A 72,089-nucleotide genomic window follows, 5' to 3' on the forward strand; every position below is an offset into this window, starting at 1 on the left:
TCGCACGTTTATGGTGTAGATTCATGTTGATCGGGTATGAGTGCTAGTATGTTTGGTGATATACTTTTCTCTATCTTCAATAGCGGGACATGAGCATTGCTTTTCATTGAAAGGATTTGGTTATAGTCTAGCTTGAGGATCTCTATACACCTTGCTTTATTTTGATAGTTGAAAGTTCTGAAACTAGTCATGATTCATTGAATTTGATGAGTATTTGATTTCCCATGGTGATTCTTAACTACACCTTGGCTATTAGATTGATGCTTGAAACATTAAAACTCATTTGAAAAAATGGAAATCCCACTAATTGCATCATCATAAATGTGCAATAAAAAAAAATAAGGCATATGAAATAAGGGATTGAAAAATTTATTGTCATGAGTGGAAACTAGATGTTTGCCCCTTTGAGACCGAGTTAGGTTACTAGGGAAACTAGATTTCTCTTATTATCGAGCATACTCTTTAGACTTTGGGTAGATCTAAGATAGATGAACCAAGTAGTGGTTACTGCTGCGAATAAGAGGAAAAGATGGTTCAATGAAGACTTGACTAAGATTAGGAATTGAAACTTAAGAAATTTAGGTCACTATTTGCACTGAGCACGGAGAACTCATTATTAGGCTAGTTAAATCCATTTATGATCATGCTCACTATTAAAATTGTTTGATAGAGTTAAATTGATTCACCAGGGATTATGATGCACTTATTCCTACATAAAAGATTTTTTAAAAATCTCCAAGCCATTAATTAATCTGTTGATTAAAGATGCTGAGTTTTGTTTTGATGATGATTGCATTGAGGCCTTTAAGAAAATCAAGAATGCTCTTGTCATAGTCCCAGTAATTCGAGCTCCAGATTGGGAACTCTCATTCAAAATCATGTGTGATGGTAGTGACTTTGCAGTAGGTGCAGTTCTAGGGCAAAGAAAAGACAAAGTATTACATGTAATTCACTATGCGAGCAAGACATTAGATGTAGCCTAACTGAGCTATTCTACTACCGAAAAGGAACTATTGGCAATAGTCTTTGCATTTGACAAGTTCAAGTCCTTTTTAGTGGGCTCAAAAGTAATAGTGTATTCTGATCACACTGCCATATGATATCTGCTTAGCAAGAAAGATGCCAAACCACGACTAATTAGATGAATTTTGTATCTTCAGAAATTTAATCAGGAAATTAGAGATAAGAAAGGAGCAAAAAATATTGTGGCAGATCATTTATCCTGAGTGTGGCAAAATGAGCAAAAGGATGCAGATTTCGATCTACCCATTAATGATACCTTTCCGGATGAGCATCTTTTAGCATTAAAATGTGTGAAGATCCCTTGGTATGCAGATTTTGTTAACTATTTTGCAAGAGGAGTACTATCCCTAAACCTTACCATATAGACGTCAAATACTACATATGAGATGAACCACTGCTTTATAAGAAATGCGGGGATGCAATCTACCGAAGGTGTGTGCGAGAAGATAAAGTCAAGAACATTTTATTTCATTGCCACTCATCATTACGACGGGCATTTGATAGTTTTGAAAATAGCTGCAATGATTTTACAAGCAGGTTTCTTTTGGCCAAACTTATTTAAAGACAAAGAAATTTGTGTAGTCTTGCGATCAATGTTAAAAGATCGGGAGAATCACTAAGAGAAATGAGATGCCATTAAACTATATTCTTGAAGTTGAGTTGTTTGATGTATGAGGTATAGATTTTATAGGCCCTTTCCCTTCGTCGTGTGGAAATAATTATATTTTAGTGGCAGTGGACTATATGTCAAAATAGGTGGAAGCCATAGCTTCTCCTACTAGTGACACCAAGACAGTCATCAAACTATTTAAGAAGGTAATTTTCCCACAATTTGGTGTGCCCAGGGTAGTCATCAGTGATGGAGGTTCTCACTTCATTGAAAAATAGCTTGAAAACTTGCTCAAGAAGTATGAAGTCACAAAGTGGTGACATCCTACCATTCCCAAACTAGTGGACAAGCTGAGATTTCTAATCGGGAGATTAAAGCAATATTAGAAAAGATGGTGTCCACCTCACGTAAAGACTGGTCATTAAAGTTAGATGATGCCTTATGAGCATACCATACTACTTTTAAAACTCTAATTGGTATGACCCCATTTCGACTAGTGTATGGAAAGCCTTGTCATGTCCCAGTAGAATTGGAATATAAAGCTTACTAGGTGATTAAATGACTTAACATGGATCTCAATCCAGCAGGAGAAAAGAGAAAGCTCCAATTGAATGAACTTGATGAACTAAGGATGGATGCTTACGAGCATGCCAAAATCCCATAAAGAAAGAACAAAGAAATGACACAATCAACATATACTATGTGAAAAATTCAAGGAAGGGGATTCAGTGTTACTGTTTAATTTAAGGTTGAAATCTTTTCTTGAAAAGTTGAAATCATGATGGACAGGACCATTCAAATTGAAGAAGGTTTATTCATTCAGAGCGGTCAATATTTGGAATGAAGAGCTCGGAGAATTCAAAGTAAATGGGCAACACTTAAAAAGATACCTTCAAGGCTTGCAGGTTGAAGAAAACTCACAGTTATTTTTCTCCAACCCATGCTCTCATGAATGAGTCCAACAGGGTTGAGCTAAAGACCTAAAACAAGCGCTTCTTGGGAGGCAACACAAGAATTTTTCTTTAATTAGTCTTTAGTTGGTTATTTTGTTCTCCTTGTTAGTTCATTTAAGAATTTTTCTTTAAAATCTTTGTTTTCAAGTTGTACGCAACCTCCATAAGCTGACCATGATCATTTCATGGGCATGGAGGCATCAGAGGAATCAAAGAGGAGAAAATTTAGCCTCTACACAAGTTAAGAAGTTGGCCGTGTGAACTCACACAACCGTATGATGCTAGTAGAGAAGGGAACACCATGGGTCGTGTGAACTCACACAGCCATGTGGCCCTGGCAGAGAGGAACAATAAAGTGACTGTGTGACTTCACATACTCATGTGAAGTCACCCAAGCAGAAGAAGACACGGGCCATGTCAATTGACACAACCGTGTGACCCCGGTCGAGAAGAAGAAGAAAGGAGTCGTGTCGGTTGACACGGCCATGTGAAGTTGGTGGAGAAGAGGCCGTGCAGATCCCACACGACCCAGCCTAATCACATTCTTTTAGGGCATGGGCGTGCGGAACCCCACATGGTCGTGCCCGTTGACTTTCCTCTCTTCTTCACCCCTCTCTCACCTCTCCTTCTCCCTAGAGCTCTCAAAGTGCTACCTTCCACCCTCACAACTCATTCCATTTAAGTTCAACCTCCCCATCATCCATAATGTTAAATCTCATTGAAGGAAACACTCGCCCAAAGAAAGGAAAGGAGAAGATGGTTGTTTAAAATGAAAGGAATTTACACTTCAATGGTACATCTAACAACTTTGGTACCATTTTCTCTAGTGATGAAAAAATGCATCATTATGATTCTTTGTCTAAACATTCCATTTTGAGCACTAGATTCATAGACCAAGAGATCTTAAAAGTGTTGGGTTTTAGAGATGATCTTCCTCCCCATCTACCATATTGATTCATCAAGATGATGAAAAGTTTAACTCTTGGAGGGGGGGGGGGGGGGTTTATGTTAGCACAACCTGAGTCGAGTCTTTTGCATTTCCTTTTCATTTACATTTTGTATTTTCTTTTTATTTACATTTTCTTCACTTTAGTTTGTTTTGCTTGTTTCACGTATTTACGTTCTAGTTCCTTCTTTACTTTCTTGTTATTGTTTGCAATTGTTTATTTTTGAAAATAATAAAAATTATTTTATGGCATATCAAGAACATCAAACCTCTCAGTTTTTGCTAACTTGTCTAATAGCAAAATGATTAGCACATTTATTTCTATATTCATGTTGTTGTAGAGATAGTGCTAGTATATTTAGTGTACCTCTTTTCTCTATCTCTTGTAGGATGAAATGAGCTAAGTATTGTACGGAGACAAGTGTGAGTTTTGGCCTAACCTTAAGGATCTTACCTTCACTTCTCTTAAGCTTGAATGGTAGATACATTTTGGAATATTCATGATTCATCTAAATTGTTTAGTACTCTTATTCCCATGGTGATTCCTTAATTACATTTTGGTTACTGGATGACCTCGGATCATGATAACTTATTTGGAAAAATCAAAATCCCTAAATTTGCATACTTGCATTTGTGTTAGTGCTACACACTTAAAGAACCAAAAAAATCATTTGAATAACGGATAGAAAATAGTTGTCATGAGTAGAAACAAATAATTTACCCCTTTGAGATCGAGTTAGGTTACTGGGGAAATAAATGTTATGTTTCTCTTGATTCCGAGTAGTATTTTGAGACTTTGTGTAGTTTAGGGAATATGAACTAAGTGTGTGGCAGGTAAGTGCCTATCACCAGGAATAATAAGAACTCAATTGGATAATGACTCGATTAGGACAACAATTGAAGCTTGAAGAGCTTGAGTCACATATTGCACTGAGCACAAGAACTTATGCTTAGACCATGCTTAGTTTACTCCACAATCATGCTTACCAATGAAACTAGTTGATAGAGTTAGGCGAGTGCACTAAGGATTATGAAGCACTATAAGAACACATGGATTTAGATTACGACATTTTTCTTGAGACAAGCAAATGTTCAAGTCTGGGGGTGTGATGTGCGTAGATTATATATACCTTTACATATGTTTTGATGCACATTCACATACTTTTCTTATTATTAATTTATGCATTTCCATACCCCTTGTCATATTTTCAGCTTAATTACTCTTCTTTGATAGAGATCTGCTCTTTGTGTGTATTTCTATTTGCAGGGACTGCTTTCAGAGCGGAAACAATGTTCGTTGACAAACCAGAGAGCAAACAAAGGCCATTGAGACTGGCTGTGTGACCCCACACGACCATGTGGCTGGTCCAGAAGCAAAGCAGCGCATGACCATGTGATCCCACACGGTCGTGCAACTCATCTAGAGGCGAAGAAGCACACGACTGTGAAACTCATCCAAAGATGAAGAAGCACATGGATGTGTGATCCCACATGACCATGCAACTCATCAAGAGCTGAAGAAGAACACAGCCGTGTGATCCCACACGACCGTGTCACCTGACCAAAAGCCAAGGCAACTTCAGCCGTGTGGATCTCACAAGGCCGTGGCATGGGTCATGCCAGGCCTGTGCCCTATACTATATAAAGGGCTCTTTGCCCCTTTTCAAAAGGGGAGGAAGCCTCTCCCCTAGAGAGGATTATCTTGGTGCCATTCCACGCCGTTCTCATGTTCTGTTAGATGATCCGAGGCCAGTTCCATCATCCTATCGACTCTGGAAGCAAAGTATTGGATCCAAAGATTACTCAATGCGATTAGATAAGCTTTCTTATTCCTCTTTCTTCTATTTGGGTTTGAATGCTTTCTTTCTTCATGTCTTTAGATTCCTTTCTTTCCGATATGGAGTAGATCCATTGTTCTAGGATTAAGGGAGAAGTTGTGATTGAGTATTGATGTAATAACTTATGGATATGCCTTTTTCTTATCTAAAGGATATTATCTTGCCTTGTATCTATTTGATCTAATATATATGAGATTTGTTTGCACTTTATTGTCATGTTAGATTGAGCATTTGTATAGGGATTGTTTATCTAGTAGGAGTACTCTAGATAGTATGACTTAGGGACCTTAGTGACAGGGGTAACCTATTTACGGACGTCTAAGACATTCCCTTGAAAGGAGAAATAATCCCTCACAAGGAAGTAAGGAATCATACATATTTACTATCTCTATCTCTATAGTTATTTAGTAGGAATGCACTCTTGTGATATATGACCGAGGTGCCCTAGTGATAGGGGTTAGCCATTTCTAGATTTCATAGGAATTATCCCTATTCAATTCTTAGGGATATTGACCCAATTTCCATTGCCGGTTTGACATTGCAAGGGAAAGCCAGTTATAAAACTAAATTCCTACAAGTGTTTGTTAATTGAAGGTAATCAATTGGTAAACCATGATATCATCAGTAAACATTACAATGAAACTGAACTCCTAGAACACTTTCCAAACCAAGACCTCCAACACTTCCTCTTATTTTCTCTTCCCTCTTTTTAGTTTTGCTCCTTTTGCTTAGTAGTCAACTCTCAACCATCGATTATTTAGCTAATTCTACGTGAGAGATCACTAGTGCCTATAACCAGTTCTTGTGGGTTCGATATCTTTATATTACTGACGACGTAACCGTGCACTTGTGGTTCATAACAGTAATTGATTGAACCAATTGATTAGTGTATCTAAAATTCCAGATTTAATTTCAGAAATTGATAAATAATTCTATGATATTTTAAAAATCATTAAACTTCACGTAGAGATTACTTATGTCATATACTACAAGGGAAAAAAAATTATTTTCTATGAAAATACATCCCATTTTAAAGAATGATACAAAATTGGAACCCATTAAAAAGCTTCAATGTTTTACTCTAATTTTATATAATTAATCATTGGTGACTCCTATCAATAAATATACTTCACCAAGGTTTTCTAAAATGATTTTAAAATGATCTTCAAAAATAATTTCTAACTATGATCTATGGGCTAAATGCACAAAACTTGCACATTAGCTTTCCCTATGATTAGACTTCACATAATTATTGTGTTTTAGTGAAACTAAAACTCAGTTAGATGCATTAAATCAATATCTTGAGTTTTTCTCATCCTCCTAACATCTTACTTGTATCTAATGTGTCTCAATACACATGCAAGTCATCTTATGGTCTTTGTGAGATGTAAAATACGTTTTTCCTAAAACTAAGGGATCATGTATCTCTATCTAGACATTTTAACTTTGATCATCTTACTTAGCATGTCAATTAATGTCATTATCCTTAATTTTAAGAAATTAGGAATTTATGCACATAAATGAATATGACATGAATCAAATGAGTATTTTTTTTCAAAAGAAAAACTATTATAGCATAAAGATGCATGTATGATATGACATGTAACATTTTTATAACAATATGAATACAAATTATGATATTATGGCATATGATTGAGCATACAAAACATGGAAATTATAGTAGAAAAATTACCTAGATTTTTATCGAAGTGTTATTCCTTAACTATTATACTAAAATAAGCATAAGTTGCTCCCATATCCCTAGAAAATGTCAATCCCAACTTGATATTTTTTTTTTTTGAATTCTATCCTACTTGTGTCAATTTAATTAATCTCAAATTTCATTTGGTACACTTTAAACTCTTCAAGAGTAAACGTCGAATACCTTGAAAATTCTCTAAAGTGTCAACTTCATCGTGTTTGGGTTAACTACCCTTCCAATTAGAGTTGACACACTCTATACCAAATTTAGTATGAAGAAATTATACTCTTACTAAATCAATACCTATTGGTACTCCTTAGGTGTACTAGGTAGCTAGGGATAACTTCCCTTGATACCTTCCTGACTTTCCTAGGTTTCTTAAAAGCTTTAGTCATACTAGTCTTCTCAAAGTCAATTCTAGTGATAACTTCCTTTGTAACCTTGGCTTGACTTCTAGACTTAGGGTTATTTCTATAATTATGTGGAACTTTATGGTACGAAGCATATTGTCCTTAGACTTAGGTTTGTATCCCAAACCTTTCTTGCCCTTAGATAACTATTGCCTCCCTAAACCTAGGTTTTGTTTCTTGGATCCTTTGACATTATTTGTTATTTTCTAAAGGGTCCTCTCCAATATCTCAAGTCATGCCCTCAAGATTTAATTTTCTATCCTTAAATCCTCAAATTTGGATTTTTCATGATTTCCTTGAGCATTTTTCCATTTAGGCATATATCTAACATCCTTAGAATTATTCTTGCCTAAATTATTTCATACCTTCCTATCCTTAGGTAGGATTGTTCTAGCATTAAATGACCTATAATTCTCCTTAGGGGTTATCATGCTTCCTATTTTCATGATAACATGCTCTAAAATCATAAAAGTTATTTCTAGTATGCATTTTATCATGACTTAAATAAGTATCATTAACTAATGATACCTTAGTTTTACCCTTGGAAGCTCTCTCTTGATTTGAGCTTCCTCCTTTATTCTTGGTCGGATTCCTTCCCTTTGGACATTGATTTCAATAATGTCCCTTTTGATTACAAGAGAAGCACACAATGTGCTCCTTGCCCTTTCTAATCATTGGCTAACCTCCTTTGATTTCTCCTTCGCCTTAGGTACCACTTTAGTCTTCTTCTTGACTAATCTTGGACACTTGCTCTTGTAGTGTCTATTTTCCTACACTCAAATCATATAATATGATATTTATTTTTACAAATTAAAATTTATATACCTTCTTTACTTGTAGGGGTGATACATGATTCTTGATTTGATCTGGATGTTGAGGTTTCTTTTTGTTTCTGTGTCAATGAGCTATGCTTCTCCTCAATCCTCAAGGTATATGCTTCTTTAACTTCATCCTCAGATGTTGAGTGTCTTTCAATCTCAGAAACCTCTTATTTTTTTTTAATGAGTCTCCCTCTTTGGATTTAACTTCACTTTGTATTGAGGTTGGATGTTCATGAAGCTTTACCAACTTGCTCCATAACTCCTTGCTATCTTGATATTCTATAATTTTGTACAAGATGGTACTTGACAATAATTAACCAACAATTTGGTTACCTTGTCATTAGTCTCGCATCTCTTGATTTGCTCCTTGATCTATTTATTCTTCTTGAGGAGCTTCACTTTGCTATTCGTTAGAGCTTGAAATTGCTCCATTATTACAAACCAAGAAATTTTTGACCTTTGATTTCCAAAAATCAAAGCTTCCTAATCCAAATGGTGGAGGTGCTCGGGTGTTGTACCCGAATCCATCTTGGAAGTGCATTTTGAGTGCTTTCAAGGGATGAGAAGTCGAAGTAGAAGTCTGCTCAACGAGAAAGACAGATTTAAGTTCGGGTGAGCTCAACTTTGAATGGCTACAAAATCACCCAAGCGACTGCAACAACAACTAGATAAGTCAACATAGAGTTGACTTGTCCAGGTGCCTGGACCAAGTCAAGGCACCCAGATTCCACGCGCCCGAACCACCCTATACCGATCAGGGTGACTCTTTGTGAACGTTACTGTGAATGACATCAAACATCCACGTTAGCAACACTCCAAGTGCCCAGGTGAGGATAAAATCTTATCTTGAAGCCGTTCAAGAGCCATTACGCAGAAGAAAGAGTGCACTGCTAGGGGTGCATGGACCCACTCTAGGTGTCCGGAGCTGCCATGTCAGCCAATGGTCAAATCTGACCAGAGGCCTATAAAAGGAGAGCTTGTTCGCCTATCCGAATACAACACACTTTCTATAATCTTATTTCGAATTCTACACTTTTAATTTATACTTTCAACGCTTGTATGAGGCTTCTTCACCTCTGAGGATTCACTCATAGAAGGAGATCTTAGCGAGCTGTCATTGCCTTGGAGTAGTAATTTTATGATTGCAAATCAAGTAAATCTTGTTATCTCATATTTCTTTTTATATTTCATTTTACTTTAACTAAGTGTGAATTTACTCAAGTCGAAAGACCGAGACAGGTTAACTTCTATTTCAGGCAATTGACCCATCTCTTATCAGATACACCAGGACTAACAATTGGTATCATAACCTAACATCCTTAGAAGGACTAATCGTCAACTGAAGCACCAAGGCGATGGCCGAATCTAACATTCACTCAACAAAGTTCTAGGGGGAGTTCACGATGTGGAAAAAATAAATGGAGATATTCTTCAAAACAAGCTTTGAAATTCTTTTAATAATAAAATATAGTTTTTTAGCACCTAAATATCAACACAGAGCTGAAAAATAAGAATACATGTGGACCAAAAAGGAACAAGCCGACTTCGTGGCGAACGACAAAGTAGAGTTCCATCTGCTTAGCATTCTTCTGTCCTAAGAAGTCAATCAGATTGACAGCTATGACTCAGTAAAAGAACTTTGGGAGAAGTTCCTGGAGCTGCATGAAGGTACCATAGAAGCCAAGATAGCGAGATGGGACATCCTATGAAATAAGCTAACAATCCTCCAGATGAAAAAGGGAGAGAAGGTGGCTCAACTCCATGCAAAGATCAAAGAACTGATCACCTAACTCAACAATCTCAGAGAATCAGTAATGAATCAGGACTCAATCTAGTATGTGTTCAACACCTTTCTAAGAACACAAGAGTGGTCAACCTTAGTAGATGCATACTACATTGATGTGCATAAATTATATACATGTTTATTCATATTTTGATGCACATCCACATACTTTATACATGCTTTATCTATGTATTTTTACACCTCTTGTCTTACTTTCAGCATAATTACTCTGCTTTGTTAGAGATCTACCCTTTGCGTATTTTCTATTTGCAGGAACCATTTTTGGAGTGAAAATGATGCTTGTAGTCGACCTGAAGAGCAAACGAAGGCAAACAACATTGGTTGTGTGAAGCCACACGATCGTGTGGCTGCACTAGAGAAGGAACAAGGCATGGCCATGTGATCTTACACAATTGTGTCACTAATTCAGTAGCAAATAAAGCATGATCGTGTGACTCTATACAATCGTACAACTCTACACGGCAATGTAACTCTTCCAGAAGGCAAGCAGACCACGACCGTGTGAATCCACACAGCCATGTGGCCCAGCAAAGGAAAAGAAGAACAAGACCGTGTGAATCCACATGGTCGTGCAACCTATCTAGAGGCAAAGCAACACACGGTCATGTAAATCCACATGACCATGTCACCTAGACCGAGGCCAAGAAGGATCTGGTTGTGTGGAAGCCACACGGCTATGGCATAGGCCGTGTGGTGCCCATACCCTGCACTTTAAAAGGGGATTTCTTCCTTTTTCTATGGGAGGAAGGTTCTCCCTTTGGGGAGATCCAACTTGGTGCTTATCCACACCCTCTCCAACCTCTGTTCGACAATCCGAAGTCGTTTCCATCACTGCCTCGACTCCCGAAGCTTGGGATTGGATTCAAAGACCACTCAACATCATTGGATAAGCACTTCTTCCCTTTTCTCTCTCGTTTAGGGTTTGAATGCTTGTATTTTAATCTCTTCTATTTTTCTATGGAGTAGATCCCTTGTTCTAGCATTAAGGGCAGCGCAGATCCTCTGGACCCGTTCTCCCCTGGTCCCTCCCTGGACCACGAAACCCATATAAATTGTTGCATCACGTGTAGCTCACGTGCAGAGCCCACGCAGAAGCGCAAAACGCAGAAACGCAGATCGCAGAAACGCAGACGCGACGGAGCCCTAACCTCACCTCGCGCGATCCGACGCCTCACCTCCACTCTGTCTCTCTTTCTCTTTCGGATTAGATTAGGATTTGTTTCGAGTTGTTGTGCTCTGATTTATTATCGCTAATGTATTCGGAAGATCTTAGTATTGATCTCGAGGGCGTTGTTTCGGGGAACTTTTGGGTGGAATTTTGAGCGCAGGAGGAGCCGATTTGGGTAAACAGCTAAAGGTTGAATCTTGGGACGAAGCCCCGATGTGGCAGAGGAGCTTGAGCCTTGGTTTTCGTTCTCTATGATCGGAGTGTGGCGTGCTCTTTCTTCGCGTTTTGCTGAGGTCTGAGTTTGTGTTCGATCCCTTCTCTATGTAATTCGGAGGATTCGAGGAAGTCGGAGCGGGATTTTTGGCCTGTGATTCGGAGCTAGGGTAGGTGGGGCAAATGTGGTTGATTTAATCTCCGGTCATCTGTTTCTGAGTTCTTCAGCGATCGGTGTGAAGAAGTGTGCTGGTGAGGAGGGATAGTAGAGGCAAAGAGTCGGACAAGTAGCAAAGAGGGATCTTGGACTGCTTGGAAGTTTTGGAAAATGCAGAAAGATCCGAGGAAGAAGGTTAGAGCTTCAGATAACTGTGCTTTTTTTTTGTTTGATTCGTTCGTTGGCTAAGTTGGGTGTGGTTCTGTTGTCTTGCCTGATCTAGTGATGAAAAAAAAAGAGGGATCTTATATGTTTCCTTGATCATTAGTAGTATTTTGGCTTTGAACTTGATTTTGTTATTGATCGGCACTCTCCTTTTTCCTAAACTCTCTCATCAAATCATCTGATTCCATTTATGGACTAGAATTCCAACAAGTTGTGGTGGAGAGTTCCTTGAGTTTGGCACCCTTTTCCTTGGTCTATAATTTATCTTCTGTTGTTGAGCTTAAAATATGAAAGATAAATGGATGTTGTTGCTACTAAGTGGGAATTTGACATATTGTTCCTAGATAACACCAACATGTTTTAAGCACCTCGTTCTCCTCCCACTCTGTTTAGAATAAGAATTCTGTGTTGTAAAATTCTCTTCCGATGTAACCATTGTTCGAGCTATATGTAGCATCACTTCAATGTCTACAGACACATCCTCATCTTTGCTGAAGACATAAATTGATTGGGTGTCTTCTTGTATAGGTTAGATAAATTTAATTTCTGCCCAATATATCTTTTGTTTAATAGTTTCCAATTGTTTACTGTTATAGGTGCAATTTCAATTTGTGCAGTTTGCTGGACCACCTCCTGCGGCCTCCTCTCCCTAGACATCAACAATCTCGTATGTGTCTATATCTATTTATATGTGTACTTAAAATGGTAGCTAATCAATTGATATGGTTTCCTTTCTTGACAGGTTCCAAATGTTTTGGGAGTCACTTTGGCTTTTGTCCAACTAATCCTCATGCTTGTTACTATAGATCCACACCGAAAAAGGAAGACAATGTTGAGATTGAACTCTTACATAACTTTCTAAATTGTTGCATCCCCTTTTGGCAATGGAAATGTGTTTACTTTTTATTGGAAAAATATTGTTAGCTATATTTGATGATTCCTGATCATATATCTTGGTTTGATGAGTCCTGATGTATCTGGTTTGATGTATATATATATAGCTATAGTTGAAGAATGTAATGGACTATTCAGAGTAAGAAATATTGCACAAGAATTGGTATTGTAAGTTTTGTGTTTTCACTATGTGCATAAAGTTTCTCTTAATTGTGGCAAAACACTTAATATGTTTAAAAATTCCTTTATGGTTAGAGCATGCTAGAATACAAATTTTGCCTCATGATAATTCTCTATGCTCTATCTTGTCACCATTCAATCCTTTCCAGCCTTGTACAATGATGCTTTGTTCGAAATTTGTTTTTACCGTGCATAAATTTTTAAGATGATATAGTTCGACATATTGCTCTACAATTGTCCAATAAAAGCTACTGCGAACTTTTGCTGAAAACAACTAAAAAATATTGTGCCAAGAAACAAACAAACAACTCAAAAACTTACCTCAGTCCTCCCAGGCAGAATAGGCTTCCTAGCCAACAATTCTGCTAAAATACAACAGCACTCCACAAATAAATTCCCACATTGTAATCTGTGGCTCCCAAGAGCAACTCTGGGCTCGATACCAAAGAGTTACTACCCGACCAGTCATAGGATGCTACTAACTGAGTCAAGTCTCATTAGTAAGGTTCATAACTCCAAGTTAACAAATGCATAACAAACCACTATAAAAAGTATAAGAGAACTAGTTCACTTTGTATAACAAAACAAGTTACATCACTTAGAGTTACATCAAAATGTCAAGTTACATTACAAAATAAGTTACATCAACCACTGCATTTAGAGTGGAAGCACATTTTGTATTTAGACCGGCAAGGTCTTCCATATCAAGCAAACAAGCATATGTTGAGCCATTAGAGTGGAAGCATAGCGATCAGCAGCAGCAAGCATACGTTGAGCAATTAGAGTGGAAGCACATTTTGTATTTAGACCGGCAAGGTCTTCCATATCAGGCAAACAAGCATATGTTGAGCCATTAGAGTGGAAGCATAGCGATCAGCAGCAGCAAGCATATGTTGAGCCATTAGAGTGGAAGCACATTTTGTATTTAGACCGGCAAGGTCTTCCATATCAGGCAAACAGTCCCAATAGATGTAATGGAGTAGAGCCTGACAGTAAAAATCAAGTTATGAAAATTCAATTCAAGAATCAAAGATGACCATAATAAGAGGTGCAAGTAGAACAATCTTGCTAAAGCAGTGACGAGATCGTTATACTGGATTGTACGGCATTCCCATTCACATGTAAATGACACGTGTGCATACTCATGCATGCAAAAAATGATGAATTTGAGACTTCCACATTTCCGGATGATGCATACTATACTAAATGCTTCATATGAAGTGTCTGTTAATATAGAACTTAAACAATATAATACAACAGCAGAACAAACATGTTAGCCTAAAGTTTCAATACCTAAGTCACCAAAACAATACAAGTTTTGAAGATAATAAAACACATTTTGAAGATAATAAAACAAGTTTGAAGATAATAAAACATATAATATGATGATATCTTGAGCATGTCGATAAGGTTTAACTCATCTAAGTATCTCAAATGACCAAGATGGAACAACCAAATACAAGCAAACATAAGATGAAGAAATATTTAAAGGAATGTGATGGAACAATTCAATACAGAAGCATTAAGAACAGAACTTGCAAGTATCAATCTACTTGTTTGGTAAAATTTGACGTACAATTGTTTGATATAATCTCTAATATTATGGAAATTCTTTCATCAGCAAGCTAAATCAGAGTCTATATTGACAAAATTGTGTCAAAAATGACAATCAAATATTAAAAAGCTGTCTTTGATATTAGTAATCTAACAAACTCTTCTATGAATCAAGCAATTGACAAAAACAAGTTGTTGTAAAATGTTCTGTTTGGCCTTATTCACCCTCAAAACATTTATTTGCTAACAGGATTTAAACTCTATAAATACCTCATATGAGCCATCAAACCCTTCTTAACGATATTAGAAAGGAAATATTGAGGCATAATGAGTACATTATTTGCATTCAAGTGGGATTTTGACTTAACCAAGAAACCACTCATCTCTAAGTGGAACCATCTGACGTCCAAGACATCAAGAAGCATCCAAAAGTTCAAAATGGCGTAAAGATGATCTTTTTTATTATAGCAAGCATAATGTTTCTTCGCTTGGTTGATTCTTTTTGCATGCTTGCTGCTACTGATCGCTATGCATTGAAGAATCCCAAAAATTGATAACCCAATTGCATGTGACTTAAGTTTACAAACAAGCATAAATGGAAAACATTCATTAAGCAATTCAACCGATACTTGATAGTTCAACAGATTTTAAGCATGTGGCAGAAGTACCAAAATTTGCATTTTAGACTGCCTTGAAGAAGAAGACAACAAGCTAGAATGACAATCTGAAACTATAGGCAACCAAATTTGAGGATGAGATTACACTGAAATAGTACCGCAATTTAGCCCTAACGGGGGCAGAGGTTGAGGATCTTGAGACAGGGCTCAGGCTCGGAGGAGGCAGATCTACGGAGGAGGAGTAGGAGAACTGGGTCGTTGCCTGATGCGTTTTCTGCGGAGCCGGAGTCGCAGAACTGCTCGGAAGAGGCAGTTCTGCGTTTTCTGCGTGGTGCGAGCACTAGGTCGTCGCCGGCGGAGGTGTCACCGGCTAGGTTTTGCTTAAGGAGAACACAGGAGGAGCGCGGGAGGATGGCAACGCACCGCCGGTGGAGGCGTCGGATCGCGCGAGGTGAGGTTAGGGCTCCGTCGCGTCTGTGTTTCTGCGATCTACGTTTCTGTGTTTTGCGTTTCTGCGTGGGCTCTGCACGTGAGCTACACGTGATGCAACAATTTATATGGGTTTCGTGGTCCAGGGAGGGACCAGGGAAGAACGGGTCCAGAGGATCTGCGCTCCATTAAGGGAGTATTTATGGTGTGATTTGATGTAGAACTCATGGATATGCCAATTTCCTATCTAAATGATGTTAGCATGCTTTGTATCTATTTGATCTTATATGAATGCATGTGTATGAGCTTAATTCTCATGTTTGATCGAATGTTTGTGTGTGTTTGTGGATCCCATAGAGGGATGCCCTAGATCATATGATCGACAAACCCTAGTGATAGAGGTCACCCGTTAACAGACGTCTAGGGTGTCATCTTGAAAGGAGAAGCAAATCCATACAAGGAAGTGGGTAGTTGTATACAATTATTACCTTCATCTCTATGTGTATTGAGTAGTGCATGTGTTTTTGTGATGTATGACCGAGGGGCGCTAGTGACAGGGGTAACCCATTAACGAACTTCATAGGAATCATTCCTATTCAATTGGTAGTGATGAAGATCTAAATACCCTATCGGCTGTCCTCTACAGGGGAGAATCGACAACTTCTTACAAATGAATGTGAATTGAGGATAGTGAATTGGTGAACCATGTTACATTGATAAATATCACAATGAAACCGAACTCCTAGAACGTTTACAAAACCAAGTTCCTCCTTCTCTTACTTGTTCTTAGCCTTGTTTCTTTTACCTAACACATAATTCATCTTAGCTGATTGTTTAGCTAATTCTACGTGAGAGATCGCTAGTGATTATAACCAATCCCTGTGAGTTCAATATCTTTTATATTACTGATGACGTAATCGTGCACTTACGGTTCGTAATAAGTTTTTGGCACCGTTGCCGGGGACTGTGCTTATAACATTAGTCGATAATCATTTTGAGTTAGTCTAAACTTATTTTTATTTTTCCTTTTTGTAATTAGTTTCATAAATTCTATTTTTACAATTTCATCTTGCATTTCTTATTTCTTTTTCTGTAATTTTCTTTCTACAATTTAAATTCTGCACTTTAGATTTCCAACATTTTAGGTTATCTTTGTTTCTCTCACATTTAAAATCTGTGATTGAAATATTTACAATCTTATTCATGTATGCATAGATCTAACCTTACAGGAGACCTATTACCTCTTGATCCTGAAATTGACATAACTTACTGAAGAAGAAGAAACCTGCAAAGACATCAAGAAGAACAAAAATTTTTAGATATGGCAAACAAACCTTTAAAAGATTACACAGCACCATACACATGTGGGCTTCGATCTAGAATCACTAGACCACCTATTGAAGCTAATAATTTTGAAATTAAACCTACAATAATCACAATGGTACAACAAAATCAATTTAAAGGCATACCACATGAAGATCCGAATCAATATTTAGAAGTCTTTTATGAAATCTGAAGCACAATGAAGATGAATGATGTTCCAGTAGAAGTAGTAAGATTGTTATTATTCAGGTTTTCCTTAAGAGATAGAGCCAAATAGTGGCTGAACTCCTTGCCAGCCAATAGTATATCATCTTGGGAGCAGTGTGAGCAATAAGTTCTTGATAAATTCTATCCTCCTAATAAAACTTCCCATATGAGGAATTTGATAGCAAGCTTCAGGCAATCAGACTCAGAATCATTATTTGAAGCATGAGATAGATTCAACAACATGCTCAAACAATGACCACATCACGGACTTGAAAAATGGTTAGTTCTGCACACTTTTTATAACAACATCAACTACCACATGAAAGTGTCCCTAGCCTCTATAGATGGAGGGGCACTAATAAACAAAAGTTTAGATGAGGCCAAGGACATCATTGAAAGTGTAGCTCATAACCATCATCAGTGGGCATCCGAAAGATGTGGAGGCACTTCATCTGGAAACCCAATTAAAGCATTAGGAAAGTTTGATGTGGATGCAATCACACTTATGTCTGCAAAATTGGATACTTTGACTAAAAAACTTGAGAACATGGGAACAAGCACGGTCAATGCAATTGTATGTGTATGTGAAACTTGTGGAAGCATAGACCACACTCAAGGCACTTGCCTGTTAGGAGCCATCTCTATACAAATAAATCAACTTGAGCAGTGTGACACTATATTAAGCTATAATCAAAGACAAAACAATCCATACTCCAACATATACAACCCTGGGTGGAAGAATCATTCAAAATTTTCTTATCGAAACAACCAAGAGAAAGGACCATCCATGGGGGCAAGGCCAAGCTATCAACAACAGTCGTCACAAGGTTAGAAACTATCAAGAATAGAAAAAATGTTTAAAGAAATTCTTAACAACCAAAAGGAAATGAAGCATGAAATTAAGCTACTCACTTAGAGAATGGATAGTTCTGATAAACACCAGAGAATGCAAGATAGCCAAATTGCTCAAATAGCTTTCTCATCTTCAAGAGCTCCACGAGTATTTCTAGAAAAACCTGATGTTAACCTAGTGGAACACTGCAATAGAATTGAGCTTCAGAGCGGACAGACCTTGAGAGATCCCCAAGTGACTGCTCCAAAAGGGATTGTCATTCAAGAAGAGCCCTCTCCTCTAACACCTAATCCAGTTCAGATACAAGATGATGAGTTGATTACCAAGAAGATTGAAGGGTCTCTTCCACTTCCATAACAAAGTCAAACAGTCCATTTTCCACAAATACTAGCCATGACTAAAAAAGATGAAGAATTCGATAGATTTCTGAACAAGGTCAAAGAAATTTGTATTGAAGTTCTTCTAATTGATGCCCTGCAACAAATGCCAAAGTTTGCCAAATTTTTGAAAGATGTCATGTCAACAGATGAAAAAAGGGAGAGATTGAGACTGTAACATTGACAGAAGAATGTAGTGCTCTATTTGAGGAGACCATTTCCTGAAGCTTCTAGACCCTGGAAGCTTTTCAATTCCTTGCACCATAGGATCTGAATTTATAGAAAAAGCTTTTTGTGATTTCGGGTCAAGTATTAATCTTATTCCATTTTTAATTTGTAATAAGCTAGGTCTCAAAAATTTTAAATTTACTACCATGACACTGCAATTAGCTGATTATTCCTGCAGGTGCCCTATGGGTATCATCGAAGATGTGCTAGTAGAGGTGGGTGGTTGCATCATTCCCATTGATTTTGTTGTATTAGACATGTAGGAAGATCCAAAGATTCTAATCATATTGGGAAGACCTTTTCTTAAGACAGTTGGAGCTATCATCGATGTGAAAAACCATAAGCTATCCTTGGTTATCAGTAAGGAAAAGCTAGAATTTGATCTATCTAATTCCCCTAACCATATCTTTTCTTTTCTGGTAAGCATGTGCAGCAGGGCAGATGCTTACAAAATTGAGGAATGGAACTTCCATCCTCATGAGAAGCCACTGGATGAAACATTTGAACCGACAAGAGTTGGGAGAAGGCCCCCAACAGATAAGGAAAAGTACATCTACCCTCTAAGGGAGAGAATGAAGGAAGCAACAATAGCATCAACCTAAGGAGGAAAATCCATGCCTCCTTGGATATATTCCGTGGTAACGGAGATGGGGTGTAACGACCTGGCCCTTTGGCCTCTTGGGCGGCCCTTGTGGCGGCCCAACTGGCGGCCCTTATGTCGTCGACCCATTTGGCGACCTCTAATGTCGTCGACCGATGCCCCTTTGACCGTGTCGTTACTCACTAGGACTTTCCACCCCTAGCAGTGGATTTTTGCCTTCCCCAGGATTCGAACTCTAGACCTCTAGGCTAAATAGTAGAGTTTATGAATCTTGGTAGCCAAGTGAGCGCCGCTCACTTGACTACCAGGATTCATAAACTCTAGTACTTAAGCCTGGAGGTCTAGAGTTCGAATCCTGGGGAAGGCAAAAATCCACTGCTAGGGGTGGAAAGTCCTAGTGAGTAACGACACGGTCAAAGGGTCGTCGGTCGACGACATTAGAGGTCGCCAAATGGGTCGACGACATAAGGGCCGCCCAAGAGGCCAAAGGGCCGGGTCGTTACAATAAAAAGGCGCCTTTTTATTGTAACGACCCGACCCTTTGGCCTCTTGTGCGGCCCTTGTGGCGGCCCACTGGCAACCCTTATGTCGTCGACCCATTTGGCGACCTCTAATGTCGTCGACCGACGACCCTTTGGCCGTGTCGTTACTCACTAGGACTTTCCAGAGGTGAAAAGTCCTAGTGAGTAACGACACGACCAAGGGTCGTCGGTCGACGACATTAGAGGTCGCCAAATGGGCCGACGACATAAGGGCCGCCATAAGGGCCGCCCAAGAAGCCAAAGGGCCGGGTCGTTACATGGGGTCAAGCTAAAGACCTTAAACAAGTATTTCTTGAGAGGCAACCCAAGGGCTCTTTTAGTTAGTTTAGTTTTGATTTTTCTTTTCAATTAGTTAGTGTATTTAAGTGTTTCTTTATTTTGTTTTCAGGTTATAAATTGTCTCTATGAGCTGGCCAAGATCATCTCATGGGCGTGGAGGCATTGGAGAAGTCAAAAAGGAGGAAACTCAACCCTTATGCACCTAACAGAACTGGCCATATGGCTTCACATAGACGTGTGACACAAATAGAGGAGAAAGAATATATGGCCATGTGATATCACATGGCCGTGCGGATATAGCAGTGAGAAAGAAGAAAGTAGCCGTGTGATCTCACATAGCCGTGTGAGCTCAACCGAGAAGGAAAAGAACCTGGCTGTGTCACTCGACACGGCTGTGTGAGGTTGGCTGAGAAGATGTCTACATGGCCCATGTCACTTGACACGGTCATGTGGATATGGCCGAGAAGAGGAAGAACTAGACCGTGTTGATTGACATGGCCGTGTGGAGTTTCCTTCAATCGGGCCGTGTAAATAAGACACAGCCGTGCCAAGGCCGTGTCAGCCGCACACCCTCGCCAAGTTCTCCATCTACAATCAATTCCTTCTCCCCAATCCTTCTCCTCCTCAAATCTTCTTCATATACCTCTCAAATATAGATCTTAGACTTATTTTTTTCCAAGATCTAGATCTAGATCTTGATCCAAAACCCCTATTCTTCTCCTCTTTCTCCTTTCACAAGATCTACTTCTCATTTTTATTCAATAAATCATCCTTTCCTCTCTTACCTAAGCATCATGTCTAACCTCTTAAAAAGAATCCGAAGAGGAAGTGGTGTATCTAGCGGAGGAAAGGAACCGACAAGGGAAAAAAGCAAGGAGAAAGCTACAGCTAAGGGCAAAGGCAAGAGGATGGCACGGGATGAAGGTAACGACAATGAATTTCATATTATCTTTAGAAATGATGAGCACAAAGCTAGATATGATATTCTTGTTGCTAGAAAGATTGTGTACACAAGATACATGGATCCATCTATCATGGATATTTTAGGTATTAGAGATAATGTAGATTGGATGATTGGTTCTTTTGATTGGGGTGATATGATGTACACACATCTGCCTACATATCCTTGCACTATCCTTGAATTTTTAAGTTTAATTGATGTCTACTACTCTAATGAAGATGATTATATTGGCAACATTAGTTTCAGATTAATGAATCAAGATTTTCAGTGGACATTTAGTAAATTTAACAATTATTTTGGTTTATCCACTGGTAGCTCTCGTAGATTTGATTCAAGTTTTAATTGGAATAGGTTTTAGACATCTATTACCAAATTAGACAATCCTTATGAGCCCTCTAGAGCTAAGGCTTCCCACATGCAAAATCATGTCTTTAGATACTTACATCGTGTCATGAGTAAAACCATTTTTAGTATAGGGAATAATGATGGAGTTGTTAGAAAAGTGAAACTTTATTCGCTTTGGGCTATGCTAAATAGAGTTAACTTTGATTCCAATTTCCATTTTCTGCTAAACCTTGTGAGAGCCGGGAAAGCGGCCTCGGGGTTGATTGTTTTTGGCAGGTTGATCACCCAAATAGCTATAAATCTGGGTTGTGAACTTGATGAGATGGGAATCATTCATGGCAACAACATGATCGATATTGATGCCTTTCTTACCATGAAGATGATTTGCCAAGATGAGAATGAGTTTGCCTTCCCTAAGAGGGATGGTTTTCCGTTACCTCTACCTTGTCTTAAGTGTACCTCAGTTCACAACCCATCTAATTAGGTAATCACTGATACAATTCCCAATTCTATTCCCTCTTTGTCAGGAGACACCGAGCCCCACCTTGAGCCCTCGTCATTTGGACACCCACAGCTGTCCAGACATCCGGAACCTAGTAGGCACTCTTTTATCTATGGTATGAGTCCTTCCAGATATGACTTCTCTAACTTTTGTGCCTCTTTAGACTCGCTTCATGAGAAGCATGAAGCCTAACGACAAATGTTGGAGGGTCATTTCAATTTGTCAGATGACCAGTTTCAAGAGGTGGGTGATCATTTTCAATTCACGAGGAATTTCCAAGGCCAAGTAACCGAGTTTGTCCAAGATTATTATTCTGACTAGGCAAGAATGAGAGAATTCATGGAGGGCTTGAGCATCACTAGTCAACAAGTAGACGCCCTCTATGAATATCATAGGATCCTTGGTTAGATTCTGGGTTTCCATAGTTTTCCTTCTTGCCATCCAAGTAGACCCCCCCCCCCCTTCCCTCAACTCCACCACCATACTGATTTCATCGGGATAATGAAATGTTTAAGTCAGGGGGGGGGGGGTGTTTGCACAACCTGAGTTTCTTTCCTTTCCTTTACATTTTTAGCACATTCATTTGTTCTGCACTGTTGTTTGTTTTGCTTGATTCAGTTTTTGCTTATGTTCTTGTTTTGTTTGCTAGTTTTGTTTTGATTATCACTTTAACTATCTTTTAAATTATTTTATGGTATATCAAAAACATCATTCCTCAGTACTGCTGACTTGTCCAATAGTAAAATTATTTGCATGTTCATCTCTTGATTCATGTTGTTGTGGATTTAATACTAGTATATTTAGTGTACCTTTTTTCTCTATCCCAAGTATCATGAAATGAGCTAAGTATTATACAGAGACAAGTTTGAGTTTTGGTCTAACCTTAAGGATCTTACTTTCACTCCACTTAATCTTGAATTGTTAATATCATTGGAATAGTCATGATTCATCCTATTTATTTAGTACTTTAGTTCCCATGGTGATTTCTTATATTGCATTTTGGTTACTAGATGACCTCGGATCATATCAACTCATTTGGAAAAATAAAAAATCCCTACATTTGTAGTTATATTTGCATTTGTATTAGTGCTTCACCTTCAAAGCACTAAAAATTTAAAAAAGAAAAAAAATGATGATGAATAAGGGATTAAAAAATAGTTATCATGAGTGAAAACTAACAATTTACTCCTTTGAGACTGAGTTAGGTTACTGGAGAAATAAATGTTATATTTCTCTTGATTTCAAGTAGTCTTTTGAGACCTTGTGTAGTCTAAGGAGTATGAACTAAGTGTGTGGTAGGTAAGTACTTATCACTGGGAACATTAGGAACTCAATTGGATGATGACTTGACTAAGACAGAGATTGAAACTTGAAGAGTTTGAGTCACTCATTGCACTGTGCATAAGAACTTATGATTAGGCCGCACTTAAGCTATCCCTATGATCATGCTCACCAATGAAACTTATGGATAGAGTTAGGAAAGTGCACTAGGGATTATGATGCATTGTAGGAGCATATTGTTAGAACCCCAAGGTTGTTTTCGTGTGATCAACAAATTAAGTTAGGTTCTGTGTGTTTCTAACCTTGTGTCTAACTGTGCAGGAGCTTAGGAGCATAGGTAGTCGAGCGGAAGACACGGCTAGCGAGAAGGACAGCACGGGGAGAGAGCCGACGGGCTCAGTGCGTCCGAGGGATGAGGTGCCGCGGAAGAGTACCCTGGAGGATGAGAAGGAAGCGTGCGCTGGTTCCGAGGGACGAGAAGCCGGAGCGGAAGATTGCTCGGAGAGCAAGAGATGCAACTAGCGAGAAGGTCGGCACGGGAGAGAGCCGACGGGCTCGGTGTGACCGAGGGACAAAGACTGCGGATGAGTACGCTGGCGGACGAGAAGGAATCATGTGACGATTCCGAGCAACGAGGAGCCGGAGCGGAAGCCTGCTCGAGAAGACCGGAACTTGGGTTCGGGTGAGCCCTTTTCCGGATAGCAGAGATCACCCAAGCGAGCAGATCTGGAGTAGAAGACCCGGACCGAGGTAACCCAAAGCAGGGCAGAGGACCTGGACGAAAAAAGTCAATCAGAGTTGACTTCTGGCTCCGGGGCGCCCGGAACCCTTCCGGGCGCCCGGACTCGGTTAACTTGAATATTGACCAGATCGAGTCAAAACTTGATTTGAACGTTGGGGGATAAAGTTTTATCCCCCCAAGGTGCTCGGAACCCCTTCGGGGCGCCCCGACCAAGGCTATAAATATAGCCTTGGTCCAGAAGCTTTTCAACGAACTCACGAATTGTAATTCCAACACTTGTGTACTTTAGTTTAGAGTTAATCTTCTGTTTTTGTGCTTCATTGTTGTACGAGGCTTCTTCGCCTGAAGGAGTATTTAATACTACATTTGCCTTAGATTAACAACCTCCCCAGTTGTAATCAAGTAAATATCGTGTGCCTCATTTTTATGATTTACTTTCTGCTTACTTTATTTTATAAGTGTTAGTTTAAGAGTTCAAGAAGGGTTGGTTTTGTTTTTGTATTTGCAGGCTATCCAACCCCCCTTCTAGCCGGCCCAACGGTCCTACAAGTGGTATCAGAGCCGAGACACCTAAGAAGGACTAACCGCCATCTGAAGCAACAAAACGATGGCTAAAGCTAGCATCTACCCACCAGCATTCGAGGGGGAGTGTTCTTTATGGAAGAAACAAATGGAGGTATATCTAAACACTGATTTTGGTATTTCTTTAATAATGAAATCTGGTTATGAAGCACCAAAGGCAACGAATGGAGAAGAACTCGAGTATCATCACTGGTCCAATGAGTAACGTGACGGGTCTATGGCAAACGCTCGGGCAGAATTTCACCTTCTAAGCGTAATACCAGATGAATATATCAACAGAATTGGAGAATACAAAAACGCAAAAGAACTTTGGGAAAAGTTCTTGAAGATCTACGAAGTACAAGCTGAAGTCGAATTCAACTCCTCGATGGACACCAAATCACATTCAGAACAGTCCGAGAATGAGGAAATTGCCGAGATAGCCGAACTCCACCCCGAAGCTACGGAAAGCTCATCCCAGATGAGCATCGATGAAGGGGGAGAGACTTCGGAAGAAATCAACTCGACAGGGGGAGAATCAACTGCTGACAAGGTAAGTCAGGTATGGTCTTCACCTTCTGAACAATTAGTTAAATCAATCGAAAAGTTGCTGAAAGAATTTTGCGAATTAGAAATTGAATCATCGAAAGGGCTTTTCGGATTAGAAAATCTTCTATCGAATAAATTGTGCAAATTACAAAATATTTTGTCGAATGAATTTTACAAATTAGAAATACTATCGAAAAACTTTATCCAAGTTAGAATTTATATTATCGAAATATTTTTGTGAATTAGAAATTCAAAATATAAAAAAAATATTAAGTCAAAAGAAATAGTTTGTCGATTAAAGAATCTCAACAAACTAATAATAGAAATTAACATGATACAATTTTTTGTATGTTTAATATTGGTCACTTTAAATCTAAAAAATTACGATTTAAGAAATTATGATAAATTAAAATAAAAATTTAAAACTTTCTGATAAAAGCATTAGAATTTAAAAAATAAAATAAAATAAAATAAATGTATAGAAATTTTTTTTCTCAAATTTTTTAAAATTTTCTTGCATAAAGTTTTCGGCTTAGAAAGTTCTTAATTCTTGATGACGAAAATTTAGAAATTTTTCAAAAGTTATGTTTGACTTAGAAATTTTTCTTGACTTAGAAAAGTTTTCCAGAAAATCATTGAAATATATTTTTATAATTTTTCTAAGTGTCAACCCTTAGATTTTTCTTGCAACCCCAATTTTTATGTGATCAAAGGGGGAGAAGAAAAAGTATAAGTCTAGGGGAGGTAGAAATTAAAAATTAAAATTTTTTAAATTTAATTTTTCTATCTTGTTGCACGTTATTGCAATATAAATTATTTATTTCTATGTCTATTTTAACCCTATCTTAACTTGGGTTGATCACATCAAAAAGGGAGAGATTGTTAGAACCCCAAGGTTGTTTTGGTGTGATCAACAAGTTAAGTTAGGTCCTGTGTGTTTCTAACCTTGTGTCTAAGTGTGCAGGAGCTTAGGAGCACAGGTAGTCGAGCGAAAGACACGGCTAGCGAGAAGGACGGCACAGGGAGAGAGCCGACAGGCTTGGTGTATCCGAGGGACGAGGTGCCGCGGAATAGTACCCCGGCGGACGAGAAGGAAGCATGCGCTAGTTCCGAGGGACGAGAAGCCAGAGCGGAAGATTGCTCGGGGAGCAAGAGACGCAACTAGGGAGAAGGTCGGCACGGGAGAGAGTCGACGAGCTCGGTGTGACCGAGGGACAAAGACTGCGGATGAGTACGCTGGCGGACAAGAAGGAATCATGCGGCGATTCTGAGGGACGAGGAGTCGGAGCGGAAGCCTGCTCGAGAAGACTGGAACTTGGGTTCGGGTGAGCTCTTCTCTGGATGGCAAAGATCACCTAAGTGAGCGGATCCGGAGTAGAAGACCCGGACCGAGGCGACCCAAACTGGGGCAGAGGATTGGGATGAAAAAAGTCAACCAGAGTTGACTTCTGGCTCCGAGGCGCCCGGAACAGCCCAGGGCGCCAGGAGCAGTTCGGGGCACCCGGAACCCTTCCGGGCGCCCGGACTTGAATGTTGACCAGATCGAGTCAAAACTCGATCTGAACGTTGGGGGATAAAGTTTTATCTCCCTAGGACACCCGGAACCCCTCTGGGGCACCCTGACCAAGGCTATAAATATAGCCTTGGTCCAGAAGCTTTTCAACGAACTCACGAATTGTAATTCCAACACTTGTGTACTTTAGTTTAGAGTTAAGCTTCTATTTCTGCGCTTCATTGCTGTACGAGGCTTCTCCACCTGAAGGAGTATTTAGTACTACATTTACCTTGGATTAACAACCTCCTCGGTTGTAACCAAGTAAATATCGTGTGCCTTGTTTTTATGATTTACTTTCTGCTTACTTTATTTTATAAGTGTTAGTTTAAGAGTTCGAGAAGGGTTGGTTTTGTTTTTGTGTTTGCAGGCTATCCAACCCCCCCCCCCCCCTTTCTAGTCGGCCCAATGGTCCTACACATATGAATCTAGATTGCGGTATTTTGCTTGAGGACAGTAAAGGTTTAAGTCTCGGGGTGTGATATGGGTAGATTATATACACTTTTATGCATGTTTGGACGCATATTCACATACTTTACACATACTTTATCAATGCATTTTTACACCTCTTGTCTTGCTTTCAGCATAATTACTCTTCTTTATTAGAGATCTGCTCCAGAAGCTTGGGATTAGATCCGAAGATCACTCGACATCATTGAATAATCACTTCTTCCCTTTTCTCTCTCGTTTGGGGTTTGAATGCTTGTAATTATCATGTCTTTAGATCTCTTCTATTTTGCTATGGAGGAGATCCTTTATTCTAGGATTAAGAGAGTAGTTGTGGTGTGATTTGATGTAGAACTCATGGATATACCAATTTCCTATCTAAATGATGTTAGCATACTTTGTATCTATCTGATCTTTATGAATGCATGTGTATGAGATTAATTCTCATGTTTGATTGAATGAATGTTTGTGCATGTTTGTGGTTCCCATAGAGGGATGCCCTATATTATATGACAAAGGGGCCCTAGTGACAGGGGTAACACGTTAACAGACATCTAGGGTGTCATCTTGAAAGGAGAAACAAATCCCTACAAGGAAGTGGGTAGTTGTATGCAATTATTACCTTTATCTCTATGTGCATTGTGTAATACATGTGTTTCTGTGATGTATGTCTGAGGGGCCCTTGTAACATGGGTAACTCATTAACAGACTTCATAGGAATCATTCTTATTTAATTGCTAGTGATGAAGATCCATGATGTATAGAGGGCGCCCTCCATGATACAAAGGGCACCCTCCATGATGTATTGGAGGCACCCTCCATGTATAGAGGGCACCCTCCATGTATAGAGGGCACCCTCCATGTATAGAGGGCACCCTCCATGATGTATTGAGGCACCCTCCATGTTATTGAGGGCACTCTCGACCCAGTCTATGTAGCCGTTTTTGCAGCGGATAATCTGCCTCGCTGGAGGTGCCCTCCAAGCCCTTTAGAGGAGGCCTCAAGCAATAAATAAGATTTTCCAAGGTCTATAAAAGGACCCTTGGACCTTGGAAACACACAACAACTGAGAACAACTACTGTAATCATTCCCTAGAGATTTTCTGAGCTTTTTAAAGAGTGTAAGAGGCTTCTCCGCCTACAGAGAAGGAGATATTTCTAGTAGAGCTTTGCAACCAACTTAGATTAACAATCATTTAGGTTGTAACCAAGTCAAATCTATTTGCCTCTTTTCTTTTTAATTAGTTGTTCATTTTAGTTTATTTTAATTGGGATATTGCTACTAATCTTGGTTGGAAAGAGAGGAAAGTTTTTTTTAATTTTTTACAGACGCTGCATCCTCTCACTGGCCCCGCCGCTGTGCCAACAAGTGATATCAGAGCCCAACCTCCTCAGAAGGACTAATCGCTGACTGAAACATCAGGATCAAGACGATGGTCGATACAAGCATTCATCCACCAAAGTTCAAGGGAGACTTCGCACAATGGAAACACCGAATGGATGTATTCTTCAAAATAGATTTTGAAATTCTTTTAATAATGAAATATGGTTTTACAATTCCAAAAGACAAAGAAAAATATTATTGGACGTGGTGAATGGTAAAGCAGAATTCCATCTGCTCAACGTTCTTTCATCCCAAGAGGTCAATCGAATCGGCAGCTATGACTCAGCAAAGGAACTTTCGGAGAAGTTCCTGGAACTGCACAAATGAACTTCCGAAATAAAGCTTGTGAGATGGGGCGTGCTTCGGAATCAACTAACGAACCTTCGAATTGAAGAAGGAGAGTCAGTAGCATAACTATACAAAAGAATCAAGGAGTTAATCACCATATTAACAAACCTCGGAGAAATGGTAACGAATCGGGACGCATAAAGGTATGCTTTAAATGTGATCCTAAGAACACCCGAATGGACAACTATAGTAGACTCCTACTATATATCCAATGATCTCGAGGTAAGTACTTTAGAAAGTCTTTTCTCTACTTTCAAATTTCATGAATCTCGATGCATAGGACAAAGAAAAGGACTGAGTCAGAACATTGCCCTGAAGGTAAGAACCAATGATTGAGACTCCGAAGAATTAATTGATAAAAATGAAGCAGCGTTAATGGTAAGGAAGTTCAATAAATTTATTAAGTCTAACAAATTTAAATCGCAGACAAAGAGGGATTACCGAAACAAAAGAAAGGTTCGATGCTACAACTACAATGAAGAAGGGCACATCAAGGATGACTATCCAAAATTGTAGAAAAGGGACAAGGAAAAATAAAAGTACAAAAGACCAACATCCTCCTAACACAAGACCCTGAAGGCAACATGGGACGATTCATCATCCTCTGAGTCCGAGTTTGAAGTCTTCTCAGGACTAGTCCTAATGGCCAACCATCAAATGGAAGAAGAACTAGCTCAGAGATGAGTATTGATGAAGGGGGAGGATCATCAGAAGAAAGAAGCAATGAAGAGGGAGCATCAGAAATTGAGCTAAGTGAGGTACATTCTCTCTCTCTAAAGCAGGCCTTTAAATTTATTAAAAGTCTTACTAAAAATCTAGTTAAATTAGAAAAGGAAAATGCTGAATTGAAATTGAATTTAGCAAAAGCATATCCTCTACAATTGTATGATAATATAAAATTAGAAAATGAAAAATTGAAAATAGAAATCGAAAAATGACCATGCATGCTTGATTAACTTTCAAAAATCAAAACTTAGAATTTATGGTAAATTAAATTGGTATATTAGACATCACCAAGGTCAACTTAGAAAATTTTCCAAAGAATATGTACCTCCCAAATTCTTAGTTAACCTATTAGGAAGGAACCTATATTAGGTTCCAAAGTCTTACATAGATTAAACAATTTTCTAAGGCTTTCAGAAAAGATTAAATGTTTAAATTCCCTAAAAGGCTTTGTTTAGAAGTGGTTGATGATCTAATAACCAAGAAGGTCTAGTACCTCGCCACATCCTGGAAGTCAATTATTGAATTAGATATTTAATTGACAAACTTATAAGCTTGTGAAATTAATTAAGATAATTGCTTTTAATATTTATCAATTTTTGGAAAACTCCATAAATTTGAAATTATTTTAAATTTATTTTACTTTCTTTTATCAAGTTTTTTCTTTTCCCTAAAACTTAAAATTACATATTGTTTATTTTAATGTGATCAAAGGGGAGAGAAATAGGTACAAGTTTAGAGGGAGTTAGAATTTTTATCAAAATTCTGAATTTTTATGAAATTTTACTAACTCTATTTTATAAGTCTGAATTTTTATAAATCATAATTAGTGTTGCAATTTCTTTTATTGCAAACTTCATACTTATATTTGCCATTTCTTTTTTGTTATTACCCTAACTCGAACTTGGGTTGATGCACATCAAAAAGGGGGAGATTGTTGGATCTCGTGTTTATTTTAATGTGATTAACCAAGTTAGGTTAGGTCTTGTTTGATCTTTGATCCCAGTATCTAAGTGTTCAGGAGCTTAGGAGCACAGGAAGTCGAGCGGAAGATGCAGCTAGCGAGAAGGATGGCTCGGGAAGGGAGTTGATGGGCTTGGTGCATCCGAGGGACTAAAGGGCTGTGGAAGAGTACACCGGTGGACAAGAAGAATGTACACAACGTTCAAGGGATGAGAAGCCAGAGTGGAAGCCTGCTCGAGGAGAAGGCCGGAAATTGGGTTCGGGTGAGCCCTATTTCAGTTGGTCACAATCACCCAAGCGAACGGAGCAGCGGAAGATTCAAAGGAAAGCTGGAGCTATTTATACGCCGCAAGTAGAGGGCACCCTCCATGATATAGAGGGTGCCCTCCATGATATAGAGGGTGTCCTCCATGATATAGAGGGTGTCCTCCATGATGTATAGAGGGCGCCCTCCATGTATAGAGGGCACCCTCCATGATGTATTGAGGGCGCCCTCGATCCAGTCTATGTAGCCGTTTTGGCAGCGGATAAAGCTTTATCCGCTGCCTCACTAGAGGCGTCCTCCAAGCCCCTTGGAGGCACCCTCAAGCAATAGATAATATTTTATAGGGGCTATAAAAGGCCCCCTGGAGCTAGGAAAGACACAACAACTGAGAGCAACTATTGCAATCATTTTATAGAGATTTTCTGAGCTTTTCAAAGAGTTTAAGAGGCTTCTCCGCCTACAGAGAAGGAGATATTTTAGTAGAGCTTTGCAATCACCTTGGATTAACAACCACCTAGGTTGTAACCAAGTAAAATATGTTTGATTCTTTTATTTTTAATTAGTTGTTCATTTTAGTTTATTTTAATTGGGATATTGCTACTAATCTTGGTTGGAAAGAAAGAAAATGTTTTTTTTTTAAATTTTTTACAGACGCTGTGTCCTCTCACCAACCCCGCTGTTGCACCAACAATCCCGCTAGGGCCAGGCTGGAATAGCAAGGCACGAAAGCGGGAATAGCGAGGCAAGGAAGAGTCGGGAGCAGTCCCGCTAGGGCCCGGCTGGGTAGAAGCAGATCCTGGTTGAGCAGAGGGACCAGGTTGGGTAGAAGCAGATCTTGGTTGGGTAGAAGGGTCAGGTGGAAAAGAGGTAGGCCTAGGATGAATTGAAGGGCTGGGTGGAGACGAAGTGGTCCATCGAGGGGAAGAGGGTCTAATCGGGCCGCTGGATCTATATTGCCACCTCAGGTTAATTTCTTCTTTAACGACCAGAGCCTTCCCTCGCTCAGCTCTATCCCTTATTCGGGGCATCCTAACAGGATCGCTCAGAAGTTGTGAATCTAGAATGGAAGTAGAGGTTGGTCAGGACGAGGGAATAGCAGTCGAGGCCTCGGATACCAAGCTGGGTCCCATATGTCGACGTCTTGGCCTACGAGAGAGTGGTTGTTCATTTGAATCTGACTCCTCTGATGGGGTCTGAGGTCAACGAGCCAGGGGAGTTGGAGGAGTGTTCCTTGCAGATCCAGGAGCTGGCCGAATTGGCGGGGTTGCTTGAGCAGCCAACTGAGGAGTAGTTGAGGCGGCTGCTCCTAGAGAAAGGGGAGTCGAATGAGAGAGACCCCTCCTATCCAGAATAATGCGACCCCGATGGTTTATTTCCAGATCACTCAAGGGAAGAGGCTTGATTATGGAGGCTTGAATCAGAGTATTTGCTGCAAGAAGAGCACCCAAATCAGAGTAGGATCAAAGTAGGACAATCAAGGCCAGTCAGGGCGGGATAAGCCTTACCTAAATAGTGTGGCAGTTTTGACAAGATGCGGCTCAGCCTAAACAGAAATAGCACGTCTTTTGTCAGAAGCAGGAGCAGATCTAAGCGCCAACCTGCCAGTTATGCAGAGGCCTCCATAAAATTAGGGTCTGTCTGAAAGTACCCCAAATAGGGCACTGAGGGAAGAGTTAATCGCCATTGTGTAGGCCACTCCATGGCAAGGGGGAAACACCAAAAGAAATACTTGTCCTTCCATTCTGAGTCAGAGGATGGGAGAGGAGTGAATAAGGTAGTTTGGGTGTGGGCCTGGAGATAGAAAAGACCCTCACTATGATGACGAGGGGTAAAGAAGCAGTGGAATATGCGAGGAGTCCAGGGTACGTCACACACTTCACAGAGGAGGACGAATCCAAACAAGATCCTCATAGCATTGGGGGTAAGTTGGCAAAGAGGAATGTGGAAATAATGACTCACTTCAGAGAAGAAAGGGTGAGTGGGAAGGTAAAGGTCGGCGACAAACTGCTCTTTGAAAAAAGTCACATACCTCGCTGGAGGGAAAAAGACCTGGTGAACCTCAAAGGGTATGATGATGTGTGTGGCCATGGGGATTTCATATGAGAAGCGGAGATCATCCAGATCCATGCTAGTGAAGGTCAAAACTCTGGGAGCGTAGGCAGGCGTAAGGGAATCCATGAGAGGGGGTGAACACAAGGCACAAGAGTCAGAGCACAACAGTTATCTAAAGCAAGAGGAAGGCTTACGATTGGAGACAAAAAGTTCAGTGAAGCGGAAGGGGAAGGATATTTATAGTTGCCAAGGGGGGGCCTAGAGGACCTCATCATCAGTGTCTATCAAGCAATTCGTGCTAAGGTAGCTGGCGTCAGCCATAAATTTAAAAGCAATGATGGTCGTAGGATCATCCTAGAAAATTATGCCAAAGGGGCATGTCAAAAAAAGCTAAGGCGAGAGACACGAAGGGAATAAGGGTTTATTGTGGCTTCGAGAATAGGCGATGCTACAGTGGCTCCCTCTTGGTCATGAAAGGAGACTCTTGAGTATTATGGTTCGTGACTAGGCGAGTAGCTAGATTGCGCTCGGTGAGGAACCTTGGAGTAGACTGGTCAGGCAAAGTGACTCATCGGGTAGCCCAATCACCAAACTCGGTCAGGAGCCCTAAAGTAGATTGGTCAGGCAAAGCGACTAATCAGGTAGCCCAATCACCAAACCCGATCGGGGCATTAAACGGGTTGGTCAGGATAGACGCCCGATTAGGTAAAAGGACCTAACTGGTCACATGCCTTGACACCTACATAGATGCTAAGTTAACAAAACGCCTGCAAGAAGGATAAGCACTTAACAAACTACTTGAACATATCAAGTAGGAATTAGCGTGGGCTATAGGTGAACATACTAAGTGAGCAATACATGACACCATGGTAGTCCACCCAGACACATGCCTTTTATAATTTTCAAATCAAAGTTTACATCCTTAGAAGAGAAGGGTACAAAATAAGCACATACTAGTCATCAAACGAAGGAAAAGTGTCATCAGGAATCTCTCGGAGAAGGCGACCCCTTTCCAAAAAATTGTTAGGAGGGGCTGACCGGAGGTAACCTTTCTCACAGAGCTACAGTAGGACCCCCACACCACCATAGCAGACCATCCGGTTGATAAGACTGCCTATCTTAGCTCTAAATTCTTTGGAAGCAAGGAAGGTGGCCTTATAGGCTTCTAGACGAGCAGCCTTGCTAGCTTGATAGTCTTTTAGCTCGTCCTTGGCCTTGTCTGCATCAGCTTGGACCATGGCCAGCTCTTGATGTGTAGTGGTGGCCTCGTCCTTGGCCTTAGAGAGGTCTGCCTAGAGAGACTTAAGGGTAGCCATGCCTACCTCCCACTGCTTTTGAAGGGCGGCTTCTCGATCGGCGCTAGCAGACATATTTGCCTTCTTGGTTGCCAGATCCTTCTCCAGAGCAGTGTGGGCCTCTTGTAGCTCCCGTAGGCGTAGAGAGAGGGTAGTCACCTTGATTTCCTTCTCTTCCAGATCGGCCAAAACTGGGCACGCCTCAGTCCCTCAAACGAGCTTGGACTCGCTCATCTTCAAGGTGGTCTACAAGGTCTGCACCCTCTCTGACTCCACCTGAGCCATGCCCATGGCGACTTGGGCCTTCTCATCGGCAATCTGAAGATTGGATTGCATCAAGTTGTTGAGGGCAGTTAGATCAAAAATGCGGCTAGTGGTCATGGGAGATTCCAGCTTCCAAAGGTGAGCCCTCATAAATTCATTCTCTCACTGTAGACCGACCACATATTGCGATATGCTAATTCCCAGGGCACAAGTTTGTCAAGAGCAGGGGAGGATTAGCATTAGCATTATCCCAAGGGTATAATAAAGAAAGAAAAAACTCACTGATACTAGCTATTGCGAGAACAGGTTGGCTAACTTCAATTGCAGGCCTTCCTAAATTTGGTCGGCAGCAGTTTTCCATGAGTCAGCCAAGGCCCCGTGGAATTGCACCTAACCACAGAGGGGAGAGGCACTGGAAGAAGGAATGGGGCCTAGCACTTGTAAAGACGGCATCTGGAAGGAGGAGGTGAAGGCATACTTGCTCATGAGGCACTCCTTGGGGTAGGAAGAAGAAATAGGTGTCGAAGTTGGAGCAGAAGGTGGAAGAGAAGAAGTCGCAGAGTCCCCAGGCTGGTCTCCCACTTGGGAGCTGGTCCGCTCCGGGACGAAGATACGAACAGGAGAAGAAGTCATAGCCTCTGTTGCCGGAGAAGGGGTCACTTGGGCAGGGTTTTTGCCTTGGAGGAGGCTTGCGAGAGGGGAGGCCTCGACAGAGAAGCTTGGACTGACGAGATAACTCGCTTTCTCTTGCGTTGTAGGCGCAAACGCTTTTCGAGGGCTAGAGAGGGAGACCTCTCACCGGCGGTCACCTCAGTGGTGAGGGATTTAGTTCCCTCAGCTTCAGGGTCCCCAGATTGCTGCGAGGAAGCCTCCACTGAGGTGCTACCCTGAGGGGCTTGAGGAACCTCCTGGCTCATCAAAATCTCATGGACCCACTTCTTTAGAATATCACTTGGCAACTTAGAAGAGTCGAGGGCATAAGCATGAAACATGGCAGCTTCTACAAAACAAAGGGAAGATACCAAAGTTAGTGAAGACTTGAAAGGGGAGACATTGGATCTTACCAAAAGGAGCACCTATAGGCGTCCGGATAGGGCTAAGCCCGAAAGTGTATAGTACACTTTCTCGCAATATCAAGGATAGCCGAAGCTGCACTCCCTCCAGTTTCTCCGAATCTGTGAGGTAGTCTAGCTGATGCTAGTGGTCACATAGCTCAGAGGGAGTTGGAAGGGTGTAATGCCACTTAACAGGCCAAGACACGGACTCAGGTAACTAGGCATAGAAGAATCGAGACTTCTAGCCCTTGTTGGAAGAAGGCATTCCCTCAAAAAACTTGTACCCAATCTGGGATTGCACCATAAAAACACCCAACTCCGAGCATTTTAGGGCATAAAAATGGTGGAAAAGATGCGAGGTCAAGGGGATTTAACATAGGCGGCAAAGGATCACCATTCCACACATAGCGCGGAAGGCATTGGGGGTGAATTGAGATAGTGAAATGCTGAAGTACCGGCTCACAAAAGAGAAGAAAGAATGGACGGGAAAGCAAAATCCGCCGAGAAGTTGATCCTTGAAAAAGGTCACAAAATCAGCAGGAGGAGAAAAAGGATGATCATCGTGCCCCGGAGGGCGGAGCTTATAGGCTTCAAAAAGTTATAGACTAGAATGAATTGACCTAAGATCACTCCTATGCAAGTCGGAATGGAAGTACGAGTACTAGGGTACTTCTATCTCGCTGGCCATTATAGGATCGAAAGAAGGAGTAGAAGATGGAGAAGGAAGAGTACTTACAAAGGAGAGGCACGAAGAAGAAGGCGAGCAAGCGAAAGTAAGAAGAAAAAGAAAGGTCAAAGGAAGACAAAGCGATAAGGAACAACGGCGGACAACCTTTAGGGTTTTTAAATTAAAACCCTTAGGAAATATTGGGAAGTGAGCCAGACAACTGAAATTGCATAATACATGTCAGTCGTCAGACTGAGAAGCAAAAGCGATTTGGGGTCACGTGCAAAAAGCATACATCATATATTATGATAACTAAAGTTTGTGGGGCACGTGCCATCTCTCAATAAAAGGGAATTTATGATGGAAGTGACAAGAAAATCAGGCGGGGGAGGGGGGAGGGGGGGATATGCAAACAGGAGCACCCTACCCCATCAATACAATGTCTTGAGGAAAGAAAATTCCATGCGACAACCTTGGGAAAAGAAGTAGAAGAAGGCGGGAAGCGTTGATCAAAATTCGGCTCCTTTACTCATTCTCGAAATCAGAGTAAGATTTAAATTTGTCTAAAGCCTTATGTATTACACTTTGTGGTCGCAGGAGCATTAGGCTAAGTTCCCGAGCACAATCCCTTCAAGCTACAAATGTTGCTCATCCGATTCACTTCCTGGTCACGCCTCCAGATCACTTCTTGGTAAGGCCTCCATATCACTTCCTGGTAAGGCCTCCAGATCACTTCCTGGTCAGGCCTCCAAATCACTTCCTAGTCAGGCATCCAGATCACTTCTCGGTCAGGCCTCGAGATCACTTCCTGGTCAGGTCTCCAGATCACTTCTTGGTCAAGCTTCCAGATTGCTTCCTGGTTAGGTCTCCAGACCATTTCCTGGTTAGGCCTCTAAATCACTTCCTGGTCAGACCTCCAGATCACTTCTTGGTTAGTCCTCCAGATCACTTCCTAGTCAGACCTCCAGATTGCTTCCTGGTCAGGCTTCCAGATCACTTCCTAGTTAGGTCTCCAAATCACTTCCTAATCAGGTTTCCAGATCACTTCCTGGTTAGGTCTCCAAATCACTTCCTAGTTAGGCCTCCAGATCGATGCCCAGTCAGGCCTCCATATCACTTCTCGGTAAGGCCTCTAGATCAGTTCCTGGTCAGACCTCCAGATCACTTCTCAGTCAGGCCTCTAGATTCTCAAGATCACTTCCTAGTAAGGCCTCCAGATCACTTTGTGGTTAGGCCACCAGATTACTTACTAGTTAGGCCTCCAGATCACTTCTCGATCAGTCCTCCAGGTCACTTCCTGATCAGGTCTCCAAATCACTTCCTGGTCAAGCCTCCAGATTGCTTCCTAGTCAGGTCTCCAGACCATTTCCTGGTAAGGCCTCTAAATCACTTCTTGGTTAGGCCTCCATATCACTTCTCGGTCAGGCCTCCAGATCACTTCCTGGTCTGGCCTCCAGATTGCTTCCTGGTCAGGCCTCCAGATCACTTCCTAGTCAAGTCTACTCACTTCTTGATCAAGCCTCCAGATCGCTTCCTGGTTAGGTCTCCATATCACTTCCTGGTCAGGCCTACAGATCGTTACCCGGTCAAGCCTCCAGATCACTTCTCGGTCAGACCTCCAGATCAGTTCCTGGTCAGACCTCCAGATCACTTCTCGGTCAAGTCTCCAGATCATTTCCTGGTTAGGTCTCCAGATCACTTCTTGGTCAGGGCTTCAGATTGCTTCCTAGTCAGGCCTCTAGATCACTTCTCGGTTAGGCCTCCAGATCACTCCCTGGTTAGGTCTCTAGATCACTTCTTAGTCAGGCCTCCAGATTGCTTCTTGGTCAAGTCTCCAAATCACTTCCTGGTCAGGCTTCTAGACTCTCGCCCCAGCATGAGTTATAAGTGAGCATGCTCTCACGCCTCTAGACTCTCGTCCCAGTGCAAATTATAAGTGAGCATGCTCTCACACCTCTAGACTCTTGCCCCAGCACGAGTTATAAGTGAGCTTGCTCTCACGAACAATGACCTCTCGGTCGGAATTCCAGACTCTCGCCCCAGCGCGAGTTATAATTAAGCATGTTCTCACACCTCCAGACTCTCGCACCAGTGCGAGTTATAAGTGAGTATGCTCTCACGTCTCTAGACTCTCGCTTAGTGCGAGTTATAAGTGAGTATGCTCTCATGCCTCTAGATTCTCACCCCAGTGTGAGTTATAAGTGAGCATTCTATCACGCCTCCAGACTCTTTCCCCAGCGCGAGTTATAAGTGAGTTAGTACTCACGACCAACGACCTCTCAGTAGGGATTCCAGAATCTTGCCCCAGCATGAGTTATAAGTGAGCATGCTCTCACGCCTCTAGACTCTCGCCCAAGCATGAGTTATAAGTGAGTTTGCTCTCATGAATAATGACCTCTCGGTCGGGATTGTAAACTCTCACCCTCGCGCCTTAGCACGAGCTGTAAACAAGAACACTCCTGCACTTAGTAATTCATGGCTCATCTTTCTACAATCTTATTCCTGGGCAGGTTATCAGCAAGCAAAGCCTTCACTAACCTCCCTCGGGGTCCACATAAAGTAAAGAAGTGTCAGGGAAGAAAGGTAAAAAGAAATAAAAATTGAAGCCCAACTAAATTTGCATTTATTTAATAAAATACAAGGGACACCCCTGGAAATCTCATTTCTACATTAAGGACATCTCAATAATCAAAGTTCCTTTCCAGTATCAGTAGTCGATCGGCACCTTGGGCAAAGGTGTTCCACTTGACCTGCCTGCTCTAAGTAAGATCGCGCCTGAATCAGCTCTGCCTTGATGGATTGAATAATGCAACATTGTTGAGCAATGGTTTCGTCTTTGAGCTGGTTTTCTTCTTAAAGAAAGGGTTATGGAAGAGGCATGTTTCTCTTTCAAATAGATCAGGAATTGGGCTTGGCTCTCCAAGTCTGCATAAGCTTTCTGTTTCAACGCTACTTCAGCCGAGGCCCGAGATTTAGTGGCTAACCAAAGTTCCTCAATGTCTCGACGGAGAGAAGATTGAAGATCTCTACCCTGCGTCATCTCGGCTAAGGTTGTACCCATTTGTGTAAGCAGTTGAGTCATCTGTTTAAATTATTGATGAATATTCTATAGTTCATCCAACTCAGAATTCACATCCATGGGTAAAGGATGTCAGTAGAAAGAAAGTACGATTCTATGGAGGGTGATAGATCAACCTCATGTTAAATAGGAGGGGAAGACGAAAGCAACTTATGAAGATAAAATGGCCCTTCACCCTAGGTTGATTGAGTAATTTAATAGGTTACGCGATCGAGGATATGGAAAAAGGAGCAGCATTTAGGGACGTAATGGTGAAATAAATGAAACTGGGGTCTGAGTCTAGTCAGTCGGGCCTCCTTCAACTAGACTTGGGGGGTAGGCTGTTAAGGTCGTTTGGTGCTAGAGGGGGGGGGGGGGTGAATAGCTCGTCACACTCTCATTGCTTTCTTCTTTAATGATGATATGTAGCGGAAAATACTAAAGCAATACCAACACTTAGGATTTACTTGGTATCCTCCTCAAGAAGAGGTGTCCAAGGATCCACTTGCGACACACACTCCACTAATCAAAACACTCCTTCTCAGTAACTATCAAAGGTGGAGAAGCCTTGTACAAACTCTCAATACAAAAAGAAAGAAAAGGGAAGCAAATACAAGTAAAATCTTACAAGATTTACAACATGAAACCCTAACCCTAACTTCTTCTTCTTCTATGGAACGCCTCTTGATCTTGGAAGTACAGCAATACTTTGCTCCAAGAAAGCTACAAGAATTGGCGTGAATCTCTAAGAGTGATCGCTGGAAGTGGAGTGGAAGAACTGTAGAGAAAGACGCCGCCAACAACTTTATCCTACGCAACGGTCGCCTCTGAATCGATCGACTGATCGATTGAGGAGGTTGAATCGATCAGCTTATCGATTTAGCCTTTTTCTGTGCTCTCTGAAAAATGTCTGAATCGATCAACCGATCGATTCAGGCTTTCTCACGATCGTGCAAGAAAAACCAACCCCCAATTGATCGGCTGATCGATTGGGAAGCATTCTGTGCCTGTGACAAAGGCTCCCAATCGATCGACTGGTCGATCGATTGGGCCGTTGCTTGTCACAGCAAAGTGCCAATCGATCGGTTGATTGATTGAAGCACTGTTCAATCAATCGATTGATCGATTGGTCTCCCCTTGACTTGCTTAAACCATGTCTAGGGCCCCCAAATCCAACATCCAGTCAACTGATGTGCGTAGATTATATAGACTTTTATGCATGTCTTGACGCACATCTACTTGTATTTCATTAGCATAATCTATGTTTATTGTACTCTATTTCATTATAATATCATACTTCCATTATATTTTGTTTGGAGATCTGCTCTTTGCTTATTTTTATTGACAGGACGCTATTTGGAGCAAAAATGGAGCTAAAATGCACACAGGAGCTTGGGACATGTAGGCCACACGACCGTGTGACCATTATCATGCCTTGGTCGTGCCGAATGGCATGGCTGTGCCAGCACCAGATGTGAAGAAGGCCACAGTCATGTGCCCCACACGACCATGCCATTATCCCCGTGGCCAAGCAGCACACAGTCGTGCCAAATGGCACAGCCGTGCCAACATTCCAATCGTAAGGAAGGTCACGGCCGTGTGAATCCACACGGCCGAGTGACCTAGGAAGAGAAGATGAGGGCCATGGACGTGTGAGCCACAAGGCCGTGTGACTCAACCTGAGAAGAAGTCGTGTGAGGCCGTGTGGATTCCACACGGCCGTGTGATGAAGAACACGGGCCGTGCCATGCCAAAACAGAGCTGTGCTGAATTCTAGGCAGATTGCAGACCGATCGTAATTCGGTCATAACTTTGCGCTTCGTTGGAGTTTTGGGATGTTCTTTATACTGAAATGTAGCTGACTTCATGATCTACAGCTTTTCTTCAGATCCAATAAAGAGAAAGTATTGTCTCCCCATTCTAAATGGCATGGTCGTGCCTCCCAACTACGGATTCAATTGGACCTCCACCCAAACTGCAGACCAAACTTTGAACCATCATAACTTTTGGTACGGTTGGAGACAAGGCTCTATCCAAGTATCAGATTGAAGATAATTTCAAGAGCTACAACTTTGGTTTATAGTGAATCACAAGAAAACCTGGTTTAATAGGTGAAAAACCCGATTTACTGGGCCCCTATAATCCTGATTTTCCTGGGCAGCTTGGAGGAGGTATAAAACGGTCAAAATCCCCATTCTTTGACTAATCCTAGGTTTGGGACTTCGTCCCTCTCCTTGGGGAAAGGTTCTCCCCTTAGGGGGAAACCCTAGAGCTTCATCCACCTCCATTCCCTTGAAGATCCGTTCATCTCCGGAGCAAGGAGGCATCCTCAAGACATCAGAATCATTGGCAAGCATCTCTTCTTCCCCTTCTTCTCACATCTAGGGTTGTAATTATGCTTATCTTTATATTTTGGGATTTTTCTTCCTTAGCAATGGAGTAGATCTCAAGATCTAGGATTAGGGAGTATTTGTGATGTGATGGAAATGTAAAACTATGTAGATTTGTCATGTTTCTATTCAATGACTTGTTAATTCCTTGTTCATGTTTGATGATGTGTGTGTGTAAATGCTTATATATATCTTTTTCATATTTTATGAAATGGTTGTGTAGAATTGTTAATCCTGTGGGGGGATACCCTAGATCGTATGACCGAGGGGCGTCGTGATAGGGCTACCCCGCTAATGGACGTCTAGGGTATCACCTTGAAAGGAGAAGTAAATCTCCACAAGGAAGTAGGGGATCGGACATAATCACTATTTCTATTTCTATATTATTGTGTGTTAGTGTGTTTCTTGTTGGTGCGGGAAGCATCCGACGATCGAACCTAAGTTTTGATAATGGCAAAGGGATTCAAAATTAAGATTTCTTGTTATCTAATGTGCTTAAATGAGGTTTCAGGAAAGTCCTAACTACGGTTAGGCAGGTGGAAAAACCTAAGGGGTGGTAACCTTAGGTCCTAGGGGGTGGTAAACCTAGGTGGAGGAAAATCCTAGGGCGCGGTAACCCTAGGTCCTAGGGGGTGGTAACCCTAGGTGGAGGAAAACCCTAGGGCGCGGTAACCCTAGGTCCTAGGGGGTGGTAACACTAGGTGGAGAAAAATCCTAGGGGGCGGTAACCCTAGGTCCTAGGGGGTGGTAACCCTAGACAGAAAGTCCAGTTGGTCTGGAGGACCGGACTGACACCAGGTAATCTCTCCTAAGGGGAGTAGGTGAGGAAGCATTCCTCGTAGAGGGAATAGTAGGCGTCGGGTCGACCTAGGGTTTCCGGTCGGAAATCCGAAGTCAGACTCGGATAGTCCGATGACTGTCAACCACTTAATTTATCATGTTTATATCTGTTCTAACTTTGTCTTGCAGGGTACGGTGTTGTTTTGGGACTAACATATCTTGTAGGTACAAAATGAACAAATTAAGCCTGAAGGCGCCTCCATGGAGCTTGGAGGCGCCTCGGGTGCAAGCCGAAGTCAGCTGTGCAAAAAAGCTGGAGGCACCTTCATGGGGACTGAAGGCGCCTTGGATCACGGCTTGGAGGTGCCTTGGAGTGCCTTGAAGGCACCTTCAAGTGGATGAGGTGGGATCGGATCAGTGTTGATCCACGCGGCTGACTCGGCGGGTTGGAGGCGCCTCAGATGGGATTTAAGGTGCCTTCAGCAGTGAATAAAAGGAGGTCTCGAGCAGCAGTCTAGAATATCCTCGTGAAAGCAATCCTTCTGCATCCACCTGCTAACGAGTACATCCCGAAGTGTTGCAACAACATCCCGACGACTCGGAGCTCTGAATCTGCTATTTTCCAGTGTCGTTGGTATATTTAATTTCTATTTATTGTACTTAAATTGTAACATCTTTTCAATATTATAAGTGTTGCCCACCGTAAACACTCAACGAGCATGGGCCTTGGAGTAGGAGTTGCCATAGGCTCCGAACCAAGTAAACAACCCGTGTTTGCGTGTGTGTTTGCTTTTATTTCTTCTGCTGCGTATTTTGACTTTGTTTCTAAATCGTACAAAATAGCCACAAGCGCTATTCACCCCCCCCTCTAGCGCTTCTCGATCCAACAATTGGTATCAGAGCCAAGTTAACTTTGATTTGGTGCAACCACCAATCAAGCATCTTTCATGGTATTTTCTGTTTTAGGAGTCGATCAGAATCAGTATTCTTGCCGTTTTCCAATCCTCTTTTTTCGTAATCGGATTTCTTGCTTGAGGTTGGTGCAACACCACTCGAGTTCGTTTTTCATTTCATATACTTCCCACACTACTAATCCAGGATCAAGTCTTGGAATTTTCTTGTTGTTTATCTTCTTCATACTAGATCTAAAATGACACTTCAAGAAGGCTACAGTATAGCTAGCCCCCCGTTATTTACCGGAGACGACTTCGGGTATTGGAAGGGTCGGATGGAGGTGTATCTCCAGACTCATTTTGAAGTTTGGATGATCGTCAAAACCGAGCTCCAACTACCAACTGATGGCACCGGCAAGCCACTACCATACGAGGACTGGGACACGTCACTGATTAAGAAGGTGGAAGCAAATGCCAAGGCAACCTGTACCCTCCAGTGTGGCCTATCAAAAGAAGAACTTAACCGCGTCGGCCCCTTCACCAGTGCCAAGGAGCTGTGGGAGAAGCTTATCGAACTTCACGAAGGAACGTCCGACACCAAAGTAAGTAAAAGAGACCTAATATTTAATAAATTATTTAATATTAAATTGCAGGAAGGTGAGACGGCTGCCCAACTCCACTCCCGGATACAAGATCTATTCAACGGGCTTCATGCAATTGGACAGAAGGTAGATAACCGGGACATCATCAGATATTTTCTAAATGCCTTTCCGAGGAATACCTTGTGGGCATCAATGGTAGATGCTTACAAGGTATCCAAGGATCTATCTACCATTAAATTAGATGAACTTTTTGTAGAATTTGAACTTCATGAGCAGATTAATGCACGCCCTGCCGAGAAAGGGTTGGCTTTGGTTGCAGGTATAGGCAGAGCACGTGAATCAAGAACAAAACGCAAAACCGAACCAGAGTCAGAAGAAGAACTAGATTCGGACGACGACGACGAGCTCACAACCGACATAGTCAACCTGGTAAAGAAACTCTACAAAAAGAAGGGCTTCAACAAAAAGGATATCAGAAAGGCCATCCAGGCCAAAGAAGCCCAACCAAACTCAAAGGTCAAATTTGAGGTGGTCTGCTACGGGTGTAATCAGAAGGGGCGCATCAAGGCGAACTACCCGAACCAAAAGGATCCAAAGAAACCAAGGAGGAAAAAGGCCCTGAAGGCAACTTGGGACGAGTCATCTTCCGAGGAATCCAACGACGAAGAAGTCGAGCAGGCAAGCTTTCTCGCATTAATGGCCCGGGACTACACCAACGAATTCGAAAGCGAGGTCGAATCGGAAGCAGAGTCCGAGAGAAGCCACGGATCTATATCCGTTTCCGAAATGTTAGTGCAACCTTAGGTCAAGGTTGACCTGGTTGACCTGACTCGAGTTGACCTGACTCGAGTTGTATTTTGATGTTTGACGAGAATAGAAAAGTTCTATTCTGATGTTTGACGAGAATAGAAGAGTTGTATCTTGATGTTTGACAAGAATATTGGAAAACTTGGGAGGTTGTGGGTGCAACGGTCATGGTTGACCTGGTTGACCCGACTTGAGTTGATCTATTTCGAGAAGTCCAAGCAGGGAGCTTGGCACGGGAAAAGTCCAAGTATGGAGACTTGGCACGGAAAAGTCCAAGCAGGTAGCTTGGCATGGGAAAAGTCCAAGCAAGGACTTGGCATGGAGAAGTCCAAGTATGGAAGCTTGGCATGTGGAAGTCGGAGAGGGCTTGGTAGCTCGTTCTCCGGACTGTGGTCAGAGAGGGCTCGGTAGCTCGTTCTCTGGACCTGATGGAGTCGGAGAGGGCTCGGTAGCTCGTTCTCCAGACTAGGTCAGAGAGGGCTTGGTAGCTCGTTCTTTGGACCGGACGAAGTTGGAGAGGGCTTGGTAGCTCGTTCTCCGAACTAGGTCAGAGAGGGCTCGGTAGCTCGTTCTCTAGACCAGGAAGGCAGATAGAAAATCCTGATGAGTAAAGCCAGGTGAAAGTCCTGGTGAGTGAAGCCAGGCAGACGTAAAAGTCCTAGTGAGTGAAGCTAGGCAGTTTGGAAGTCCTGGTGAGTGAAGCCGGGCAGATGGAAAACCCTGGTGAGTGAAGCCAGGTAAAAGTCCTAGTGAGTGAAGCTAGGTGAAAGTCCTGGTGAGTGAAGCCGGGCAAGGGAAAAATCCAGATGGATCAAGGGTGATCGGACATCTGGTGTTGGAAAGACCAAGTAGGTCAAAGGGATTGACCGGACACTTGGTGGGGAGTCTTAGCAGGTCAAGGGAGTGACCGGATGCTAAGCATGATGTACTAACAGGTCAAGGTTGACCGGATGTTGGTTTGGAAGGCTTGGGACTTAGTTTGGGCAAAAACCAAGCTCTGGATCGATCAGTGGATCGATCCAGTGATACACTGGGTATCTGGATCGGTTTGGTGACTGATCAGTAACCAAACAGTGGCCTACTGAGTGTTATCTGATCGGTCTGCAGACCGATCAGGAAACAACGATCAGAAGGGGAGAAAAGAAAGGGACATGCATGCTGATCGGTCCCTGGACCGATCAGGGTCTTCATGGACCGATCAGGATATGTCCTGATCGGTCCAAGTATATCCGTTGAGATTCAACGGGTATCTCCGTCTTCTTCGCTGTCTGCTTTGCAGGTGCAGTTGCAGGTTCAGGCTATATAAAGGAGATCGAGGGCTGCTACAAAAACTTCTTCTTCCTCCTCGGAACTGAGCTGCTTTGCTGAGCTCGCTTCTGCTTGAAGCTTCGTGTGAGCTTCATCGGCTGGTTCCTGTTGTTGTAGGCGTCTTGTGAAGCTGCTGCTTCATCCAGTCGAAGAGAAGAAGGCAAGCTAGTGTTGTTACATTTATGTTCTTAGCTTCTTGCTGTACTTGTACTTCTGCTTGCTGTTGCAAAGTTTGTGGCGAGGTTTCTCCACCCAGAAGGAGTGTTCATTAGCCGGTTCTCGTCCACCTTACGGACACGCTGAGGAGTAGGAGTTTATCTCCGAACCTCGTTACATCGTTGCGTGTTGAGGTTTGATCTTCTTGTCTTTGTTTCTTTGTTTTATTTTCCGCTGCGCTAACGTCAACTTGTAGAAAGAAACGAAGATTTGGGGTCGGCTATTCACACCCCCCCTCTCTAGCCGCGACCATCGATCCTAACAAGTGGTATCAAAGCAAGGTTGCTCTTCTTCGGATTAACACCCAAGGGAGCACAAGCTAGAGAATGGATGGACTTTGAGAAGACGTCACGATTCCACCCTTCTACGATCGCGACGACTTCGCGTTTTGGAAGGTAAGAATGAAGTACTTTCTTATGACTAACTTAGTTAATTGGAATTGTGTACAAGTAGGTTTTGTTCCTCCAAGGGATGAAGAAGGAGAAATTCTTGAGAAGAAGAGGTGGACGAAGGAACAAATCCACCAATCCGTAATCAACGACGAGGTAATGAAAATTTTTGAATTCTCATTACCTAACGATATCTTGTGTAAGATAGGTGGTTACAACAATGCCAAGGGATTGTGGAACAACTTGGCCAAGCTCCATGAGGGAAGCTCCAATTTAAGTCATGAAGAGGAGTCAAGTGAGTCAAGTAGCTCACTTCATGGAGGCAAGGAATTAGAAGTTGAGGGCTACTCAACATCTAAGGAAGAAGAGGAGGAGGGTTCTTCTTCAAGATTGGAGCAAGAAGAAGAAGCTTCTACCTTCGGAAGGGATGAAGGAGAAAGCTCATATCCACTCTCAACACTAGGTAACTCAAGCAATTTAATTTCTTGTAAATTACATATAATGTGCTTTGAGTGTAGGGAATATGGACATTACAAGAGTAAGTGTCCAAGGAGGATTAGGAAGACTCCACCGGCGCCAAAGGTCAAGAAAGTCGGAGTCCCGATACGCAAGGGTAAGGAGCACGTGGTGTGCTTCCAATGCAAGCGAAGGGCCAATGTCCGAGGGGGAGGCAATCTCACAAGGACAAGAGACCGAGCACGTCTATAGGGGGAGCTAAGGCAAACCCTAAGGTAATCTCTAAGGCACATTCTTGCAATTCTAGTAGGATGCATGCTAGTAGCCTTATTGCTATTGTCAATAATAATAAGCATGATAACTATAGTAACCGATACACGTGCTTAGGTGCCAAACATGTTAGCCTAGATAAGGACAATACTAGAAAAACCAACCCTAGAATTAACTCATCTAAGGCTAAGGAGAACCTAGGTAGAAATCCCAAAACAACTAGACATATGCCTAGGAATACCTCAAAGAAAAATGACAAATTAAAACTTGAGGTATTAGAAAAGGAAAATCAAGTCTTGAGGTCAAGACTTGACACTTTAGAAAAGGCCCTTAAGAATTTAGAGAAGTCAACTCAAGGGTCTAAGGGTCAAAAATCAAAGCCCACTTATCATAATATTCCATTTGATTATGGAACAAGACCTAGGGCTAGAAAGACCATCACCAAGGTCACAAGGGGAGTCACCCCTAGAGTTGATCTTGATGAGTCCCAAATGACCAAGGCTTTAAAGCCTAGGAGGGTCATTAGGAGGGTTGCTAGGGAAGTCATCCCTAGTGAATATTTAGTGAACCCAATGAGCTCCAATAGGTATTGAGTTCCTAAGAGCGTGATTCCATCACGCTAGATGGTTTAGGGTGTGCCAACCTTACTTGAATAGGTAGTTAACCTATTCATGACAAAAGGTGGCACTTTTGGAATTTTCAAGGTGTAATCAAGCCTTGAAAATGAAATTGAAAATTATTCCTAAGGTGATTAGGATGTGCCAACCACATTTGAGGAGTTTTCTAGGGTCAATCTAATTGGCACATAGTGATCTAAAAATCTTGAGTATATGATTTTAGATCTATTGCACTTAGGAATATAGAATTTATGGCAAAATGATCAAAATTATCGAAAATGGCAACTAAAGCTAGAATTAGGTATTTTCTATACTTTTATATGTTATTTTCCATATATTGTTTGTCATATGCCATGTCATGACATCATATCTAATTTACTATCATTTGAAATGTCATGATAATGCTTAGGTTAGTTATATGTCATGCCTTATTTAAGTTTTATACTTTATGCCATGACATCATGACATTGGTACATGTTTTTACTTATGATATCATTATATGCCATGTCATCATCTTTTGCATTTATAATCAATTAATTTAATTTAAGGACAAAAACACAATTTGATATGGAGATCAAATTGTTGTTTAGAAAATGCATGAGAACTTAGCCTAAGATGACCTAAACCCATATCTCACATCAAAATTGACTTGGATGTGTTTGATACACCTTAGATGTGTGTGAGATATTAGGATCATGAGTTAGGATCAAGGTGCATAGTTCTTGTACCTAGATGAGCCTAATTCGAAATTGAGGATCATAGGGAAAGCTTGTGTACAAATCATGTACATTTAGCCCTAAGATTGTGGTCCTAAATTAATTGGTTTAAAATCATTTCAAAAGTTATTTGAAAAATCTTGATGAAGCTTTTCTAGTGATAGCATTCATCATTGAGCAAGTTGATACAAAGTTGAGGTAAACTTGAACTATTTCAAAGTTTTTAAACTTTGTATCAAGATTTGAAAATGGAAGTTATTTTCATAGAAAACTATTTTTCCATGATAGTATATGTTATGAGGAATGTATCCTCAAAAGTTTATAATTTTTAGAATTTTCTGTAATTTTGTAGGGGTTTCTGAATTTCGGGAGGAAGAAATTCAGAAATCAGCATGGGTGACCGATCAGGAGGTTACCTGATCGGTCCAGGGGATGCTGGATCGGTCACTGGACCGATCCAGGGAGCTCCTGATCGGTCTGGTGACCGATCGGGCGTGCCAAAATGCTGATTTTCGACTGTGTTGTCTGAAATTTCAGCTGAAAGTTAAAACACAGTTTGTGTTTTGGATTTCTAAAGGTTTGAAACTCTCCAAGACATTGTTGGTGCAATGGTCAAGGGGGAGTTGACTTTTAGGGGGAGTTTTTACTCTAAAGACTTGAGTGATATGAGATTATCACTAAGTTGATTGTTGACTTTAGTATCGAGGGGGAAATTAAGGGTTTCAATGAAAGGTATGGGACTTTCATTAGGAAGAAACTCTTGACCTTGATTCACTCTTTTTGATGTGTGTCAAAAAGGGGGAGAATGGGAGAATGTCCAAAGAATGTTCAAGGAAGAACATTGGAAAACCTAAGTTAGGTTATCGGTTTAACCTAACTTGATTATGGTTTTGTCAAACATCAAAAAGGGGGAGATTGTAGGTGCAACCTTAGGTCAAGGTTGACCTGGTTGACCTGACTCGAGTTGACCTAACTCGAGTTGTATTTTGATGTTTGACGAGAATAGAAAAGTTCTATTCTGATGTTTGACGAGAATAGAAGAGTTGTATATTGATGTTTGACAAGAATATTGGAAAACTTGGGAGGTTGTGGGTGCAACGGTCATGGTTGACCCGACTTGAGTTGATCTATTTCGAGAAGTCCAAGCAGGGAGCTTGGCACGGGAAAAGTCCAAATATGGAGACTTGGCACGGAAAAGTCCAAGCAGGGATCTTGGCATGGGAAAAGTCCAAGCAGGGACTTGGCATGGAGAAGTCCAAGTATGGAAGCTTGGCATGTGGAAGTCGGAGAGGGCTTGGTAGCTCGTTCTCCGGACTGTGGTCAGAGAGGGCTCGGTTGCTCGTTCTCTGGACCTGATGGAGTCGGAGAGGGCTCGGTAGCTCGTTCTCCGGACTAGGTCAGAGAGGGTTTGGTAGCTCGTTCTTTGGACCGGACGAAGTTGGAGAGGGCTCGGTAGCTCGTTCTCCGGACTAGGTCAGAGAGGGCTCAGTAGCTCGTTCTCTAGACCAGGAAGGCAGATAGAAAATCCTGATGAGTAAAGCCAGGTGAAAGTCCTGGTGAGTGAAGCCAGGCAGACGTAAAAGTCCTAGTGAGTGAAGCTAGGCAGTTTGGAAGTCCTGGTGAGTGAAGCCGGGCAGATGGAAAACCCTGGTGAGTGAAGCCAGGTAAAAGTCCTAGTGAGTGAAGCTAGGTGAAAGTCCTGGTGAGTGAAGCCGGGCAAGGGAAAAATCCAGATGGATCAAGGGTGATCGGACATCTGGTGTTGGAAAGACCAAGTAGGTCAAAGGGATTGACCGGACACTTGGTGGGGAGTCTTAGCAGGTCAAGGGAGTGACCGGATGCTAAGCATGATGTACCAACAGGTCAAGGTTGACCGGATGTTGGTTTGGAAGGCTTGGGACTTGGTTTGGGCAAAAACCAAGCTCTGGATCGATCAGTGGATCGATCTAGTGATACACTGGGTATCTGGATTGGTCTGGTGACCGATCAGTAACCAAACAGTGGCCTACTGAGTGTTATCTGATCGGTCTGCAGACCGATCAGGAAACAACGATCAGAAGGCAAGAAGTTCGGGAGAAAAGGAAGGGACATGCATGCTGATCGGTCCCTGGACCGATCAGAGGAAGCTCTGATCGGTCCCCAGGACCGATCAGGGTCTTCCTGGACCGATCAGGATATGTCCTGATCGGTCCAGATATATCCGTTGAGATTCAACGGGTATCTCCGTCTTCTTCGCTGTCTGCTTTGCAGGTGCAGTTGTAGGTTCAGGCTATATAAAGGAGATCGAGGGTTGCTACAACTCTTCTTCTGGTCCGAAGCTTCTGCTTCTTCTTCTTCACTGCTGTGATTTGAGCTTTGCTGAGCTCGCTTCTGCTTGAAGCTTCGTGTGAGCTTCATCGGCTGGTTCCTGCTGTTGTAGGCATCTTGTGAAGCTGCTGCTTCATCCAGTCAAAGAGAAGAAGGCAAGCTAGTGTTGTTACATTTATGTTCTTAGCTTCTTGCTGTACTTGTACTTCTGCTTGCTGTTGCAAAGTTTGTGGCGAGGTTTCCCCACCCAGAAGGAGTGTTCATTAGCCGGTTCTCCGGGGTCTCATCCACCGACGGATTGGTAGGCTTCGTCCACCTTACGGACACGCCGAGGAGTAGGAGTTTATCTCCGAACCTCGTTACATCGCTGCGTGTTGAGGTTTGATCTTCTTGTCTTTGTTTCTTTGTTTTATTTTCCGCTGCGCTAACGTCAACTTGTAGAAAGAAACGAAGATTTGGGGTCGGCTATTCACACCCCCCCTCTCTAGCCGCGACCATCGATCCTAACACGAAGGACCAAACTCCTCTGTAAGTAAATGTCGTTTATACAACTTAATTAATTATTTAATGCATAAAGTAGCTAAATCCAAAATTTGGATCAAGTCGCTTCTAAAGGAAGTAACTTCCCTTAAAAAAGTGACTAACTCCATAACCTTGCCTGACCTAGTTCAGATTGGAAATTCAACTCAAGTCCAAAAGCTTGAAGAAGAAAATTCTAGTCTGAAAACTCAGGTCAAGGATTTGGAGAAGACCTTAGAATGGTTTTCTCTGGGGTCCAAGAACCTTGACATAATTCTTGGGACTCAAAGAGCCGTTTACAACAGAACTGGACTAGGTTTTAAATCCAAAAAGAAATATTGATCTTATCTATCTTTAGTCAACAGACCAAATAGTAAACTAGTCCAAGCATGGGTACCCAAGTCCAACTTGGTCAATTAAGTTGGATTTGGTAAGTATTGGGTTCCCAAGGATCAAGTACATTATCTTGATAAACCTTATCGAGGTTATGATCCAGGGAGAGAAAAAAGAAAAGTTATTTTAATTAATAAATAAATAAATAAAAATTATCTTAACAAATAAATAATTAATTAAATTCATCTTAATAAATAAATAAATAAAATTATCTTAACAAATAAAATTAATTGAAAATCAATAATGGAGGCTCCAGAATAGCTGGCACCTCCAAAAGGAATCTACCCGACAGGGTAACCAAACGCAACCTACCCAGCAGGGTAATTAGAGCTAGAATTAAAAGGGCTAAGTTTAACTTGACCCACGGTACTGGTGAAGTATTGAATGATAATACGTTAGGGAAACTTAATCTATACATGTCTAGGAAGACACTAACATAATTGAGATTCAAATAAGTACAAGCAAGGGCATCATTAAAGTCAGATACATTTAAGCATATCTTTCATCTGCCCTAGGCTAACAGCTAGCTTTCTTCTTTTATGAAATTCATAGTTTTTTCTCCTGCAGGCGTGATCTATTCTATTATATTAGGGGGTGCTCAGGGGGAACTGATCCCAAACCTCAACCAGAGAACTACCATGGATTTCTCAACTTATGACATGGAAGCTGAAACTGACAACGTTCATCAATCATCTTCTTGGAGGAAGAGAAAAACGCATCTACCAACCATGGCAACAATCACTTCTTGTGAAAGTCTGAGGTTAGGCACAAATGCTGTCCTCAATAGAATCTTAGGCCTAATGCATTTGACTAAGTGGACCTGACCGAAGTTACCCTTTATAGATCCTAACTAGTTAGACCAAGATTTTGTACTAAGTTCAGTGGATAGGACTATTTGGAAAACTTCGAAGGCATGGTTACTTTAATGATGTCCAAGTGACTCACCATAACCATGAAGTTTATCCAAAGAATGCATATTTGTTGAACCTAAAGTTAAACCTGAATCTAACACAAAGTTAAACTAAACCCTATAATAAAACCAATTCATCTCACAAAATTATAGGATCCTCTGATTGAAAAATCTAGATCGGGTGAGATGACAAAGGACAAAACTTAATAAAATTAAATTAAATTAAAATTAAATTAAATAAAATAAAATTAAAATTAAAATTAAAATTAATTCAAAGTAAAAATAAAATTAAAATTAAAATTAAAATTAATTAAAAATAAAATTAAAAAAAAAATAAAATTAACTTAATATTTTTCAAATTTAATTAACTTTAATATTTTTCAAAATTTAATTAATTTAATATTTTTTCAAAATAAAATTAACTTAATATTTTTCAAAATTTAATTAACTTTAATATTTTTCAAAATTTAATTAACCATAATATTTTCCAAATAAAATTAACTTAATATTTTTCAAATTTAATTAACTTTAATATTTTTCAAAATTTAATTAACTTTAATATTTTTCAAAATAAAATTAACTTAATATTTTTCAAATTTAATTAACTTTAATATTTTTCAAAATTTAATTAACTTAATATTTTTTCAAATTTAATTAATTTAATTTGTTTCAAAATTTAATTAATTTAATATTTTTTCAAATTTAATTAGCTTAATATTTTTCAAATTTAATTAACTTTAATATTTTTCAAAATTTAATTAACTTAAATAATTTTTCAAATTTAATTAACTTAATATTTTTAAACTTAATTAACTTTATACTTTTTCAAAATTTAATTAACTTAATATTTTTTCAAATTTAATTAACTTAAATAATTTTTTCAAATTTAATTAAGTTAAATAATTTTTTCAAATTTAATTAACTTAATATTTTTCAAACTTAATTAACTTAATACTTTTTCAAAATTTAATTAACTTAATATTTTTCAAATTTAATTAACTTAAATAATTTTTCAAATTTAATTAACTTAAATATTTTTCAAATTTAATTAACTTTAATAATTTTTTCAAATTTAATTAACTTAAATATTTTTCAAATTTAATTAACTTTAATAATTTTTTTCAAATTTAATTAACTTAATATTTTTTTCAAATTTAATTAACTTAAATAATTTTTTCAAACTTAATTAACTTAATACTTTTTCAAAATTTAATTAACTTAATATTTTTTAAATTTAATTAACTTAATATTTTTAAAAATTAATTAAACTTTAAAAAAAAAAATTTACATGTGAAGCCTCTCGGAGGCGCCTCCTACACAAGGGAGGCGCCCTAACCAGCGACGGGAAAAGTCCCGACTTAACCTACAGCGCCTCGGATCATCTCCGAGGCGCCTCCAACGACGCTTATAAGGTGGCTTAAAACAACATTTAAGGCGCCTTCAATCCGTGATATTGCCACGAACAGAAAGAACTTTCTGTTCGTCACTTGTCGGGTTCTCCACGAGTTTCCCGTGTCATTTTCTCCCCAAACCTCTTTGATCCAAGGCGCCTTCACGCGGATTCTCCCCGTCTAAACTTCTTCGATCATCCTACAATGCCTCCTAGGTATATCTTAAACCATCCTATTGTCCTTATATGTTATTATTATGCACCTTTTCCTAGTTATATGTTGTCAAAAATAGGAAACATCGCAATGTTGATCCTACTCCGGCTAGAATCCCATCCACGGATCCCAGATTCCCCTCAGAACAGCATAGGATTAACTTTACTAGATACACATTTGAAACCATTAAACCTTGGTATCTATGAAGATCATTTTTTGATCAATTTTGTCACCCATCAGTCCAAATGGTAGAGTACTACCAACTAGGTAGATTGGTTTACTGTAGTAATGCAGTAAATCATAATTTATGTGCACAGTTCTATCATAACCTCAAGCAGGTTGATGATAGTACCTATTCTATCAGAGTTGGCGGGACAGACATCCAGTTTACCCCCTCACTCATCTGCACTAGTTTAGAGCTTAAGGCATCTACATGTCCCTTTTTATGCTACCCTAGTAGGGATCTGCCATTTGGCAATCCCTACTCCCATATTACATTAGATATCATCTATATGTACTTTTTCGGGGAGGAGTGACCACTTGGCTTGACTGAGTTCAAGTCAATCTCTCTTAGGGTTCAGGACTATGTTATGTATAGAGTCCTGACAACCTGCATCTTGTCGATCTCATCTTGGGACGTCCCGAAGATGTGACCCTGGCATTCATTCCTTTTGTATGCTTTATGTCACCGTTTAGACATAGACATAGCCTTACATATGTTCCAGAACATTATTCATGCATCTAGTACAGTCACATCCCATGTAGTCCATATGCCTTACTGCCATGTTTTAACCTACATCTTTTCAACCCTTAGGATAGACACGACCAGAGGGGCAGTTATCCCTCTTACCCTATATGATGAGTTTGGGCAGTGCAACCTTAAATTAGCCCGTGTTCACGTCACCGCTAAGGGAATTCTAGCCTGGAGGGATCGACCACAGCCAGCTGCTACTCCTATTGATCTAGAGGCTGAGGATGCACCGCCCGACATTGTCCCAGGCGAGGGAGAGGAGTGGCCCGACTTCTTAGCTGAGGAGTTTTTCAGAGATCCATTACCTCCCACCTCCACCGGGTCTCCACTTCAGCCGTGCCTTCGACTTCGGCACCACTCTCCGTTGAGGATAGACTTGCTTGTCTGGAGGTTTAGTCCATTTAAATGCGACGGGCTGTTCTAGATAGTCATCGCTCCCTCCGATCCCTCCAATCCAAGATAGCTGCCGGATTTGCCTCTCTCCGGGATGAGATACGTCGGTAGGGACAGCCTACACCCGAGCAGCCCCTTGCACCACCTCCAGCTAATGATCCTACTCTTTGACGCTATCATTTCATGCATTGTACCTTGGATTTTGGACACAGACACTTTCATTTCCTAGTCTAGTTGTACTTATGCTTAGTAGAATTCAGTTACTCTGATTATTTCTGCTTACCAGTCTTTCTATGTTCTTTTAAATTCTGCAGTAGGAATGTTTTGAGTAGAATAGATCTTGATTTTCAAATAAATTTCCTACATCTAATTTTAAAATTGCTTAATCTTAAAATTATCTTTTAAAATTCTAGGAAAAATAATGTGTTCAAAATTCCAATCTTATTAGTTTTTCAAAATTTGGACTTAGCCTAGAATCTTCCCCTTAGATATCATGCTCCCCTAGCTTCAGCCAGAGCATCTCACAAACACACTAAGCATAACTTGTTTGTGTTTAAAAGAAACTTAGAACGGCGTGAGATACATAGGGTACAGCCTGGACTCCAGAATGCTTATCTCTGTGCATCATAGTGAGTCTAGGCGTTAAAAACTAATTTTACATTAATCAAGTTCAATGATCTAGCCCTAGTCAAATCTAACTTTACTAACTTAACTTGACTAACCAAGTGAAAACTGTTGCCCTCTAGGTATTTAGCCAGTAGCTAAAGGTTAGACAGTTGGTTAAGGATATTAAAATTTCAAATTAACTCAACTTGCACTTTAGGGCTCTAATATCATGCTAAAGGAAATTGATTAATTTACAATCTATTTAACTTAACTCATGCTTGGACATTAGGGTTTTAAGCTTATTGCTCCTCCATTGCCTTTAAGGATTTTCAAATTCTTAAAAATTTTAAATTTTTGACTTCTATAGCCGTCTTCAAAATTAACTAAGACATATTAAAAGACCTTTTGAATTTTATTTCAACAATTAAGGTCTCAAGTTAACCCAACTTTTTAGAAGCTTTTAAAATCATTAAAAAATATAAAAAAAAGGCTGTCTGAAATTAATGGTTTTTAAAAGGCTTTAAGAATTTAACGAAATATTTTTTCAACAAAGCCATTCAAAATCTTTTAAATTGAAAAACTTAGCCTGCTATTTTCGAAACTTGCCTTTCGAAAATTGTTTGTTTCAATTTTTCAAAATTTAACCTAACTTTGCATAAATTTTGACTATGTAAAAAGAGTTCTTCAAAACTAAAGTAATTTTAAAGTAAAACCTACAAGAAATGTTGTTTTAAAGTATAACTTTTTGGTTGAAAACGTAATTTATTGGTTTTAAAAACATAGACTTTTCATCTTGTCACTTTCTTCCTACAAAGGTTTTTTGATATATGGCAAAGGGGGAGAGTAGGACAAATTCAAAATACTAATTCAAATTAAGTGATAAGAAAAATAGAGCTCTCATTAAGGGGGAGACTTATACACTATGTTTTAGCTTAAATCATGCTTGCACTTAAACTGTTTATAGCTTGCTTATGTTTATTTGTGCATCTTGTTTAACTTAACTTTGAATTTTTGTTGTCATAATCAAAAAGGGGAGATTGTTGGTGCGGGAAGCATCCGACGATCGAACATAAGTTTTGATAATGGCAAAGGGATTCAAAGTTAAGATTCCTTGTTATCTAATGTACTTAAATAATGTTTCAGGAAAGTCCTAACTGCGGTTAGGCAGGTGGAAAAACCTAAGGGGTGGTAACCTTAGGTCCTATGGGGTGGTAACCCTAGGTGGAGGAAAATCCTAGGGCGCGGTAACCCTAGGTCCTAGGGGGTGGTAAACCTAGGTGGAGGAAAACCCTAGGGCACGGTAACCCTAGGTTCTAGGGGGTGGTAACCCTAGGTGGAGAAAAACCCTAGGGGGTGGTAACCCTAGGTCCTAGGGGGTGTTAACCCTAGGCAGAAAGTCCAGTTGGTCTGGAGGACCGGACTGGCACCAAGTAATCTCTCCTAAGGGGAGTAGGTGAGGACGCATTCCCCGTAGAGGGAATAGTAGGCGTCGGGTCGACCTAGGGTTTCCGATCGGAAATCCGAAGTCAGACCAGGACAGTCCGATGACTATCAACCACTTAATTTATCATGTTTATATTTGTTCTAACTTTATCTTGCAGGGTACGGTGTTGTTTGGGACTAACATATCTTGCAGGTACAAAATGAACAAGTTAAGCCTCGGATGAACAGTGTCAAAGGCGCCTCCATGGAGCTTGGAGGCTCCTCGGGTGCAAACCAAAGCCAGCTGTGCAAAAGAGCTGGAGGCGCCTTCATGGGGACTGAAGGCACCTTGGACCGCGGCTTGGAGGCGCCTTGGAGTGGCTTGAAGGTGCCTTCAAGTGGATGAGGTGTGACCGAATCAGTGCTGATCCACGCGGCTGACTCGGCGGGTTGGAGGTGCCTCGGATGGGCTTTACGTCGCCTTCAGCAGTGAATAAAAGGAGGTCTCGAGTAGCAGTCTAGAATATCTTCGTGCAAGCAATCTTTCTGCATCCAGCTACTAATGAGTCCATCCCATAGTGTTGCAACAACATCCTAACGACCCGGAGCTCTGAATCTGCTATTTTTCAATGTCGTTGGTATATTTAATTTTTGTTTATTGTACTTAAATTGTAACATCTTTTCGATATTATAAGTATTTCCCACCGTAAACACTCAACGAGCGTGGGTCTTGGAGTAGGAGTCGCCACAGGCTCCGAACCAAGTAAACAACCCATGTTTGCGTGTGTGTTTGCTTTTATTTCTTCCGCTACGTATTTCGACTCTGTTTCTAAATTGTACGAAATAGCCACGAGTGCTATTCACCCCCCTCCCCCCTCTCTAGCTCTTCTCGATCCAACATTTCTATGTTGTATAACCGAGGGGCGTCGTGACAGGGCTGCCCCACTAATGGACTTCATAGGAATTACTTCCATTTAGTAGCATATGACATAGAGTAGGAGATCATGTCGGCTTATCCACTGTAGGGGAGAGTCAGTAATGAATCTAACTTCCTACAAGAGCATAAACATAGAGGATAGGAACTAAGCAATCTATGTAACATCGCCTAGCATTACAAGGAAATCGAAATCCTAGAATCTAAAAAACTTGTTACGCACGGCAAGTGTACGTTACGTCATCAGTAATATAAAAGATTATCGTATCCATAGGGACTGTTGATTAAGCACTAGTTAACTTCGCACGGCGAATTATCTAGACAAACATGAGATTGGTGAGAAAAGAGAGTAAGAGAAAGAGAAGAGAGAAGAGAAAGAATGGATCTCAAGAGGGGTTGAGCTAGGAGGATGGAGGATGATAGATTCTAAGATTTCGGTTTCCTTATAATGCTAGGCGATGTTACATAGATTGTTTAGTTTCTATCCTCTATGTTCATGCTCTTGTAGAAAGTTAGATTCATTACCAACTCTCTACTATAGTGGATAAGCTGGCATGATCTCCTACTCCATGTCCTATACTACTAAATGGAAGTGATTCCTATGAAGTCCGTTAGCAGGGCAGCCCTGTCACGATGCCCCTCGGTCATACAACACAGAAACACACTAACACACAATAACATAGAAATAGAAATAGAGATTATGTCTGATCCCCTACTTCCTTATGGAGATTTGCTTCTCCTTTCAAGGTGATACCCTAGACGTCCGTTAGCGGGGCAGCCCTGTCACGATGCCCCTCAGTCATACGATCTAGGGTATTCCCACTACGGGATTAATAATTCTATACAACCATTTGATAAAATATGCAAAAGATATATATAAGCATTCACACACACACACATCATCAAACATGAATAAGACATTAACAAGTCATTAAATAGAAACATGACAAATCTACATAGTTTTACATTTCCATCATATCACAAATACTCCCTAATCCTAGATCTGGAGATCTACTTCATTGCTAAGGAAGAACAACCCCAAACATAAAGATAAGCATACTTACAACCCTAGATGTGAGAAGAAGGGGAAGAAGAGATGCTTGCCAATGATTCCGATGTCTTGAGGATGCCTCCTTGCTCCAGAGATGGACGGATCTTCAAGGGAATGGAGGTGGATGAAGCTTTAGGGTTTCCCCCTAAGGGGAGAACCCTTCCCCAAAGAGAGTGACGAAGTCCCAAACCCAAGATGAGTCAAAGAATGGGGATCTTGACCCTTTTATATCAACCGTGACCTGTTGGAACCTCATGTCTAGCATTAGGTCAACCTTGACTTGCTAGGACTCCTTTACCAAGTGTTTGGTCAATCCCTTTGACTCACTTGGACTTTTATCCTTGTGTCAAGTGTCTGGTCAACCTTGACCCACTTGGACTTATCATCTCGTGCCAAGTGTCCGGTCCTACATGACCCACTTGGACTTCCACCAGATGTCCGGTCACCCTTGACCCATCTGGATTTCCTCGTGCCAAGTATTCGGTCAATCCTTTGACCTACTTGGACTTTCCAACACTAGGTGTCCGGTCAACTTTAACCCATCTAGATTTTCACATGCATGGCTTCACTCAGCAAGACTTACCATCTATCTAACTTCACTCACCAGGACTTTCACCAAACTTCAGTCACTAGGATTTTTACCTAACCTCACTCACCAGAATTTTCCTCTGCCTGGCTTCACTCACCATGACTTTCACCTAGCTTCACTCACTAGGATTTTCATCTGGCTTCACTCACCAAGATTTTCCTCTACCTGGCTTCACTCACCAGGACTTTCACCTAGCTTCACTCACTAGGATTTTCACCTGGCTTCACTCACAAGGATTTTCGTCTGCCTGGCTTCACTCACCAGGACTTTCACCTAGCTTCACTCACTAGGATTTTCTTCTACCTGGCTTCACTCACCAGGACTTCCAACTGCCTAACCTCTAGTTAGGATTTTCCCATTCAAGTATTCGATCAACTTTGACCTACTTGTCTCTTCTTCATACCAATCTAGTCAAACCCTGACCAAGGGAATTGCATCAGTAATCTCTCCAATCGGACGATTGCACCTGCAATCTCCACGTATTATCAAACATCAAAACCTAAACATCAAGACTCAGGCTTGAGCCAACTCAAGTCTAGTCAACCTGGTCAATCTTGACCCAGGGGATATTGCCCCAATAATCTCTCCCTTTTTGATGTTTGACAATACCTTTAAGTTAGGCTAATCCATAGCCTCAACTTCTTCCTCATGCCAAAGCATGAATGAGGGTTTCCTTCATTCTCTCCCTTTCTTAGAGGGTAAACTCCCTCTTAAGGTAATGAAGGCATAGTACAGACCCTGCATTCTCCCCCTAACTTTCCTAAAGGGGCAAAGGCCTAACTTAAACTCTACATTCTCCCCCTATTGACACACATCAAAAACTCTTCCCCTGAAGAGTTACCCAACGTTGTTCACAACCTTACATGTTGTTCACAACACCACAATGAAGGTCTCATACCCTTCATTGTATCCAATGCTCATCTGTGAGCATTAACCTCTTCACAAACACAATGAAGGTCTCATACCCTTTATTGTATCCAATGCTCGCCCTTGAGCATACACAACTAAACAATGGAGATATCCACTCTTCATTGTGTTTAAATGCTCAACCTTGAGCATTTATGCTAAGGAAGGTTAACCACCTTCCAAGGTGTATGAAACATTAATTTTCATGTCCTTAACGAAAGACATGCTCGTAACTTCTGTCATTGCACCAACAATGACTAGGAATCCCTAAACCTTTAGGAAACCCAAATTTTGAAGTTTTGAAGCTCAAAAATCCAATATTGAAACTAAACCTCAACCTAAACTTCTACTTAGTCTTCCTTAACCAATCCATCCTTGTTTTCATCATGAAAACCCCACCTAAATGAGTACAAATGTATTTCAAGGGCTTAGAAATAGTTACCTTGACTAAAAATGGTTTAAAATACTGAAATTAGGCTTTTCCAACCAAAATCAGCATTCCTAATCGATTGAAGTTGGGTCTCAATCGATTGAAACCATTTCAATCGATCGCCTGATCAATTCCGCGAGCTTCTGTTCGTGGAAATTGCCTCTGAATCGATCTACTGATCGATCCAGGCAGGTTGAATCGATTGGCTGATCGATCTAGTGAGGCTCTGCTCACGAAGAAACACAGCTCAATCAATCGGCTGATCAATTGGGTTTCTGAAATTCTATAATCCAATTTCAATCAAATTTTAGAAATGTCCTAAAAATTCTACAAAATTCTAAAAATCATGAAAACTCTTGTAGACACTATTTAGGATATATACTATCATGAAAAAATAGTTTTCTAAGAAAATACATCTTACTTTCAAAGATTGACACAAAATTAGAAACTTATAAAAACTTCAATGTTTCTTCCAAGTTTGTATTTAACTTTTCAATGATGATTACTATCAAAAGATAATTTTCACCAAGGTTTTCCAAAGTATATTTAAAATATTTTTTAAAACTAATTTCCAGCCATGTTCTTTAGGCTCAATGTACATGACTTGTACGTTAGCTTTCCCAATGATTAGAGTACACACAACTATGTGTTTTGATGAAATCAAGACTCAAATATATGCACTAAAACAACATCTTGAGCCTTTTTCATCATTCTAACATCTACTTGTATCTAAAGTGTATTAAAACACATACAAGTCACCTTATGGTCTTTGTGAGATGTAGATTTTGGTTTTTCCCTAAACTAAGGCTCATGCATATCTATCTAAGCATTTTGAGAGTTATGATCATCCACCTAGGATGTCACTTGTTAGGATCCCACTTGTTAGGGGATTCACCACTCGTTAGTAGATGCCATTGTCCTTAGTTGCAAGAAATTAAAAATAATGCATGATGATTTATGACATACATCAAAAAGAAATAATTTTAAAAAATATACTATAGCTACATGATGTATGTATGACATGACATTGTATTTTTGTTATTTTTCATGATAATCCTGAGTGCTAAATATGATGTCATGACATATAATGACCAAACAATCATGATAAGTTTTAGCATAAATAAAATATACCTAAATTATCTATCTAAGTATCCTTAATTCTGTTGGAGTGTATACTAAAAGTCTAGCTTTTGTATAAACATTTATAAGAATCACATTGGTCAAATGTTTACATTTATATATACCAAATGTAGATGTTCAATTAATATATATTGTAGATAACATAGTGTGTGGTGTCACACACAGAAGATTGTGTTATCGGTTCTTTATAAATTATAAACAGTAGCTCACGACTAAGATAGAAAGAAACAAACCATTGGAATAGTCATAATGTAATTAAGCATTAATTTATCTTGACTAATAAATTACACTAGTACACTTTAAGTGTATTGAGCAGGGCCATTTAAGGTAAGTTCTTTTTATACTGATTTAATAAAAGAACTAGACCTTAGATATTATGGAAGTGTGTGCTCTTAATCCTAATATAATAACAAGCACATATATTTGATATTTATTTCTTTAATTTATCAATGGGTGAGATTTAGTTCGATAAATCAATAAGCCCGATAAGTTGGGAAATGATGTCACTTATAGTGTGACTTGTTGATTATAGAAGGAAACTGTGTCCTAGTAATCTAGGTTGATAATGTCCCCAAGAGGAGCTCATAAATATTGTCATGTTAAACCCTGCAGGTAGACTTAGTCCGACATGACGATAAGGTTGAGTGGTACTACTCTTGGACTAAGATATTAATTAAATGAGTTGTCAATAACTCACTTAATTATTGGATATTCGACATCTTAAACACAGGGAGACTAACACACTCATAATAAGAAGGAGCCCAAAAATGTAATTTGGGATTGGTGCGGTAGTTCAATAATAATTCTTTAGTGGTATGAATTATTATTGATGAAGTTAAGTTGTGTGTTCGGGGCGAACACGGGAAGCTTAATTTCATCGGGAGACCAAAACCAATTCCTCCTCTCGGTCTCTATCGTAGCCTCTTGTATATAGAGATTTATACCCACCACATACCCTCCTTCTTACCCACTATTGGTGGTTGGCCAAGCTAGCTTGGAACCCAAGCTAGGGCCGGCCAAGACCTAAAGGTTGAGCCAAGTTGGTGGCTGACCAATGCTTGGAGTCTAAGCATGATGTGGCCGACCACATCATATTAAAAAGGATTTTATTTATAATTTTTTTTTCTTATGTGGAATTCATGGTTTTAAAAGAGAGTTTAAAATTTAAATCTTTCCTTTTATAGCTTTCTACAAAGGATTAAGAAAAGATTTGAAATCTTTCCTTATTTGTAGATTGAAAGGTAGATTTTAATTTTGAGAAAACTTTCCTTTTTTAACCATGTTCATGATTTAAAAGAGAGTTTAAAAAATTAAATATTTCTTTTATAAGTTTCTACAAAAGATTAAGAAAAGATTTGATATCTTTCCTTATTTGTAGATTGAAAGAAGATTTTAATTTTTAGAGATAACTTTCCTTTTTGGAAATCATCCACATGTTTAAAAAAAGATTTTAATTTATAAAATTTCCTTTTTATAATCCACCATGAAGGGAAAAATTATTGGAGAAATTTTTTATAAATTTCCGGAGACAAATTAGGAAGTTTTAATTCTTGTGTTAATTAAAACTCTCCTTGTTTTGTTTTTAATAGTGACCGGCCATTACAAATTGAGAAGAGAAAATTGTTTTTAATTAAATAAATTTTCCTTTTCATGGCATAAGAATTAAGGAAGTTTTTATTTAAATTTTTTTATTTGCTAAGACTAAGGATTATAAAAGAGGGGGTAGAGGTGCTTTCATGGCTAACAATTCTATTCTTTTTCTCTCCCTCTTTTCCTTGGTGTGGCCGGCCATAGAAGTTCTCTCTTCTTCCTTTTATTTCTTCTTCATTGGCCGAACCTCATCATCTCATGGAGCTTGAAGGTGTCCGGATTCTAGCTTGGAGAAGAAGGAGAGAAAGGAAGCATCCCTTGGAGCTTGGTGGTGGTCGAACCTCATCCTTTCATGGAGCTATTGTGGTGGCTGAATCTTGCTTGGAGAAGAAGGTGGCTTAGGTGGATTCTCATCTCGGTAGATCGTTGCCCACATAACGTCCGGGATAAGAAGAGGAATATGGTAGAAGATCAAGAGGTTATTTGCTTACAAAGAAAGGTATAACTAGTAATTGTTTTCCGCATCATACTAATTTTCTTGGTATAGTTATTTTTGGAAATACCAAACACAAAAGGCATATGATTCTAGAGTTTTCGAGTTTGTGTTTTTTTTTTACTTTGTCGAATTTGTGATTCGATTGTTCCTTTTGGTTAACCTAGAGTTATTTAAGGAAATTAAATATTAGCTTTCCTTAAAAGGCTTTGTCTAGGCGATGGTGGTTGCTCCCATATCCAAGAAGGCCATGTGCCTCGCCATGCAATCCTGGAAGCCAATTTTGGAAATTAATATTTAATGAAATTAATAACTCAGGTAGATTTGAATCAAAAGTGTTAAGTTTCGCTTGCGATTCAAATCTTAACCATTAAGAACAAATAAGTTAAATTTGGAATCAATGATGTTAAGTTCCGTCTACGATTTCTAATTTAACTTCTAAAGAATACAATAGGTTATTTAAGAAAAGGTTCGACACTTGTACAAAATTTTTATACAGTGGAGTCGGTACGATTTTCATAGGACTAACCAACAATTGGTATCAGTGCTAGGGTTTACCTATGTGTGTTTGGTTTTCAAATTAGGTTATGCACATGTCATACATAATTTAGGCAGGATAATAGTAGGATGTGCTAACTTTTTGGTTGCAGGCTCCAACTATTATGGCTTATAGATGTTGTGTGTTATTGGACCCTTGGACATGTCAAGGGCATTATTTTTGTGTGTGCATGATTGTATGTAACTAATATAGCAGGAGCTATATTAGCCATAGGTTTTAGAATTTTATTTTTCGATCTAGATTACATGTACATTCCATTTATAGAATATAGGATTGATATATGTAAAATTCTATATTTGTCGCGGATCGTATCTTAGCGAGGCGTGGTGCTATTGGAGGACCAGAGGCGCAGCGGAATAAGAAGCAAGATAGATGCGACGACTCGACCCGATGGCGGTGGCTAAAGATGGCAGCAGCTAGGGTTGGAGCACACGAAGGACAGTGATGGAAAAGGCCATAATAGTTGGAAAATTAATTTCCATATTTATTGCTTATATTTATTGTGATGTGTATGCGTATGATATATGCTAGCATAGGTTAAACTTCCTCACCTTAAATAACTAAGTGGGAGAGGGATTAGTATATTAATCCCACGGTCTCTATTACTGGTTTGTAAGTGATGCAACAAGCTTGCGTGTTGGCTTTGAGTGCCTCCCTCCACAATGGATGAGTTTGTTTGCGGATCACTAGATCAAACTTCCTTAATGAATGGTTATAGGAAGTTATTTAGGATGTGTGTGATCTTCTCCAACTGAAGGGGCACAATTCTATTTAATGGACTTAGTATCAAGTAATGGTATATACTTAGACACATTTAATAGTATCCTCCCCAACGGAGTCACTACTATCACTTGTGTGACCAAAGGGAAACCAACTATTGATTTGTCATAAAACTAGATTGGAAAGATAATAAAATTAATAAACCCCTCTTACAAAAGTTTGAATTTGTATACGTCCACACCAATATGGCATACAAGATTCATGGTGTTTGAGGTAATTTTATTTGTCAAAAAGTTATATTGACAAGATAGTCAATGGGTAAAACCCTCCTCTTACAAATGTTGATTTTGTATACGTCCACACTAACGTGGCATGCAAAACTCATGGTGTTTTGAGGTGTTGGTACATTTAAATAGTATTGTTTGAGGAATCAATATTATTTTAAATTTAGAGTCTTGACCAAATATTTGATCAAAGACAGACCAACTATTAATTTTATTTATCATAGGTTGACGAGATAATCAAATTAATGGATGAAATCTCCTTTTAGAATTTGTATACGTCCACACTAACGTGGCATACAAAATTCACGGGGATTTTGAGATGTTGGTCTTGACCAAATATTTTTTGTGATTCTTAGGATTTCAAATGTTAGTCAATCCCCTAGTTGTTATACTATAGAATAGACTCAGTAGTCCCAATTGTAATGATTGGAAAACTTGGACATTAAGGTAGACTGTCCTCTCATAACTAAGAACAATAACGGTGTATTTTATTAGTTATTGAAACATATTTAGTGGTGTTATCTACCGGTACCTGGTGTGTAGATATAGGAACCACTGATTATATCTGCAATTCATTGCAGGGGTTCCAGAAAATTTGACAACTATATAAATCACCATCTACATGGGCATTGCTGTAAAAGTAGCAACTGTTGCAGTGGGAGATGTTTATCCTTTGATAGGAATAAAACATGGATTTTAAGAAATTGCTTTTAAGTACCAAGTTTAGAAAGAAATTTATTTCAGTTTCTAAACTATTTAAAGAATAAATATTGTGTCTATTTTGATAACAAAGTTGTTATCGAGAAAATAGGAAAGATATCTGTTCTGGTATGTTAGTTGACAATTTATAAATCCAATAACTCCCACAATGCAATAAATGGAAATTAATGACACATCTTCTTACTTTAAGAGAAAGCAACCTTCAGAAATGAACCAATCATATTTTTGACATCTAAGGCTAGGTTATATTAACTTGAGTAGGATTCAAAGGATCTTAACCAATGAACTCTTGGGTTCTTTGGTAGTGAAAATCTTTTCAACCTGCGAGTCTTACTTGGAAGGAAAAATAACCATGAAGCTTTTAAGTCTAAGGGGTTTAGAGCCAAAGATATGTTAAAATTGGTTCATTCTGATTTGTGTAGACCTTTGACTATCCAGGCAAGAGGTTATTTCGAATATTTCGTCTCTTTTATAGATGACTATTCGAGATAAAGATACATTTACTTGACACACCGCAAGTCTAAGTGCTTTGATTAGTTCAAAGAGTACTAGGCTGATGTGGAGTAACATCAAGGTAAAAGTATCAAGACACTACGGTTTAATCATAGTGGCAAGAACCTCTTAGGAGAGCTTATGAGTCACTTATCAGAAGACGGGACTCAATCCCAATTAACTGCACCTGATACACCCCAAAAGAATGGTGTAGAAAAAGAAGGTATAGGACTCTTATGGAAATGAGTAGATTGATGATGAGTTATTCAGAAAATTACCAAATTCATTTTAAGGATATACTCTGAAAATGAAAGTGAACATAGTACCTTCCAAGTCAGAACTCTCTACTCATATAGAATTGCTGAATAGGTGTAAGCCTATTTTGAAGCATATTCGGATTCAGGTAGTCCAGCACATATGTTGAAGAGAGACAATGATAAGTTGGACAGGAGTTCACTTGTTTGTGGGTTATCCTAGATAAATTAAAGTAGGTTTATAGTCTTAAAAATCAGAAGGTCATTGTTAGCATCAATGACCAATTTTTAGAAAAGGACTATATAATGAACCGCAAGCCCATAAGTAAATTTGTTCTTAAGAAAATAATAAAGGACACGTCTAATCTAGTACCAACTGTACAAGATGAAATATCACAAGAAACTGCAACACATATCACAAATGATACACAATTATAGACAGTGCCTCGTCGTAGTGGGAGGGTTATTAAGCAACCTAAAAGATTCATGTTTTGGGAGAGTCTTTGGACTTGATCCCTGGTCAACATAAACCCAATCCCCAGACATATGACGAAGCACTCCAAGATAAAGATGCAGCATCTTGGCAAAGAAGTGATGAATATAGAAATAGAATTTAGTATTCTAATAAATTCTGGGAGCTTATAGAATCACCAAATGGTGTAAAACCCATTGGGTGAAAATAAGTCTACAATAGAAAAAAAAAAGGATAGATGGGAAATTGGAAACTTTCAAAGCAAGGCTTGTTGAAAAAGGGAAACCTTTTATCGGTAGCCATGCTTAAGTCTATCCGGATTCTTTTATCTATTGCTACTCATATAGACTATGAGATTAGACAAATGGATGTTAAGACAACTTTCCTTTATGGAAATTTTGAAGAATGCATCCATATAAAGAAACCAGAGAGGTTCATTGCAAAGGGCAAAGAGCATCTAGTATGTAAGCTCAATCGGTCTATAGACTGAAGTAAAGCTTCAAAGTCTTGGTTCATCCGGTTTAATGAAGTAATCCAGTCTTATGGATTTAGTTACCGGATAAGTCTTGTGTATACAAGAAGTGTGATGGAAACGTCGTGGTATTTCTTGTACTATACGTAGATGACATTTTTGATAGTTGGAAACAATATTAAGGTGTTATCGGAAGTAAGGGTATGGTTGTCCAAGCAATTGTCATGAAGGACTTAGGAGAGTGAACACATATTCTTGGGATCAAGGATCGCAAGGAAAAGAATGTTGTGCTTTTCCCAAGCTTCATACAATGAGCTCGTTTTAGCATGCAAGACTCTATAAAAGGTTTTTCTACCTTTTGGACATGGAGAAACTTTATCTAAAGAGATGTCTCCAAAGACATTAAAGCAGATAAAGGACATGAAAGCAAGTTCCTTATGCTTCGGCTATTGGAAAGCCTAATGTATGCTATGCATGAGATTGGATATCTGTTTTGCCCAGTACATAGTTAGCAGATATCGAAGTAACCCAGGACCGGGACACTAGACTGCCGTAAAGCATATATTGAAGTACATGAGAAGGACTAGGGATTATATGCTAGTTTACTAGGCAGATAATTTGATCCCTGTGGGTTACATGAATTTTGATTTCCAATCAGATAAGGGACAATAGTAAGTCAACCTCGGGATTTTTGTGTTTACTTTATGAGGTAAAGCCATAACTATGGAGGAGTGTTAACCATAGGTGCTTTTCAGACTCCACTATGGAAGTTGAGTATGTGACAGCCTCAGAGGCAGCCATAGAAGCTGAATGACTCAGTAACCTCAAGATGGACTTAGATATGATTTCTGGTTTGTTCAAAGATTATTATAATTTATTGTAATAATATTGGTGCAGTAACAAACTCGAAGAAACCATGAGTCCATAAGGCAAGTAAACATAATAGAGCGCAAGTACCACCCAATACGAGAAATCGTATAAATGAGGAGAAGTTGTTGTCGCCTAGATTGCATCAGGTGATGACCTATAGATCCTTTCACTAAGGTCCTTAAGGCAAGAGCTTTTGATGGGCATGTTGAAGGATTGGGAATCAGATGTATGGTAGCATTTATGGCAGCATAGTCTTTTAGTATAAGTGGGAGATTGTTGGAGTATATACTAAAAGCCTAGTTTTTGTATAAACATTTATAAGAATCACATTGGTCAAGTGTCTACATTTATATATACCAAATGTAGATGTTCAATTAATTTATATTGTAGATAACATAGTGTGTGGTGTCACACACAGAAGATTGTGTTATCGGTTCTTTATAAATTTTAAACAGTAGCTCACGACTAAGATGGAAAGGAACAAACCATTGGAATAGTCGTAATGTAATTAGGCATTAGTTTATCTTGACTAATAAATTACACTAGTACACTTTAAGTGTATTGAGCAGAACCATTTAAGGTAAGTTCTTTTTATACTGATTTAATAAAAGAACTAGACCTTAGTTATTATGGAAGTGTGTGCTCTTAATCCTAATATAATAACAAGCACATATATTTGATATTTATTTCTTTAATTTATCAATGGGTGAGATTTAGTTCGATAAATCAATATGCATGCTGGAAAAAGAAATCTATATTCTTTAAACTTGATTATTGGAAACATCTACATGTTCGGCATGTTCTTGATGTAATGCATATTGAAAAAAATGTGTGTGAAAGTCTGATCGGTACTTTGCTTGACATTCCTGGAAAATCAAAGGATGGAGTAGCTGCAAGACTAGACCTTGTGGACATGAATTTGAGGATTGATTTGGCACCAAAGATGGGGGAGAAGAGAACCTTTTTGCCAGTGGCTTGTTATACACTAAGTAAGGATGAGAAAAGAAAACTTTGCAAATCTTTGTTTGGAATAAAGGTCCCCATAGGATATTCATCCAATGTTAAAAATCTGGTGTCAATGAAAGACTTGAAACTTATTGGCCTTAAGTCACACGACTATCACACTTTGATGCAACAATTACTTTCAGTCGCCATCCGTGATGTCTTGCCTAAACATGTTAGAGATACTATCACTCGATTTTGTGGCTTCTTCAACGTGCTATGTAATAAAGTGATAGATGTCTCGAAGTTGAATGATTTGCAAAGAGAGATTGTGACAGTGTTGTGTTTGCTCGAAAAATATTTTCCCCCATCTTTTTTTGATATAATGATTCATTTAACCGTTCATCTTGTACGGGAGGTCAAATTGTGTGGACCGGTTTGGTATAGGCAAATGTACCCATTTGAAAGATTCATGAAGATCTTGAAAGGGTATGTGCGAAATCACAATCGTCTTGAAGGGTGTATAGCCGAATGTTATATTGCTGAAGAGGCTGTGGAATTTTGCTCGGATTACATGTCTAGTGTGCATACAATTGGGATCCCATCAAGGTATCGGCAAGTACAACTTACTAGGCCTCTATCTAGCTCAATATTACACTCAACTTGTCATGATGAGTTGCATCAAGCACATCATTATGTCTTGGAAAATGATGTTGACGTTGATCCTTATATCGAGTAATTCTCTTACTTATTTATATTTATTACACTGTTCTTACGTTCTACTAATTAACTTATTAGTATTCCATTAGTTAACTTATCCCTAATCTGTTCATTAGGGAGCACCTGGAATTTTTGAACTCAAGCTTTCCTCATAAAGACAAATCCAAAAAGTGGCTACAAGATGAGCATAACCGGACGTTTATTGGTTGGTTACGTGATCGTGTGAGAGCAGTTGGCAATTCCAGCTCTCAAATATCAGAAAGATTGAAGTGGATAGCGCGCGGACCTAGCAATCAAGTGTTGAAGTACTCTAGTTATTTGATTGATAGAGTTACGTATCATACAAAAGAGCGCGATGATACACGAGCTGCTCAAAACTCTGGAGTAAGCTTAGTTGCACAGACAATGCAAGTTGCTAGTGCGAAGGATAAAAATCCAATTGTGTCGGACATGACTTTCTATGGAGTTATTCAAGAAATTTGGGAACTCGATTATCATAATTTTCAAGTTCCGATGTTTAAATGTAATTGGGTTGAGAATAATACCGGTATTAAAGTTGATGACCTTGGTTTCACGTTGGTAAACCTCAAAAGAATTGGATTTAAATCTGACTCTTTTATCTTAGGGAGTCAAGCAAAGCAGATATTCTACATTGAAGATCCTCAAGATCCTGCATGGCATGTTGTACTTGCCACTCCTACTAGGGATCACATGGAATACATAAATGATGATGAGTTGGAAAATGCTACAATCCACTATCCAAGTTTCACAGGAGGGTTTATATCAATGGAATCAATGGACGTTGATGTCATAGATGAAAATGAACCATCATGCGTTCGTGAAGACTGTGATGGGACATGGATTGACAATAATTAAGTGTAATATATTGTTTAACCTGTGTGTAAATTTTGTTTGTTGATCTATTTTGTTAACATATTTATTCTTATTGTAATATAACTATCATTTGTCTTCATTCTCGCTTTATTTTCTCTATAATTTAAATGTCTAACAGGTTGCTGCCTTTTGCAGGAAATAGGGTTCTCATCAGAATTTGGATGTGGACAATATGACAGCTAATGTAAAGAGATTACTGAGGATTCAGAAGGCTAAAGAAAGTTCTTCATATTCTGCCAC

Source organism: Zingiber officinale, chromosome 3B, assembly GCF_018446385.1.
Source record: "Zingiber officinale cultivar Zhangliang chromosome 3B, Zo_v1.1, whole genome shotgun sequence".
NCBI lineage: Eukaryota > Viridiplantae > Streptophyta > Magnoliopsida > Zingiberales > Zingiberaceae > Zingiber > Zingiber officinale.